The sequence below is a fragment of the Cervus canadensis genome, chromosome 10 (assembly GCF_019320065.1).
Source record: "Cervus canadensis isolate Bull #8, Minnesota chromosome 10, ASM1932006v1, whole genome shotgun sequence".
Taxonomy (NCBI): Eukaryota; Metazoa; Chordata; class Mammalia; order Artiodactyla; family Cervidae; genus Cervus; species Cervus canadensis.
In genome coordinates this window covers 72,200,779-72,269,243 of record NC_057395.1, presented here as the reverse complement: position 1 = coordinate 72,269,243, position 68,465 = coordinate 72,200,779, and the positions used below count along the sequence as shown (strand labels likewise).

Genomic DNA, 68,465 nt, shown 5'->3' with positions numbered 1-68,465 from the left:
TGGAGTGTTAATGTGGGTATTACCTACCTCTGGGGTCTAAGGCATATCTAACTGAGGTCAGCAGTGCAGAAAGTATATGCCCATGTGCCTGACCACAGTAAAAACCCAAGACTCCCAGACAGGAGTGAGCTTTTCTAGTTGGCAACACCTTGGACATGTTGGGTTGAAGGAACCAAGCAGAGGCTTGTGCCTGTGTTCCTCCAGCTTTCCCACATGCATTTTCTCCCTCTATTGATTCTACTCTGCATGCATTTGCTATAAACTTAAGTATAACTTTGTGTCCCGTAAGTCCTTTTATGAATTAAACCTGAGTGTTGAGTAATGGAATATTTTCTGCCATATCAGTTAAAAACAGATATGACAGTCACCTACAATTGCAGCCACCATGGAATGTAAGCTGGTGAGCCCTGAGGGAATTCAGATAGGAAAGAACACCTGCTATCTAGCAGCCATCAGACTGCAGCCACTCCCCATGGCAAGCCCCGAGGGAACTCAGATGTGAAAACACAGGATACTGGTCCCAGACAGCTGAGGTGCGTATCATAGGAATGATTTCAGCAAGCTGCTGACTTAAAAACAATCCACAATGTGAGCGTTGCCAGTTAAGTTTTACTGGGGGCAAAATGAGGATTGCAGCCCAGAAGACGGCATCTCAGATAACTCTGAGAAACTCCTCTAAAGACATTGGGCAGGACAGCATGTATGTGATTTTGGTAAAGGGAGAACACATGCAATCAAGCACATATTTTTTGTAGAAAGTTTCTGCTAGTTGCTAGTCATGAGAAACAGTTGTCACCATGAAGGTTTTAGTGCTTTTCTAGATATGAGGAGATACAGAATTGGGCTCATAAAATCAGCTCCTGAAATATCTAACCATCTGAATGCCTGTCCTGCCACCTTTTTCCTGAGCACAGAGTCCCTCATTTCTGCTCTCCATTCACTGACCATTCACTGAACTGCTTCAGGGAATGTTGAATGTCAGCAGCTACAACAGCACAGGATTTAATCCATACAAAGGTAGTTGGCAAGCACCATGGCAACTGCCAATTTGTAGCTGACCGTGCCCCCTCATGGTCATGTTGTTCAGTGGTTAAGTCACGTCTGACTCTTTGTGACCCTGTGGACTACAGCACACCAGGCTTCTCTGTCCTTCCCTGTCTCCTGGAGTTGGCTCAAACTCATGTCCATTGAGTCGGTGATGCCATCCAACCATCTCATCCTCTGTCGCCCCCTTCTCTTCCTGCCCTCAATCTTTCCCAGCATCAGGGTCTTTTCCAATGAGTCAGCTCTTCACATCAGGCAGCCAAAATGTTGGAGCTTCAGCTTCAGCATCAGTCCTTCCAATGAACATTCAGGATTGATTTCCTTTAGGGTGGACTGGTTTGATCTCCTTGCAGTCCAAGGGACCCTCAAGAGTCTTCTCAAGCACCACAATTCAAAATCATCAATTCTTCAGCGTTCAGCCTTCTTTATGGTCCAACTTTCACATCCATACCAGACTACTGGAAAAACCATAGCTTTGACTATATGGACCTTTGTTGGCAAAGTGATGTCTCTGCTTTTTAATATTCTGTTGGGGCTTCCCCTGTAGCTCAGTCTGTAAAGAATCTGCCTGCAGTGCAGGAGACCGGGCTTTGATACCTGAATCAGGAAAATCTGCTGGAGAAGGAAATGGCAACCCACTCCAGTATCCTTGCCTGGAAAATGTCATGGACAGAGGAGCCTGTGGGCTGCAGTCCATGGGGTTGCAAAGAGTTGGACACAACTGCATGACTGACACTTACACTAGATTTGTTGTAGCTTTTCTTCCAAGGAGCAAGCGTCTTTTAATTTCATCTCATGATGGTCATAAATTCAGCCATAATTTGGGAGGCATTTCATGACCGTTTTGTCCCACATTGCTAGAAATACTTGCAGATAATAACTATAATTACAATGTAACATTTGACCAGGACATGTCAGAATTTTAGAAACTCCATATAAATTTTAGAATGTCTATATTAGTAATATTTATCATATAATATAACCTGAAAAGATTAATTACTCATTTGACAATACTTCCCATGTAATTTAACATACCAAATGAACCTAATTAGTTTAATATCTCTCTTTGCGATGTTTCAGGGACCCTTTGAAGCATCCCAAATAGATTAAGGTCAAAAGGACTTCACTAGAATTTCATTAAGGAAGTTTTGTCAAAGAATATCAAAAGGGTTTAGAACACTCAGATAGGATCATAGATCACTGTGAAACTAGTTATTCACTTAACCAAAGTAACCACAGAAGAATTCAAAAGGGAAGGGATATATGCATACCTATGGCTGATTCATGTTGAGGTTTGACAGAAAACAACAAAAGTCTTTAAAGCAATTATCCTTCAATTAAAAAATAAATAATTTTGGGGAAAAAAAGATTTCAAAGGCAAATACAGAGCAGATCACTTAAAATAAAGAACTCAAAATCTGTTATCAAAGGCAGTTCAACATTTTAAAAAAACTTGTGTAATTAGCCTCCAACTAATATAAATAAATGAAAAACATTTTTTTTAAACCTGTACAATGCACAGAATTCTTTCCTCGAGGCCCGCTTTCCACAAAGCTTTCTGTAGCCATCATTTAATTTGCCCATCCAAAAAGAGTCACTTGTAAGTCAAGACCTACTTTCTTTTTCTTTTAATTTTTTTATTATTTATATTTGTTTATTTATTTTTTGCTCTGCTGGGTCTTCTCTAGCTGTGGCGAGCAGGGGCGGCTCTATGGTTGCGGTGCACAGGTTTCTCGTTGTGGTGGTTTCTCTTTTCGTGGAGCACAAGCCGTAGGGCACGCAGGCTTCAGTAGTTGCAGTTTCTGGGCTCTAGAGCACAGGTTGAGTAGTTGTGGCCCATGAGCTTAGCTGCTCCTTGGGAAGTCGGATCTTCCCAGATCAGGGATAGAACCCGTGTCTCCTGCATTGGAAGGTAGATTCTTTACCACTGAGCCACCAAGGAAGCCCCTCTTTTTGTTAATAAATGCAATTCCATTCCTCATGCCTTCTTTACTGAATACACACATCCTACTTTCCTTAAGCAACCATGAATTGACTTTTATATTAGCCATCTGTAGGTTGGTGAACATAAATACCAGTGATAATTTCTAAAAACATTTCCTTTCTCATAGAGAACATCTCAGGATGGCACCAAACATATTCATTAGTATCGTGAGTTTCTGTGTAAGAGGAAGCCAGTGTCCCATAATTAATGTTTCAGTGTTTGATTTTATTTGAGAGTGACCTAGACAACTGTTCAATAAACTTCCATCATTTAATTTAGCACAACCCTAGAAATTCAATTCACCAAAATCTAGAGAGACTAAAATAGACATTTCCAAAGCATAATTATTCTTAAGAGTTTATCTAAAGCTCTTATCTCACTTAGATTTTCTCTCCTTAAAACTTTCTTCACATTGAGTCACTTTCCTTGCTGAAAAATCTGCAATAGGTATAATAAGGTCTTATTTAGCTTATATTAAACCTAGGCACAAAGAAAGCATTATACTGATTGTTATATTGATGACTCTAAAACATGTCTATATTAATTAGATCAACAAATTTAAGCATTAATACCAGGTACTAATTTAATATTGAATATTTCCCAATTCATATGAACTTGACATTCATCTAACTAGCGTCTCGCATTTGGAATTATTTGATTTATAAGTGCTTGTTTTTCTTTAGGCCAATTAAATTAGAGCTCATTTACAAGTTAAGCTCAGCAATACTATTCAAAGACAGAGAAAGACACATACTGAGACGTACATATATTCATACAGACACGACAAGAGATCTAGCTTCATTTTCTAAACTTAGTCATGAATCAGATAAAAAACTCACTATTTGATAAGAAAGATATTAAAAGATTTCAGAACCCAAACTCTTGCATCTTCCCATACACAGAAAAGTACTCAACTCCTTAACTTGGAATATCTGGCTTTTTGTTTTTAATTCATAAAACTTTTATATTTTAAGAAATATCTTTTGTTTCTGTGTACTGCTTGAAACAATAACTGAATAACTCCTCACCATGGTCCTGAGATGCTCATAAAAATGAGGGGTGGTGTAATCATTTTACAATATATACCTATGTTAAATCATTATGTACACCTTAAACTAATACAGTGTTGTATGACTACCATATCTCAATAAAAGTGGGGAAAAATGAGGGTAGAGTGATTAGTTGACTGACCCTGTTTCTCTGTCAACTTCAGAGAATGACAGGACCCCCACTAATTCAGAATTTTTGAATATGCTCCTCTAAGGGCTCGTTGTCATGGGCCTCTCGAATGTTTCTCTTTTTTTTAAATTCTAATTGGAGGATGATTGCTTTACAATATTGTGTTGGTTTTTACCGTATACCAACATGAATCAGCCATATCTGACTTTCTTTAATTAACAATAATCTTCTGACATTCAGACTGCTTGCATGCATGCATGCGTGCACAATTGCTTTAGTCGTGTCCATCTCTTTGCGACCCTATGGACTATATAGCCCACCAGGCTCTTCTGCTCAAGGGATTCTCCAGGCAAAAATACTGGAGTGGGTTGCCATGCCCTCCTCCAGGGGATCTTCTCAACCCAAGGATCAAACCCAGGTCTCCCGCACTGCAGGCAGATTCTCTACCACTGAGCCACCGGGGAAGCCCAGCGTTCATACTACCTGCCCTTTGTTGCAGGAAAATTGTACTTCTATATAACCTGGCTGCACCCTCGCCTCCTGGGAGCAGTTATCTCGGGGTTACTTGAGAGGCTGCCTTGGGGATTAAGTCCTAAAAATTCCCACTGAGGAACATAACTCTCAACTCTTAGATTGAGGGTATTTTTTAAGCCTACAGTGTGGCCTTCAGGACTCCAAACACAAGTAGCTGTGCTGCAGCAGAAACTAGTCAAGGCCCCCGCATCGTGTTAGCCCTTATTCAGTCGTTACTCCTTCCGCTCATTCAACTGGGCTCTTACAGATGGCTTTTACCTCCCGCCCTCTCTTTCTTGCTTAATTGCATGCTGAAAATGATTGCCTTCCAGCTAAGGTTAAACTATGTACCTGATGTTTACTTCTCCAGGACAACACGCCCTAACACTCCTCCCCTTTGTGAGCATTCTCCATCCAGAAAGAAGGTCTCAGAGTGATAACCTTGAGAACAACCAGCACCTGTTTCAGAGCCACCTGACACCAGCCTTAACAATCTCCAGGTCTCCAGGAGGGAAGAAGAATGCAAGACTACCTCAGCTCCATCCTTATCTACAGCCCCGTTTTCTAACCTGAAACTGTAAGACCCCTTCCTAATTTCCAGAAGTGGGGCACAGTGTTGCAAGCGTTAACCTACTGAGGCACCCTTTGCCTGGTAAGGTGATAAAGCCACTTCTTTCTACTCCTGCAAAGCTCTGTCTCTGCGTTTTCTGTTTGGTACAGGTGAACATAAGCCGGGTTTTCAGCAACAGTTTCTTTTATTATCTGCAAATAGAAAGTACACCCACAGAAGGTAAATAACTTGTCTGAGGTCACACAGATAGGGAATAGCAAAGCTGGAATTTAAATTCCTCTAGCTCCACTGATGAGGCTTTCAACAACTACTGAAGCACAAGTGAAGATAATCTAACATCACTGATGTCTCATATAGAAAACTCAAGAAATGGAAAAGAAAATTTATTTTGTTATAATATTGGATTGGCCAGAAAATTCATTCAGGTTTTTCCACATTACGTTATGGAGAAAGCCGAACAAACTTTCAGGCCAACCCAATTCAAGAAAATTTCCCTTTAAAAATCTGTAGATTGAAAAAGCATTTCATGTTCCATCTAAAGGATAAACAAAGAGGTCTTTAGGCTTTCGAGTAGGAAGTAAAGTCATCTCTAAGGCAGAAAAACATTCAGGACACTTAATGGGGACACTCCATGGCAGAATTCAGTGGGGCCAGGGCCACAGTTGTTCTGGGGAAAGAAAGTCTGATCCAGAGGTTTTTATCCCATGATTGTCCTTGAAGTTACAGGTAATATGCAAAACTCCAGGGAAATAAAACGTGTAAACCCCTTGTTTTTTTAGAATTATCTATCCAACCAAATGTTTATGAGGATACCTTGTAAAGATATTTACTTCACGTGGTGGAATTTCAGTGTCCACGATGATAGCCATCAGCCACGTCTGACTACCAAGCACAGGAAATACGACTATGCCTTAAGTGAGATCCCCAAGACAGTACGAAGAAAAGTAAACTATCATATTACTCTTTACTACATGTTGCTTATATGTTGAAATTATACTATTTTGGATCTATTGAGTTAAACAAGCTATTAATAAAACTAGTTGTACTTCTTTCTTTTTCCTCTTTAAAAAAATACTGCTACTAAAAAAAAAAAAATCTGGGAATTTCCTGGCAGAACAATGGTTAAGACACTTGGTGCTTTCACTGCTAGCAGGAACCGTTTCCATCACTGGATGAGGAACTAAGATTTCATGTGCCCCACAGCTAAAAAAAAAAAAAAAAAAAATGCAGTTACTAGAAAACTGTAAAAATTTCTTTGTGGTTTGCATTATATTTCTACTTCATAACACTAGGGTAGAATTTGGGAGAAGTGATTTTGCCTTTTGTTTATGCTATTCACTATAGCTTGATCTTTAAAAAGAAATATGATGATTTATATGAAACAATAAACTCATTATCCCAAAATTCAATAAAAGAACCAATGAACAAAGAGCTGTGTTCTCTCTCCTGGAATGCTGAGACACTAGCTGGGAGGCTCTGGATGGGAACCAATAGTAACAGAATGGAGAAGAGCTGTGCTGGGCTTTCAGGGACCACATGGTCCAGCCCACCTGTTTTACAGATAGGGAAACGGAGGTCCCGAAAGGTTCCTTCTCAGTCCAAGGGACTCAAGTCTGCAGTAGTTGGGGCTGAGTCTACAATCCTGACGCTACAGAAGCACCATCTTAGGGGACTTGCCCAAAGGCCTTGAAGAACCCATCCAAAGCCAATTGGCATGGCCTCCAGTTCTTGCAGCCCACACCCCTGGCCCAAGGTGCTTCCTATTCCAAGTAACAAGAATCAAGATACTTCCCTCAGCCCTGGGGAATAGGACCCCTTCTCCTTCAGCTGCAACTATAAGTTCCAGTCTCCCGGCCTCAGCCCAGAACACGCAGCTACTCACACCATGAAGCTCAGCCACTTACTTGCCCTTTGCCTCACCCTCTGCCTGCTGGGCTTGGCGAACTCAGGAAAGACCTCAGGTGAGCTGAGGGGTCAGGAACAGGGGCCCTGAGATCATCGCCTATGGGGAGGGGGGATGATGGATCCAACACATCATCTGGTCACTTCCACCTCAGGAGGAAAGAGGGACCTAGATATGGGAAAAGGTTCCCCTGAGGTCAGCATCCAGTCTCAGGAAAATCTGGGGCCAGATCTCCCAGGTGTTTCTTTGACATCATCACCAAATTTTAATTTTTCTTAAAAAGCAATACATATATTTGTTTTAAAAAGACAAACTATATGTAAACGTGTGAAGTTTAAAAAACTGGTCCCCTATTTCACACAGCCCCAACAATTCTGCTCTCCAGATTCCTGCTCCCTAGAATTCTTAAGCAAGAAAAGAAACGTTGACAGTGCTTTGAACAGGAGGCCAGATTCTCAAACTTGGCTGTGCACAGAATTCCCCTGAGGTCTCTCTGGGTCTCACACTCAGAAATTCTGATTTAATGGATCTGGGACCTCTGGGTCTCACACTCAGAAATTCTGATTTAATGGATCTGGGACAAAGCCTGGGCATTGGGACTTTTTTTTTTCCAAGTTACCCAAGAGGTTCTAATATCCTAACCAAGATTGAGAATTTGCTGTCCAAATAGAAGGTCTCAAATTTCTTCCTATAATGGCCTCTTCCCTATTCTAGGTTAAGCTTCTTCCAATAAATCCAACATAGTCAAGGTCACAAACTTGAGGATTTACATAAGGGTTCCGTGGAGCTGAGTTGACTCATGTGCTTATTTGTTTGAGGGATGCTGTCCTTATTAGGGAAAGTGTCGTTCTCAAAGTGCTGTGTGCTACATCCATAAAAAGAGACACTGAGGTCCTGAATGTCCACGGCAGATGGTTGAGGGAGGGTGTGTGTGTGTGTGTGTGTGTGCATGTTTGATAAATCATTTTGTGTGATACCCAGAGCCAGATGTGAAAGGAGGTAAAATAACAAGCGATTCAGTAAAAGAGGCCAGTTTCTTTATTTGCTGATTGCCCATGGATATTAAAAATTATTCAATGTAAATATCTAAATATCTTTTCCCTAGATATAAAAAAAATGATACTTGTTCATTGGCACTCAAATGATACTAAAAAGGATTTTCAGGAAAAAAAATCACTTGAAATTCCACTACCCAGAGATAACTGCTCCAAATATATGGAAGAATAACCTTCATGTCATCATTCTCTGGGCTTATATGTATATATAATATCCACAGAATCACACCAGACCTCATATATTGTAAATTCATTTTACATTCAGCAAAAGTTATGAACCTCTCTTCATGTTGATATATATCATCCACACTATGCTTTAGTGTTGGCCCACTGATCCCCCATTGGTGAACGTTTACATTTTTTCCAAATTATAAATTTTTCCCTTTATAAAAAAAGCTCCAGCCAACATCTTGATGTCAAGTTATGAGAGGTTGTAAGATACAGCACTTGGGATTTGAAATTGGATCTGGGTTTAAATCCCAAGCCTCTCTCAACTTACAGGCTTTATGATTTTGAAAAAATTAGCAAACCTCTCCAAGCCTCAGTTTCTCCATTTGTGAAGTGGGAACAGTTACACTTCCCATTTGATTATTTGAGTAATAGCAAGAATAGTGAACACCTAGGAGGGCGCTTGGTGTAGAGTAGGTGCTGGGGAAAAAAATCAGTTCATTAAGAGGACACATCCATGACAATTCTGTTCTTTCTTACCTTTGCAGACAATCTCAAACAAGAGGCTTCCCAGGACTTGTTCCAAATGCCCCCTGACCTGTGCCAGCTCCCCCAAGCGAGGGGCCCCTGCAAAGCTGCTTTGCACCGGTACTTCTATAACTCTACATCCAATGCTTGTGAGCGCTTTACCTATGGAGGTTGTCAGGGCAACGACAACAATTTTGAGACCGCAGAGATGTGTTTGAGGATCTGCAAAGCCCCTGGTGAGTCCTCTGATAGACCCAGGAGGAGGAATGGAGGTGATAGGATGCTGGGTGTGATGCAGGTGACGATGTTAATATGGGAGTTAGTGATGATGAGAATAAGGGGAATGAGATACCTGTCACTGATGCCTGGGAGGAGCAGTAATGAGGGTGCTGGCAGTGTAGACAGCAAGGCAGTGGTGGATGGTGGCACTGATAATAAAGATGAAAGGTGGGCTGGTTATTGTAGCAAGCCCTTTTAAAATACATCATGCGAGGTGGGGGGGTCTTCCCTGGTGGTCCAGTGACTAAGATTCTACCCTCCCAGTGCAGGGGCTGGGGTTTGATCCCTGGTCAGGGAACTAGATCCCACATGCCACAAGTAAAAGATCTCCTGTGGCACACCTAAGACCCGGTGCAGCCATGAAGCACCTGGTGGGGCTGGCAGAGGTGAAGACAGCAGTGTAACCTTTATGGGGGATCCTGTTGGCAGAGGTGATGAATGTGGTTGTAGCCGTGGTCATGGTGGGAGACGGTAGAATGAGGAGGTCCCCAGGCTGGTGGATGTTGAAGGGTTGAAGGGGTTGGGTAAGGAGTCCAATTTGAGGGCTCTGGCTCTAGGATGTCAACGGGCCAGCCAAGAAGGGAGATGACTGTCATCTCCATCACAGAGACCAGGGACAAGAGCCGCTGACGGAGACACCTGCACGTTCCCAGGCTTTGACCAAAAGCTGCCTCGGCGGCCCTTCCTGATTGAAGGCCCTGTTCTGAGCCCATCCTGTATCCCTCTGGGACTGGGTCAATAAAGTGTTCAAAGTTGACGTGGCCTGAAGCCTTCCTACAAGGGCCCTGGGCTTGTCCTCAAAAATTGCTCACAGTCACAGGGGTGATCAAACCTGCATCACCCCACCCCCAGCCCTCCAGGCCCTCACTGTCCTGTGTTCCCAGAATGAAGACAGGACAAGGACAAAAGTTCCCCTTTCACCAGCGGGTCATCAATCATCAAGGAAGCCAGACTAAATGGAAATCTGGGGACCTTGGATGTCTGTCCCTGGATCCTGGCCTGCTGCTCTTTCTTACCCAGGGCTGCATGATGAGCCAGAATGTTCTTCCTGTCCAGCAGGAACCATGGCCTGATGTGGAGGGGGTAGAAATTCAGGCAATCTTGGCCAGCTAGGGTGACTGCCCTCTCTCTCCACCAAGAGGAATACTGGAAAAAGATTGTTACAAATTTTTTTAAATTGTGGTAAACTATATACAACACAAAATTGACCATTTTAACCATTTCTAAATGTACTATTTATTGGTATTACATATACATACACTGTTGTAGGTATATATACACCATGACCACCACCCACCTCCAGAACTTTTTCATCTTCTCAAACTGAAACTTTATATCCCTTAAAAATTAACTCCTTTTTCTCCCTACCCTGGACACTACCACTCTAATTTCTGTCTCTAAGAATTTAACTGCTTCAGGAACCTCATAGAGTGGAATCATACAGTATTTTTCCTCTCGTAACTGGTTTGTTTGACTTAGTACCATGTCCTCAAAGTTTATTCATGTTGTAGCCTGTATCAAAATTTCTGTCCATTTTTTTGTTTGTTTGTTTGTTTTGGCTGCTCTGGGATCTTAGTTCCCTGATCAGGGATCAAACCTGTGCCCCCTTGCAAAGGAAGCTCGGGGTCCTAGCCACTGGACCACCAGGGAAGTCCCAAAATCTCCTTCTGTTTAAAGACTAAATAATATACCACTGTTAGGTACATTTTGGATATCGGGCGGGGTCTGCCCTGACCACCCTGCCCACCACTCCCAATAACTCTCTCCTCGTGTCCTACATCTGATCTAACCACTTCCTCTTGCTGGAAGGGAAAATGCTGCCCACAGTCAAGCAGCAATACTAGAAGCCAGAACCTGGAGTTTGCAGACCAGGCAGGTCCCTGTCCTGGCGATGTCATGAGGACCTTGGTGTGCCCTTCCCACCCCACCCCCTTCACATGTCCTGCTGCCCAGGAGCCAATCTAGACCGCGTGATATCACATCAGCAAGAACATACTGAATAGCCAGCCTGGCCTGAAGCTGACCCAAAGGGGACCCAAAGCTGAATGGACCCTTGGGCTTTATCCAAGGGTGGAAATGCTTAATTATACATGAATAGGTATATATTTGAGAGAGCATTTTTTTTCTTTTTTATTTCTATTTTTTTGGCCCACTGCATGGCATATAGGAACTTAGTTTCCTGACCAGGAATGGAACCTGCGCCCCCTGCAGGGGAATCACAGTCTTAACCACAGAGCGGGGAAGTCTCTCTACTCCCTTTCATGTTCTGATCAGCTACTCAGAGACTGAGCTCTGGAAGACAGAGTGAGGGTCGCCTTAACCAGGCACTGGTCCAGACACTGTAGCTACAAAAGACAAAATTCTGGCCCATATGTATCCTAATTATTAATAAGCAGGATATGGAAGCTACACAGCACGTTAGATGGTGGTGAGGGCTACTGAGGAAAACAAGGCAGGCAAGCGGCGAGCTGGAAACTGGAGAAGCAATTTATGACCAGGGTAGCCAGGGAGACCTCTTGATAACTTGATGGTGGAGGTGGTGAAGAAGAGTTGGGATTCTTCAGTTAGGTTGAAGGTAGAGCAAACAGCTTTCTTGACAGGGCATACTGGAGAGTAAGGAGAAGGATAAAAAATGAGTCCAAGGTTTCTGGGGAGATGAGAGCCGTCATTTGCAGAGATGAGCTGACAAAGGGTGAGTATGTTTAGGGTCGGGGTGGAGATGATCAGAAGTTTGGGAGATAACTGAATTTGAGATGCCTTTAACATCCAAGCGGAGATGGCAAGTAGGCAGCTGGGTAAATGAGTGTGGAATTCAGGGAGGAGGGGACCTAAGCTATGAGGTGTCATCTGTCTATAAATTATACAAGACATAGTAGTCGACGGCATTTCTAGGTGCTGACTTGGCTGCAGGTATAAACTCTACTGTTCTGACTTAGCAAACACCCCACTACATGCAGGCTGCCAGGACCACTTAGCTTCAGATAATCTACCCACCTGCATTCCTTTTTTTTTTAAATTTTATTTATTTGACTGCACCAGGCCTTATTGCAATACGTGGGATCTTTGGTCTTCATTGCAGCCTGCGGGACCTTTGGCTCCAGCAGGGGAGTCAAAGAGTCTAGTTCCCTGCCCAGGGATCCTATCTGAGCCTTGAGATATCCTATCTGAGCCCATTGCATTGAGAGCCTGCAGTCTTAGCCACTGGACCACCAGGGAAGTCACCATGCTCACCTGCCTTCTTATGTCATAGCCGGTGTGTTTACTGCTTGAAGTAAACTTGAGTAAAAGCCTCTTGACCCAGTTGCTCTTGCCCATGGTCTGGACTAGCTCACTTATGCCACCCCTTGTCCTACACATGCACACACATCACTTGTACATTCTAGAAGCTCTGGGAAAACCTTCAGAGGTAACCTGAACAGCCCCATCTCTGTTAGCGGTACACTGGATGCATGCACTGTATTAAAGACCCTGCACGCATACTGGTGGGGTTTCTAGAGTGGGTCCCCCCTCACCTTACTCATCCCTACCTCTAGCCCCCAGGCCCCAAGTCACAGTAGCCCACACCCACTCACACAACCACGTTTGTTGACTGAGCACTGACTTGTCCTGAGTGCAGACGCATTCAGGTGGAGGACAGCCCCTGGGCCTCCAAGAAGCTCCTAGTCTAGTGGAAGTTAAAGGACAGTAACAGCCAGGGAGCTAAGGACTATGAAAGCTGTCCAGGGAGGGCACCCACAGCAGTTCAGTGTCAGGGAAGACTTCCTGGAGGAAGCAACATCTCACCCAGTTTCGTCAGTCAGAGTGAACCTGGCAGCTGAGGGGAACACAGTGGTTAGCAGAGTGGGGTATTCTGTTTGATGGGCAATCGATCATAAGACTAGGCTGGGAGAACTGGGAGAGGGAGGGGCGGCCCACGAGTAATGTACACACGTGACAAATGTCAGAGGAAGAGAATGAAGGTGGGGGCAGGGCAGACATTTGCCAGAGGACTTGTTTCTCAGGAATCTGGGGTTATACAGCCAGGACGTGGGCAGGGGCAGGCTTCAATCCAAGGGCTTCAAAGCCTGTGGGTGGTCTGAGGACCACCCAGAACACAGGCTCCTGAGGAGCCAGATAAAAACTGAAAGGCCTGGCTCCACCCAAACTGACTGAATTCACAGGGTCTGGATCCCAGGAACCTGCATCATTTCACAAGAGCCCCAAATGGCTGCAGTGCAGAATCTGGTTGGAAAATGCTCACCCAAAGCTCTTCTGTGTCCCCAGCGTCTCTCCAGCACGACCCCTGGTGATAGGGGACTGGCTCTCAGGGTTCCTAAAAGGCACAGGATGATTCACTTTCACGGTCGTGGAGATGTTGACATAAACACTCCCCGTCAAACCCAGGGAGTTCTGGGAACCAGTCAGAGGAGGATGCTGGGGGAGGAGGGAGGCAGGAGATGAGAAGGAATTTCTGGCAGGGGTGGGAGGAGGCAGGGGCCTTTGGTTGGTTGGTTGGTTGTTTTTTTGGCAGGGGAGGGGATTGGACAGGAGATCCAGTTCCGGTACCTGCCAAACACTCCCAAGGCCCCAACTCTCCCCAGGCCTCAAGGACAGGAGACAAACAACCATGGAATTAGATACTTTTTATTCCACAACCAGTAATCTCCACCTACCACACAGTGGTACGAATATTTGAGCACATCCTGTTACCCAGGCGGGCAGTGTCCAACAGAATTTTCTGCAGTGGTGAACATCCGTCCCCATGATGCCCAGTACCGCAGCCAATAACCACTTCTGGTTACTGAGCACTTGAAATGCACTCAGTATGGATAAGGAAATGCATTTTCAATTTAAATTAAATTCAAAAGCCACTTCTGACTCATGGCTACTGTCCTGAACATTGCAGCTCTAGGCCCTGGCCCAATTCACAACACAGCTTGGTTCAAAAGCCGCCGCAGGGGAGGGCAAATGGCAGGAAGAGCCTTGGGGGCGCGGCGGGGGCTGGGGGATTCAGCCACCACACCCCTCTCAAGAAAAACTGCAGCCCAACTGTGAGCAGGGCTCGCCTCAGAGCGGGGGGACGCCTCGGGCGCGCCGGATGAGGTTGGCCAGCCGCTTGACCAGGCCGCCCTTCCTGGGCTCCTCGATCTGGAAGGTGCGGGTGAGGAGGTTGTAGAAGGAGCCGTAGCACACGGCCACCACGGTGCAGGTGAGGCAGACGACGTTGTAGGGCATGCTGAAGTCCGGGGTGGGCAGGCTCACCAGCAATGGCTCCGTGTAGAGCCGCACAAAGTAGCTGGAGCTGTCAGAGGCTGGGAAGCTGGGGGTCGGGAGTGGGCGGTGAGGCGGGATGGCCGCTTCCCCACATCTCACCCCACCCATCCTCATCCTCTCTCTTTGGCCACGCAGGACAATGTCAGTGGGAAGCATTTTCAAAGCTTTCTTAGCCTCATAGCCTTTTAAAGCTCAATACAGACATCTGATCAAAGGAGAGCTACGTTGAGGGAGAGGAAAGGGACCCTGCCTTCACTGGGCTGCCTCTTCCTAAGCCGTCTGGTCTCGGCCTAAAGGTCATCTCCTCCACGCAGCCTTCCTGGATTACCCACCAGATTACTCCCCAGCAGTTCCTCTCTGGACTGTGCCCATGAGCAGGGAGGGGCAAGTCCATTTTGTCTAGTGCTGTCCACGTGGTGCTCTCTGAAGTACCCAGCATCTGATAAGTGCTCAGTTCCACATTTGTAAAAGAACCGATGAGTAAACGTCCTGCACTTCTCACCTTCTGATCTCCTAGCAGCTCTTTAGGATCATTTCATAAAGACTATACTAATAGTACAGACCACTGGGGTTTGAATTAGGATAGGGCCAATCTACTCATTACTTTGCAAGCACAACCTCTAACCCCAGGCCAGCCCACAGGAGCCTGATCCTCTGTGCAGGTGCCACCCGGACACCAGCAGCCAGGCTCACACTTACAGGCTGTTGAAGAGGGGGCTCTCTTCCCAGTCCCCAGGTTTGGCTGCCACCACACTGGGCACGAGCGCGCTGAGCACAGATGGGCTGCAGAGAAGCAGACAGACACTGTGAGCCGTGCTCCCCACACTCCTCCCCCAGGGAGCATGGTGAAGCAAACAGACACTCCATGAGCTGTGCTCCCCACACTCCTCCCCCAGGGAGCGAGGTGAAGCAGACAGACACTCCGTGAGCTGTGCTCCCCACACTCCTCCCCCAGGGAGCGAGGTGAAGCAGACAGACACTCCGTGAGCTGTGCTCCCCACACTCCTCCCCCAGGGAGCGTGGTGAAGCAGACAGACACTCCGTGAGCTCTGCTCCCCACACTCCTCCCCCAAGAGGGCGGGGGCGGCAGGTGACGGGCCCCCACCTGACATAGAAGCCGTGGTTGGGGTCCGGGGTGTACTCAGTCCACTTAAGCAGCGCCCGCTCAAACTGGATGGAGACCTTGGTGATGGAGTTGGCCGGCAGCTGAATCAGCATCTCCAGGAGGTGGGGCTGCATCCGGTCCTGGGCAGGCTGATAGTGGATGTAACCTGGGGACCGACAGGGCACCCAGAGCTCTTTCCAGGGTTCAGCCCACCTGCACCGCTTGTCCCTACCTGTCCAGCCTTGGGGCTGGGACTGGGGAGCCAAGGAGGAGGAATCGGGATCACGGAAGGCAGGGAGGCCCCTGGGGGGGAGGAGGAGGGCAGGGAAGGGAAAAGGTGTTTCCAGGGCAGCTGCTCCAGGACATGCTCAACCTAATCCATCTTCACATCACGAAAACTGGGCCACCAGACGTCCAGTGCCTCCCGTGATGCAACAGGGAGTCCAGAGAACCACCTGGGAAGGTTTCTTGCCAAAAATATGAGACCTGAATCTAATTAAGTTTCTAAAACTAAGCACTGATACTCAGGAATACACAGAGGATCGAGGAACATGTTAAACATGGGCCAACCACAATGTAGAACATCCTATACAACAAATGACCCAGTTTTGCCAACAAATCAATTTTTAAAAAACCACTGGAACTGTTTTACAGATTAAAGGAGATGTAAGAGGACCACACCAATCAAGGCGGGAATAGCAGGGGAGATGGGGGAGAAGGGAAGTGTATATGGGAACCCCATACTTTCTGCTCAACTTTTCTGTAAACTTAAAACTACTCTTAGAAAAGTAAGTCTATTAATCTAAAAAGACAGAAAGAGAAACTTAAGAGTATATCAAGCAAATATACTGTGAGCACCTGATTTTTACCCAGTTTAAATCAATTATAAAGTTATTTTCAAGACCACTGGGGGAAACAGGAGTGATAACAATAGGTTATACATATTTTTAAGCCCCTTACCTGTTAGAGATGTTTAAAGGTGAACTGACATGATATCTAGGATTTCTTTTAAGATACTCCAGCAAAAAAGTAACCAAACCAAATAAATAAATAAAGGGAAAGATGAAACAAAAATGATGGGAAGCTGTGGAACAGAACAGAGAGCCTAGAAATGAACCCACATTTATATCAGCAATTAATCTATGTCAAAGGAGACAAAAAAACACAATGAGGAAAAGACAGCCCTTTCAATAAATGGTGTTGGGAAAACAAGACAGCTATATGCAAAAGAATCAACTTGGATTACTTTCTTATACCAAATACAAAAATAAACTCAAAATGGCTTAAAGACTTAAATGTAAAACCTGAAACAATGAAACTTCCAGAAAAAAATATAGGCAGTGTGCCTTTTGACCTAGCAATGTTTTTTTGGATATATCTCCTCAGGCAAGAAAAACAAAAGTAAAAATAAACAAATGTGGTTACATCAAACTAAAAAGCTTTTGCACAGTGAAAGAAACTACCAGAAAAATGAAAAGACAGACTATTGAAAGGGAGAAGGTATTTGCAAATGATATCATAAGGGGTTAATACACAAAATATACAAAGTACTTACACAACTCAATGTCAAAAAAGAAAAAATTGTTTTAAAAAATGGGCAGAGGACCTGAATAGACATTTTTCTAGAGAAGACATACAGATTGGCCAACAGGCAGATGAAAAAATAGTTCAACATCACTAATCGTCACGGAAAGGCAAATCAAAACCACAATAAGATATCACCTCACACCTCTCGGGATCATCAAAAAGACAGCAAATAACAAGTGTTGGTGAGTATACAGAGAAAAGGGAGCCCTTGTGCACTGTGTTGGGAATGTAAATTGGTGCAGCCACTATCAAAACCTGTAGGGAGATTCCTCAAAATTTAAAAGCAGAACTACCATACAATCCAGCAATTCCACTCCTGGGTATTTATTCAAAGAAAACAAAAACATTAATTTGAAAAGATACAGGCACCCCAATGTTCACCAAAGCATTATTTACAATAGCTAAGAAAACAGTATAAGTGCCCATCAATGGATGAACGGATAAAGAAGATGAAGAATATTACTCAGCTATAAAAAAGAAGGAAATTTTGACATTTGCAACAACATGGATGAGCTAGAAAACTTTAGGCTAAGTGAGATAAGTCAAAGACAAATACTGTAAGATATCACTTAGGCTAGGAATCAAAAAAAAAAAGAAAAAAGAACAAATATAACCAAACAGAAGTAGTCATAGACACAGAGGATAAACAGGTGACTGCCTGAGGAGAGAGGGGTGGGAGGAGGAAAGGAATAGATGAGGGAGGGTAAGAGGAACAAACTTTCAGTTGCAAAATAAATGAGTCACAGGTACGAAATGTACAGTGTGGGGAATATAGTCAGTAAGTATGTCTTATATTTTATGGTGACAGATGGTAACTAGACTTATCATGATGATCATTTTGAAAAGTACAGAAACACTGAATCACTTTGCTATTACCAGGAACTAGCATAGTGTTACAGATCAATTATACTTCCAAAATAAACAAAGTCATAGAAAAGAGATCACATTTGTTGCTACTAGAGGTAAGCTGTAGGGAGAAGGGGAACTGGATGAAGGCAGTCAAAAGGTACAATCTTCCAGTTCTAAGACAAGAATTGGAAATGTAATGTAGAACATAATAAATATGTTAATGTTGTACATTACACATGAAAGCTGTTGGGAGAGTAAACCCTTAGAGTTCTCATCACAAGGGAAAAATTTTTTTCTATTTAATTTTGTATCTGTATGAGATGATGGATGTTCATTAAACTTACTTTTATCTATCATGATAGATATAAGTCAAATGAGCATGCTGAACACCTTGAACTTATCTTGTGCTATATGTCAATTTTATCTCAATGAAATTAGAAAAAAAATCAACAACAAACAAAAAATGGGATATGAAGCTGGAGACTGCCGAAGCTGGGTAATGCATACATGGGAGTTCATTACTCTGTTCCATTTGGGTATGTATTTCAAATTTGCCAGAGCAAAGATAAAACAAAACAGGAACTTCCCTGGTGGTTCAGTGGTTAAGATCCGCCTGGAAATATAGGGGACACAGGTTCAATCTCTGACCTGGGAAGACTCCACATGCCACAGAACAACTAAGCCGGTGCGCCAGAACTACTGAGCCTGAGCGCTGGAGAGCCCACGACCCACACCTACTGAAGGCCACATGCCGCAACCACCGAGCCCTCGCGCCGAGAGCTTGCGCTCTGCACCAGGGAAGCCACCACACCACGAAGCCCGAGCACCTCAAGATGAGCCCCCGTTCGCCACAACTAAAGAAAGCCTGTGCTCAGCAATGATGACTCAGTGCATCATTGAAAATAAGTAAAACTATTAACCATGGGTTTGAAAATATGGGAAACCACAAAGAGGTTTAGAAAAGATTATAAGTCTAACTGTCGGGGTTGTACTGTAACGTCTTCCTAAGAAGTGTTCCTTAGTCTCCCTCCACTCCAAAGGAAAACAAGTGCTTTTGTGCTATGCCTGGCATCTCACAGCACTCAGTAAATATTAACTCCTCCTCAGAAAAATAATAGAAAAAACAAATTTTTAAAGCTGCACCTCTTTACCCCACCCAAGGAAGCAAAAACCACCTACTCCAGCTCTGTCACCTTCTTTGTATCCAATACTCTGTTTTTCTGGCTAGCCCCTTCTCCACCTCAAAGAGTCTAGGAATCATCTGAAACAAAATAGAGCTCCAGGAAAGAGGAGGAAGCAAGTGAGAAAGATAAGGAAACACCTGCCCTTATCACATCCTACGAAGATCACCAGGACTATGTGGTTTACCTACTTTGACTTTACAAACCCTTGCAGATCAGGCATTGGTGAGGTCATCAATGTCTCAAACGACTCCTGATGCCTGTGCAGACGGCGAGGTACTTGTGGAATTCCCTGAGAACTGAGGTGTTGGGGGACGTGGAGGGCGAGGGGTGGGGTGGGGGTGCGGGGCTGGCTGGGGCCTCGGCGCTCACTTGGTTTGTTCTCCTTGCCCTTGGAGGTGATGGAGAGCGTGTGCACGTACAGCCGCAGATACCAGGGCACGGCGTCCAGCAGCAGCACGGGGAAGGCCCGGTACGGGTGGGTGTTGTAGAGCAGTGTGCTCAGCTCCCCGCCCTGCAGCCCGTAGCCGCTCACATACCGCTGCGCATACAGGAAGGGCGCCGGGGGGGCCTCTGCTCAGAGAAAAGCCCACAGTTAACCACTCCTTTAAAGAAAAGAAGAAGGGGGGTCACTCCCCAAATCCACTCCCTGGGCCAGGTTCAGAGTCCCAAAGCCAGGAAGGGGAATGGGAGAGGCTTTGCCAGAACTGGGAAACCTGCATTCTGGAATAATCCCTGTCTTCCCTAACTCACAGCAATGACAACAGAATTACTGTTCTTTACTGAATACTAACAAGGCCTGAGCTTTCTGCCGGTTCCAACCCAAACCAAGTGTTCTCACAATATTTCACGCTTTTCCTTGGTAACACTGAACATGATTGCAACTAATTGTTTGAGGCCTGCTTCAACTATTATATGTTAATGTTTCTCAAAATCAGGGTATTTGTGTCAAAAAAATTTTTTGTTAATTAAATGAACAAATGCATGAATGACTTCCATGTTTTCCATTAATTATCTCATCTAACCTATTAGGTATTACTGTCCCCATTTTCAGCATGAGACAGTGAAGTTAGGAACCCTCAAGGTCATAGAGCTTAGAAAAGGTGGTGTTAGAACCAGGACGTCTGACTCCAGATATCTGGATCTAAACATAAGCCTGTTGTCTCCTGGTGAAGAGATGGGACTGTGAGTGGTCCCCCACAAGATGAAATCGCGGTAGCCCATGGTGGCCGTGGCGGCCCACCCTCCACCCACCATTCTCCAGGGGCCTCTTCCACTTCAGCTGGATATTGAGGCTGCGCGAGTTGCTGACCACAGCTGCATCCAGCAGGTCGTAGACGGCGTAGGTCTTGCGGGTGCCCAGGATGACGTCTTGGTATGTGGTGAGGGGGGGTGGGTACACCTCCAACGTCTCGTTGTCCTGGGGACACAAGGACAGGGCTGAGAAGTGAGCAGAGGGGCAGGCTGGCCTTGGAGGGAAGGGGCTGGCGTGTGTGGCTGGAAACCTCAGTACCTGGCCGGAGCTGGTGATATCCACATAGACTCGGCTCTCCGAAGCCAAGGGGCAGGGCTCGGTGAGAGTTCGGGAGAACATCCGGAAGAGGGACCAGTCTGGGGAGCAGAGGGCGGGGATGAGCTGAGGCAGGACTAGGCCTGCTCCGCACAGATGGGGCGGGGCTGGCGATGGGTGGGTAGAGATGCCAGAGCAAGGGAGCTTACCCTTCTTCCCCTGTCCCGTGATGAAGGCATCAAATACAACAGAAAGGGTCTGCCTCAGCTCCCAGGAGACGCTGGTACAGCGTGCATTCTACGAGGGCCAGACGGCAGCAGTGAGGACCTACCTCTCCCCCAACCTCACAGCCCCAGGGACTGCAACCTGGACGCAACCCCTCCTCTATTCCGTATCTCCCCGCCCATCAGTTTGCTACCACTCCCTACTGAGCACGTGACCCTGTGCCAGCAGCACCCTGCGCATCAGTGGGATGAACCGTTGCCAACAACTGCATGAACTGATACTATTATTCTCACTTGACGGATGAGAAAACCAGGGAAATAAAGTGACCCACTCAAGGTCAAGTCAGCTGGAAAGTGGCTGAGCTAGCAGGTGTACCCACGCGGCTACGGCTCATGACTGCCAGGCCCCACGACGGAGGTTAAGTGGCGGCTTGCCAGGCAACCAGTCGGCTTCCTTGGTGCGTGACCAAACCCCTGAATCGCCATCATCACGTCTCCCACCGGCCACTGGCTCAGCCCTCGACAGACACTGGGCCATGTGCTTTACCTGCACCTTCTCTCACAGCCCCAGGATGGCCCCTGTCTCCCGTTCCCCAAGACTTACTCTGCAAATAGGGCGGATATGCACTGCCTGGGAGTGGTAGCTCGTGTGGAACAGGCGATCAGCCTTCAGCAGCACCGAGAGGCCTGCCTGGAGGAGGCGGCGTGAGAGGAAAGGTCAGTGCCCTGCATGGTGATGCGCCGGGGCGTGGGGCCGAGGTAATCTGTCGGGCAGGGAGGGGGCATCAGCCCACGCCATCCACTCTCTGGGACTCCCACCCGCATTCAGGCCCCTCGGGCCTCACCTTGGAGCTGCAGGGCAAGAGCTTCTTCCACGGGGTGAGGTTCTCGGTGCAGACGACCTCCCGCGGCAGTACCGCGTAGCGCAGGAAGGAGTGGTCCGTGCCTGGGGGAGACAGGAGCCTGGCTGGGGAGGGCCCTAGGGCCCCGCTCCTCAGGACCCGCACACACTCTCCAGCACCACCGCCCCCACAGTCTCGGCCAGGGGAGGAGTGCGGAACAGCCTCGTCCCTTCAGGAGAAAGCAATGCAGAGACAGTCTTCCTGGGGAGGGTGTCCACCCTGGGGATTTATGACCTGGTCCCGCAGACGGAGAAGGAAGCAGAGGGGAAAGGAGGCAAAGGCCAGGATGAGAGGTCTCAGGAAGAAGGACAGGATGCGGCGGTCTCACCGTTGGCCAGCCCCAAGGGTTTGAAGGAGGCGGTGGGCGTGACTGTGTTGGTGGAGTCGATGAAGTTGAGAGAGGCGCAGAAGATGCCCGAGAGGACGTTACTGAGCTCCTTCCACGACTCATCCACGCTGGATGGAGACACAAAGCCGCTCACTGTCCCGGGGCTGCGTCTGCCCCCTCGCTCAGAGCCCGCAGCTGGCTGCCAAGCCATGAGGCCGGCCAGCTGCTGGAGCCGCAACTGCCCCAGCTGGGCCTGCGGCCCGGGTCTCCCCCATCAGCCCCTTCGTCCTCGCTCTCCTCTGAACACCCCTGCATCCCCGCCGGCCTCTGCTTAGGTGGCTCGTCGTCGCACCTCGTGGTGCCGCCTGACTCCTTACGCTCCCCTTCCGGTGCTCCCTCCTCCAGGCAGCGTTCCGGCCCTCCTCAACCACAGTTTCCTCCCGCACTATTGCCATTCTGACCGTCCATGCCTCTCACCAGGGCCCTCCTGGGAAATGGCTGGGTGGCAACAGTACCTTGCTGTAAGCATCTTTTCTCCTCGACTAGGCTGAGAGCAACCTGAGGACAGGGAGCAAGGCTGGGTCACCCACTCACAGTCCACAACGCGATACAAAGTGCCCCAGGCCCCAGGGGCCGAGATCGGCTCCCTGATCCACCCTGAGGTGTGCTCAGCAGGGCAAGACCACCTACTTCCCTGTGAACACTCTGGTGAGTCCTGGTTCTACCCTCAGGATGGCAAGTCTTACATCGACAAAGGTTCATGGAACAAGGGAAAATAAGCATCCTAGGACCCCAGAGAAACATCGAATTAAATTAGGTGTTTTTTTTCTTTACAGAAACAGCAAAATAGATTTGCTCTTTATAGAACTAATAGAATAAAAGTAGATTTCTGAACATCACCTCCACACTACAGGCAATGATGAGGGGAGTCAGTGACAGCAGAGTGGTTGGGATAAAAGGCAAAGAAGCCAGAGTTCAGGCAAGAGCAGAAGCCCTGGCCAGTGTAGGGGCTTGCTCTTCATTTGATACCACCATAGAGCTAGCCTGGGGTTTTTCAACAGCCCTGTGTTCAGAGCTTTCCAACTGCTCCAATCTTTATGCCTCAAATAAAGACTGCAAACTGGAAGCCTGAAAACGCTACCCAAACCATAGCCATGTTCCATTTGCTGTGCACAACATTAACCCATAGGTATTTCTTAAATTTTTAAGTTACTTGCTGATATTTAAGCTTGCCAATTTTCACATTAAAATCCAGATTTCTGGGAAAAATGAGAGTATTTGACCACAGTAGGTCTCTGTTCCCACATGACAACAATCCATTGGGGCTGAGAGGTGGCTGTCCTCCCAAGCTCTCCAGCCCGCCACAGGTAAGGCCCTAAATTTTTTTTTAAGGCTTTTTGGTTTTTTTTTTTTTTTTTAATATGGACCACTTTTAAAGTCTTTATTGAATTTGTTATAGTATTGTTTCTGTTTTACGTTTTGGTTTTTTTGGCCATGAGGCATGTGGGTTCTTAGCTCCCCAACTAGGGATGGAACCCATACCCCTTGCATTGGAAGGTAAAGTCTTAACCACTGGACCACCATGGAAGTCCCCCTAAATTTTTTTTAATTATACATATGCGCTGATTTCCCATAGTGAGATTAAGAGAATTTGGGCTTCCCAGGTGGGGCAATGGTAAAGAATCCACCTGCCAATGCAGGAGATGCAAGAGATGCAAGTTCCATCCCTGGGTCATGAAGATCTCCTGGAGTAGGAAACGACAACCCATTCCAGTATTCTTGCCTGGAAAATTCCATGGGCAGAGGAGCCTGGCAGGCTACAGCCCATGGGGTTGCAAAGAGTCTGATACAACTGAGTGAGTGAGCACACACGCACCTGGTCCAATCATAGTACCTAACCCATCCCTCCCCTAAAAAACAGTCATTTCTCGAATACAGAGATATGATGTCTTGCAGGCCAGTTTTAGCCCACATATATTTTATTTGGCCCTTGTGGCATTTTATTATTATGTGAATGAATGTCTTTAAAAGGTTGTCCAGCTTGCCACAGCTTTCTAGTGCCTTACATCCAAGTAGGCTTCAGATAACTGCTATCTATCTCCGTAGATACATGCGACCACAGGTCTGGATATATCAGGGGAAGGAAACATAAGCAAAGTCAAGAATGCCACCAGGCCATAATACTTCTTACTGCCAGTGCAGCTTTACCCCCATGGAAATGCTTCCCCCAAAGGGCAGTGGTAGGATGACACCACTTGCCATGCCACATTCCCGCCATGGCCTGCCACAGGCCTCAAGGTGGGCACTCACTCGGTGACGGTGTCTTGGAACCAAGCCCACAGCTCTGCCCCCGATGGGGCCTGCAAGAAGGGTGTCCCCCAGTAGCGAGTCCTCCAGAAGCCTTGGGTTAAGGATAGGTGCAGTTCCCGGAGAGAATACTTGGAGATCAACTGCCCCAAGGCTTTGGGGAAGAGCCTATAGTGAGACACTGGAGAAGAGACAGCAGGGGAGTGATGATCTTGGAGGGAGGGCTGTCAGCCACCCCAAAGAAACAATAAATACATCCCAGCTCTGGGGTCAGAGGAATCTAAATTCCTGACCAGTCAGTCACTGACTAAGCAATGTGATCTTGGACCGGTGCCTTTATCTCTCTATACCTCCAATTTCTTCCCTGTAACTATTCACTCAACTCAGCACCGTGCCCAGCACCCAAGATAAACGGTAATCGTCAACAGCATCCTTATCAGTGCTGTCCACGGAAGGTGCTAACTAAAGGTTTAGGATGGTAGCGTGAAGCTGCGGAGAGACCACCGCACTAGAAGTCAGCCCTCCCCGGGCCCCAGTTTCCTCACTGGTACAATGTGATTCCTCAAAAACTGCCCCACCCTTCCGCCAAGGACCCACGCCCCGGGACCAGAACCTCACCGTGGGGTCAGTCCCTGCCCCCAAGGCTGGCCTCCACCCAACTCCCAGCAGGTGCCACAGGGTTCTCCCATCAGTCTCCCCTCCTCACCTCCTTCCCGCTGCAGCTCCGAATCCCAGCGCGTGCGGAACTGGAAGGTGGCGGCTACGTCCCCTGAAGGCAGCGGGGTGATGACTAGCTCCTCCCGCAGGCTGTCGCGTGGGGGCTCCGCCTGACCCCAGACGCCCGGTCCCAGAAGCAGCAGCACCAGCAAAACTATCCGCACGGCCGCCGCCATGCCTGCGGCTGCTTCCAGTTCCCAGTGGCCCCACCCCTGCGAAAGGCCGGCCTCCAATAGGAAGAGCGGAAGAGGAGTGACTTCCGGTTCTGTCCCGGAAGTCGGGGTGCGGATATCAGAACGATAGCCTGGATAGGCCCTTCAGGATGGTGTGTGTGTAAAGGGGCGCTGACAGGGCACGACCGACTGGGGTCTGGATGGTGGACCCCTTTCCCTACGATAAAGTGCTTAGCCACCACTGCCATTGTGCCTCCGTGATAGCTGAAGAGGCAGACTGAAAAAGGTTATTTCTTCTGCGAGGTCCCACAGCCGGGCCCCTGCCTCCAGGAGCCTCTTGACTCTCTTTGCTCGGTCCTAAGCCTAGCCAGCTCTTACGGTGCAAAACTTCCCCACAAAACCCTCAAATAACCCGCCCGTTCATTATGAAAAATTTCAAACATACAACAAAGGTGAAAGGATGAATACCTGTTACAATGAACACCTGTTTCCCCATCACCTAGATTCCACCGTTATCATTTTACTATACTTGTCTTATCGCATTATTAGTCTACCTCCCACAATAAAAGAGATTTCAAACATAAAGACACTTCTCTTTAAATAGTTTAGCATGCACATCATTATCTAGAGTTCAATACCTGTTAACATTTTTCTTTTGGTGTAAAATTTACAAACACGACTGTTCAACTCCGAAGTGCACATCCATTGAATCCAACAAATGGATACACTGGTGTAACTCCTATCAAGATATGTTCGTAAAACCCCTGAAAGTTGGCTAATGCCCCTTGCCAGTCGACCCCTGTGCCCCCTGCCTTCCAGATGCAACCACTGTTGTGATTTTTCTCCACAAAATGGATTAATCTGTTCTAGAGCTCCGTATAAATGAAATCATCATATACCATGTACACTTTTTTGTAAAAGACTTCTTTCATGGGAATAATGTTTTGTTGAATCATTCACATTCTTGCATGCATCAGCAGTTTGTTTCATTGCTATATAGCATTCATACATTGTCTGAATATGCCATAGTTTATCTCTTCTGTCCACGTACACCTGAGCTCTTTCAAGTTTTTAGTTCTTATGAGCTAGGCTGCTATACAAGTTACTTTGTAGGAATAAGCGTAACATTTCTTTTGGATAAATATTTACAAATGATGAAAGAGAACATATGTTTAATTTTATAAGAAACTGCTAGATCTTTCTCCAGAAGGTATCATTTCATACTTGTATCAACAATGTATGAGAATTCCTATTGCTCCACATCCCAGTGAACATTTAACTTGGGGGTCTTTTTAGTTTTTACCACGTAGGTGTGTATGTAGTGGTATCTCACTGTGGTTTTAATTTGCATTTCCTTAGTACCTAGTGATGTTGAACATCTTTTCATGTATTTGTTGGTCATTCGTATATTTTCTTTTGCAAAGGGTCTGTTTAAAATCTTTTTCTACCTCTCCCCTTCTGTGCTGGCTTGAGTTGGAGGGGCTCCAAACAATTCTTGCTTTGGTTTTTCCACCTGCCTAATCAGGTGCACATTCATGATGGGCTTTGTAGTCTCTTGGTAAAACTCACAACCATTTTGGCTCTGAAGAGCCAAATTTGGTGTCCGCCAGGTCTAGATATACCCTTAGGCAACCAGACAGGAAGAGTCAAAAAGATGTCTTTATCTCAGTATACCCTCATTCTACCTACATCCAGTGTTCCTGCCCCACTAGACACAGAACAGAAGGAAGGCTTTGAGTTCAGATGTGAGACAGATGTGGGTTCAAATCCCCACCCCAGCCTTTAGTCCATGAGCATTAGCAATCTGAGTGCCACTCTTCCTGCTCTGTATATGGATGAACATACTTTCAGGGTTATTGTAAGGATCAGAAATTAGGTGCATGTAGAATCTGGAATGGAGTAAGTCCTTAGTAACTTCTGCAAGCCATTACTCAAAAAAAAAAAAAAAAAACCTCTATGAGGTGCATACCTGTGTGTGCATGCTAAGTCGCTTCAGCTGTGTCTGACTCTTTGCAACCCTATGGGCTGTAACCTGCCATGCTCCTCTGTCCATGGGATTCTCCAGGCAAAAACACTGGAGTGGGTTGCCATGCCCTCCTTCAGAGGATCTTCCTGACCCAGGGACTGAACCTGCATCTCTTGCAGTTTCTACATTGTAGGCAGATTCTCTACTGCTGAGCCACCAGGGAAGCCCACTCTATGAAGAAGGTACTATTATATCCATTTTACAGATGAGTAAACTGAGGTACATAAACCGAGATAACTGCCTAAGATCACAATGAGTCAGAACTCGAGTCCACACTACCAACTTCAAAAAAAATGTTAAGGTAGTTGCAATTACGATAATGGTTACTTTGTACTTCTATGCTTTGTTTTCTTTTGAAATTGCCTGTCCCCATCACTCAAGATCCAGCCACCCCCAGAGAAGACTTACCTTCTCCCTCTCTGGTGCTACAGCCCACTTTATATTTCCATTATCTGTGACCATGTCCCTTCCTGGAAGAACTCTTGGCCACATTAGTATTTCTGTTGCCTAAGCAAGGAAGCTAGCACAGAGTGGGGGCTCAGTAATGTCCGAATGAACAAACAAACTTGACAACCATTCCACGTTGTCCCCACATCGTTGTGCTGTTCACAGTATCAAGTCTTGTGCACTTCTGGGGACGGCTGCAGTGTGAGTCGTCCAGGGAATCTTCCACTGAGATGTGGCCCCTCCACAGCACAGGATTCTATAGGAGGAGGCTGTCTTCTTCCCTCTGCTTCAGGGTCTATGACAAGCCTGTGCCACAGACAGAAGATGCCACACTGTGGTTTAGAGGCTGAAAGCTGGGCTGCTTGCCTCGGAGTTGGCACCAAGTCATCACCCCCATCTCCAAGGGCCCTCTGTGGCCTCAAAAAAACAGTCGGCCGGAGATGCTGGCTCTGAGGGCCAGCCAAGGCCCTGTGGTTTGGCAGAAGAAGAGATCATTGTCCAAACAGGAAGTGGTCCTGGGGTCTCAGCTGACCCTAGATTTTCCCAGGCAGGGCTGGGGCTCATAGCAGCTGAACTGAAGGCTCCCCATAGACTCACAAACAATTCCACCCCTCCGGAGTGCTGTAGATCTCTCTCCCCAGCCAGGCTCCCTACCCCCATTAGCACTGTATGCCCAGGGTTGTTGACATGTTGATAGCAAACCGGTCAGGCTAGCTTCCCACCATTCACCCTGGATGGGGAGTGGGGGGATACCAGGAACTGAGAAACCCTGAGCTGAGCTGCAGATATCATGGGGTACAGCCCAGGAGAAGGCTCAGCCGCTGAAGTCAGGAGGTTGAGAAGACCATGTCTTCTGTGTGCAGTGAAGTCACTGGCAACCCAGAAAAGCCACAAAATTTAACATGAGGCTGGGCCCTGGCCCAGCTTAGTGGATGATCTCAACTTGGACACAGACTTTTAGACAAAAGACGCACAGAACTCCCACCAGTTTTTCAGTAGTACTAGGAAAAGCACTTAAGAACTGTCACTTACAGCGGCCCCCTGCAGGGATGGAAGCAAAATGGGGCTATTTGGAAGCCTGCAGCCCTGTCACTCAGCCTGAACTGCACAGAGAGGTTTGAGATTTAGGCTAAAGGTCACTGATCCCATGGATGGTTTGATGTATGAAGGGAGGTGGGATGATTTATTTTTCCTAAGATGAAAAATGACTTGATGTTCCTTAGGGTTAGGTCCTATAACCCTCCCTTCATTCCATCTTTCCCTGGGTAAGCTCACTGACACCCATGGCACGCTCATCACCTATACACTGATAACTCATGTATTGATCTTCCAACCCAATCGTTTCTTCTAAATCCCACACTCACAGGTCCAAACGCTTACTCAAAATGTCCTCTTGGTCTCCAAAGCACCTCAAACTCAACATGTCCAAAACCCAATTCATGACCCACTTCTCAAATCTGGCCCTCTCCTAAATTCTCCATATGGATGAAGAAAAACTCCGAACCATTCCGCCGCACAAGGCAGAGGCAATGGTGACGCCCTTCAACCAGTCCTCGCTCACACCCACCTATCTATAAATATTTCGAAATTTGCCTCCCCAACATCTCTTCATTCCTTCCACTTTTCTACATCCCCCACCTCCACCCTGTCCCATTTTTATCTGGATGGTTGCAACCATCTCCTGGTTTCCAGACATCCACTCTGGTCCCCTCCAATCAGTACATCTCTACAAGGAGTCCTTCCAGCCATTCTTCCCCTCAACTACTCCTACCCCGCCTTCAGATTTCAGCTCAGAACCACTTCCTCCAGGCAAATACCTCGTGACCTTTCTTAATAGGATATTAACTCCTTCCTCAAACGAGTCCTAGTTGCAGTTTTACATTTGGGCCCCAGTACACCCTGAACTCCCTAAGCATAAGACTGGGTCTTTTGTGTGTGTGTGTCTGTGGGTGTGCTACTACCACACCCCCAAGACCAAACTCAGTGTCTTACACATGTTAAACGCAGACATTTAATACTTATTGAGTGAATGTCATTTGTTTATACTCACCCTCAACCCAGTTAAACTAATCATCACCACTGTCTTTTGATCCACTGTTATCTCTGGGGCTTCCCTGGTGGCTCAGAGGGTAAAGCATCTGCCTGCAGTGCAGGAGACCTGGGTTTGACCCCTGGGTCAGGAAGATCCCCTGGAGAAGGAAATGGCAACCCACTCCAGTACTCTTGCCTGGAAAATCCCATGGACAGAGGAGCCTGGTAGGCTACAGTCCACGGGGTCGCAAGAGTCGGACACGACTGAGCAACTTCACTTTACTTTACTTTATCTCTTGCATGGATTATTGTGTTATGTCTGTCTGTCCAGAGCACGCCCTCTTCCAGTATGTTTTCTACACTTCAGCCAGAATTATCTTTTTAACAAGACGTGTCAATCACTTGTAATTCTTCATTACTCCCAGTAAAGTTCAAATTTGTAATGTGTAAACTGCTAGTTATCTACCCAATGATGACTGTCCTCTTGTTTCTTAGTAACATAACCCTGATTTTAACAAGACAGCAGGGGGCCCTGCTAAAAGGGGGCTTCTGAGAGGTTTGACAGGAAGTATAGAAATCAGACACATTGGTAATTAAAACTTGAAGGGTTATTATCTTTCCAAAGGCCAGGATTTCCTTTCTTCTAGATAATGCTGTGTCCCTATAAAATACCTGTAAATGAAATATTACTCATGTTACCAAGTTCTGCCAATGAGATGAAAATGGATGCTACTGGTTCGAACTTCCAAATAAGGTTCTCAAAGTGGGAACAGACAGCGACCCGTGCCTCTTTTGCCCCTCCTTAATTTCTTCGCCTGCTTTCCACCAGTTTCAAGGACTGGGGACTCAACAGCCATTCTAAAGACATGAGGTATCAATGAGAATTCCAGCCATGTGCCTTAGATGGCTGAGTAAAAACAGCCAAAAAGGACCTTGGTGTCCAATAACTGTAGAACTTTGGACTTCTTTTATGTGAGGAAACAAAATTTATATCTTAAGTCACTGATATTTTCCTAGCAGTTAAACTGAAACTTGATACTGGCTTTAAAGTATTTCCTCATCTGACCTTTGTCAGATCTTAATCCTCCCTAATCTCCTACTCAAATTTAACAATTCAGCTATGCTGAATGTTTTTCAGTTCCTCAAGAATATTTCTCTCCATTTAAAGTTATTCCAAGCTGCTCTTTCTGCCTGGATTACAGCGCCCCCCCACACCACACACACCCCCTCCAGCTAACTCCTTCTTATCCTTTGGATCCCAGCCTGAAAACCAGCTCTCCAGTGACCACGTGAGCTAGATTAAGATGCTCCTCTTTTCTGGTAACAGAAGAGTTCCTCATCATGCTACTCATTATGCTCAGAACTGTGGTATTTTCTTGATTTTCTCCTCCCTGAAAGCAGGAAGCCTATCGTGTTCGAAACTGTATTCCAAATGTCCAGCTAATTCCAAATAACTCCTTCTGGAATAAACAGAGCAAGTGAATGATGGGAATATGGGCTTTCCTGGTGGCTCAGTCGGTAAAGAATCAGCCCGCCAATGCAGGGGACCCGGTTCAATCCCTGGGTGGGGAAGATCTGCTGGAGAAGGGAATGGCACCCACTCCTGTATTCTTGCCTGGAAAGTCCCATGGACAGGGGAGCCTGGTGGGCTATAGTCCATGAGGTCACAAAGAGTCAGACAAGACTTAGAGACTAAACCACCACCAGAGAGCTAAAGAAATATATTGGGTTTGATATCTGTCCAATGTGAAAGATGAATGGGAATGGTTGGTATATTGTTATCTGTTTATTATTCACACCGTGCCCTGTTCCAAAAAGGATGGAAGGAAGCAGGATGGCTGCAGGACCATCTCCCTGGGAGTGTTAAGGAGTTCACGTCCTCTTAGAGACACTGGTTTAGGAGACTCAGGACAGTCTGGAGGAGGGAAGAGTGCTAAGAAAAGCAGTGGCATCTCACCCTATCTCATCTTCCATCTCCTCACTCGTGGGCCCTACTTCAGGAGTAAGCCAAAACCATCGTATTTTCTTGATTTTTTTTCTCCTCCATGAAGGCAGGGCGCCTGTCTTGTTCAAAACTATATTCCATATGCCCAGCTAATTCCAAATATTCTAACGAATAGCGGAAGGATGCAGCAGGGGAAGGTTAGCAGTAAAGCAGGAGCGGGTTAATTCCCAGGAAGGCACACCATCCCACCCTCCTTTCCTCCCCCTGGTGCCTACTGCCGTAAAGAGTCTGGTCTTCTCCGAAGGGCTCTGGCCGGGCCTGGGGTCTCCAGTGGAGACGAGGCAGCTCACACAGTCTGTAGGTGGGGGCCCACTGCTAGCTGCAGGCTCCGGGCTCTGCCCCGCCGTCATGGCCTCCATCCTCCTCCTCGTCAGACTGTGCCAGGGGCGTGTCTGCTCCGCCGTCACTGGCATCGGGGCTGTGCGGGTTGGTGGAGGAGTCGGAGGACGAGGAGGAAGTACGAGATGTCGTCCGGTCTGGCGTGGGCACTGGCAGGCTCGGCTCCTCAGGACAGTCGTCCGCCCCTGCCCAGAGAGAAGAGCCGGTCATGGCCATGAACAGGGGTTCAGAGGACTCTCGGAGAGGATGTGGCCAGGAGACACTGAGGCCCAGGGAGTTGACCAGTCACCCCGCCAGTCTCCTGGCTCCCAGTTCCCCTCACTTCACTAAGCTCTAGAGTGGAATCAATCAAGTTGCAAGTTCAAGTTCTAGCTACGTCACTTCACTTCCATGCTACTGAGAAGCTTTGGGCAAGTCACTTCCCCTCTCAAGGACTCTGCTCCTCCTCTGTAAAATAGGGGCGCCAACATTCCAGAGGGGTTCTCAGGACAAAATGTGAGAATGCTTATAAAATGTCTGGCACGCACACAAAAAAAAATGTCTGGCACATAATATGCCATCAATAATAGCAGCACTTTTAAGTAAGACAGTATCCACTAATATCTTACACGTTAAGCATGTGGGCTTTGGAATCAAGACAGCCACGGTTCGAATCCAGCTTTTCCACTTTCTGGCTCTGTGACAATTTCTCTGAGTCTAAAATCCTTCTTTCATGTATATATAAATATACATATATATATATATAGTATGACATGTGAGATCTTAGTTCCCCAACCAGGGTTCAAATCCATGCCCCCTGTGGTGGAACGCACAGAGTCTTAACCACTGGATCACCGGGGAAGTCCCTCTAATGTCTTTCTTTATAACATGGGAATAATCCCACCAGCCCTAATAGGACATAGTAAGGATTGAGATAATACATGTAAAATTCTTTAGCATGGTATTAGAAACCTAATAAGGTGCTAAATAAATATGAAGATGACTAAAACTGCTTCAGGTGTCTAAAGATCATATTTTTACATTATTTATTAATTATGTTAACTAATTACATTGATTTCACAAATTAAAAAATTGACAAAGACTAAGGCAGTTAGTTGGGCCTGCTGAGAGGTTTGGATTAGGAATCTGTAACCCAGCTTCCCCCAAGGTCAGCTTCCCTAAAATCAGGACAAGCAGCTGCTTCGTGGGTGGAAGAGCCCACGCCAGCCCCTCCGTGCAGACTCCCCCACCCAGCTTTGACATCCAGCTCTGACCAACCAGTGCCCACGGGCCCAAAGCAGAGGGGCATACCAGATGTCTGGGGGGTTGGTGGAGGGTCTTCACATGGCAAGAACACGTCTGCTCCATCTTGATCCCCCAGGTCGATAAGCTCCACTTGCTCAAGTGTGTCCACATTCACCTCCATGGATGAGATACTACCTATGGGGGCTGCAGATCAAGAAGGGGGCAAGTTGGGAGGAGCCAGGCCAACACTGATCAGATGGTCAGAGACATCTGTCAGGTCTGGAGATACATGTTTAAATGGCCCAGAAAACCATTGGGGAGGGACCAAGGTCCAGGACTATAGGACTTCCTCCCTGCCCCGTCCCAGTCCCTTTTCCCAGGACTCAGAACTCACGTCTGTGTGACTCAAGATGCAGGTGGGACAGGGGGAAGACAAACTCCGTCTCAGGCTGTAAAATGTCCTCAAAGAATTTCTGCCGCTCCCGAAGCCGGAGCTGCTGGCGCTCCAAGGCTGCCCGCGGATTTGGGTCCATGTCAGCTCCTGGAATAGCAAGGAGAGCTGTGAATCGGAGAGGGGACTCCGTTGGGGGCCTGGGCTTGGGGAGCCCCCCTGCAGCCAGGATCCCAGCAGTGGGGCCTCTGGCTGCAGCCTGGACACTCCTGGACTCGACTCCCTCTTTCCCTTCCCTGAAACAAAATCCACTACCACAAAGTTCAAGTCTCACGCAGAGGCAGGGCTGACCCTAGCTCCACAAAGGGGATGTTAGTTCCAGGCACAGCAAGAGAGGCTCCTCTGTATTCAGGGAACACAGCCAATGGCCACGTCTCAGGATCATGCCCTTCGGAAAGGGGCTGGAGGGGCTGGCTCAGCTCAAATGGGGGAGGCATTTTTTCCACTTAATGGACCCAGCCTCTCCTCGGAAGGCGGGGAGAGAGGACAGAATAGAGATCTCAGAGAGGAAGGTCCCTTCCTCCAGTGCTGCGACTCCGGTTCCCCCCCTCCCCCGCCATCCTTTAAAACCCAGACAAAAGCTAAAGCATCCCCCTCCTCTCTCTCTCTCTACACATACACACACTATCACCTGCATCCCCTCCAAACCCTGCTCTTAAGTCACAGACTTGACTTCTAGACTTGGCTCTGTTCTTAAGGAAGACATCTTTCTAGCCTCAGTCTCCGCATCGGAAAATGGCATCGTCCTCCTACCTGCCTCTAAACACAAGGCACAGCTCCTGAGGGTGTTCTGTAAAAACCTTCTGCGGTCCCCAGCTATTTAGAGGACATCATCCTTCTCTGCCTCCCACAGCTCTTTATTTGCGCTCCTCTCCTCTGACACATCTCACTGGCCGATCTCCCCACTAGTCAGCGAGCAGCAACTGGAAGGGTGCGATTCAGCCCAGGCCCTCTAGCCCCCCGTGCTGAGAGCTTTCCAGAACCCCCTTCACTCCGATTCGCTCCGCATCACTTCCTGAGCCCATCACCGGAGGCAAGGCAGTAGCTAGCTGGAGGACCAGATCGTCATCCTCCGCAGATTGCCTTCCCCGCCTCATCTGGACTCGGCATGTCCGAGATCCTGGCCAGTCCACTGGGCGCTAAGGGTGGGCCACGAGCGATCCAAACCCCCAGAGGGGCCAGGCAGGGCCAAGGAAGTGGAGGGAGACCATGCGGCCAGAGCTGGCAGCGGAGGAGGGAGACGCTGACGCTGATTCCTGGGAAAGGCTCTTAGTGCTGCCGCCCAGGTCACAACGCTAAAAATACCCAGGGCCCCTGGGGCTGTCTGCTCCGGCGGGGGTGCGGGGGCGGGGAAGGGCGAGCCAGAGGGTTGGGGAACCGGAGGGGACCACGGGCTCCGGGACGCCCCCCTCTCTTTCCCTCTCGCCCCCTCAATCCCCGGAGACTGGAGGGGGCTGCCCGCCTGGGGCGCCGCGGAGCTAAGCGCCGGGGAAGGGAAGGGGGTTGTTTACGTAACTGAAGGTGCAGGAGAGAGGGGTGGAGGGAGCTGAAAAGATTTGGGGGGTCGAAGGCGGCCAGAGGCCCGGCCCGTGGTGCAGAGAGCTCCCTCTCGGTCCTGCCCCACCCAAAGTGGAGTCAGAGCGAGCGAAAGAATTCCCCAAAAGGGGACACGCCGCGACCCTGGGGGAAGCGGGGAAGAGGGAGGGGGGCCTCCGGGGGCTGCACTCGCGCTCGCCTCCCCCCCGCGACCCCCGGCCTCTCGCGGCACCTGCGCCCGCCCCGCGGAGCCCCTACCTGCCGCGCCCGGCGCCCCCGCTGACTCAGGCTGTCCGCTCCGGCGCGGCGGCGGCGGCGGGGGCGTGGGAGCGGGCCGTGCCGACCGGGGTGGGGCTGCGCCGCCGGGTCTCCCCGGGGACGGACGGGCCCCGGGAGCCGGGAACGAGGAAGCGGTGGCGGGCGGAAGTGGGGGAGGGGCGGCGGCGGGCACACGCGCTCCTCGCCGGGTGCCGGGCGGCCGCCGGGAGCCCCCACGGGCGCGGGCGCTCGCAGTTCCAGGGCGGGCAAAAAGTTCCAGGCACGCGTTCCGCCCCGCCACTCGCCGGGCCCCCTGGATGCTCCGCCCGGCTCCGCGCGCTCCCGGACACTTGCTGCGCCCCGCCGGCCCGCGGGGACACGGCCCCCCGCACCCCGCCGCTCCCCGACCCCCCCGGGGGGCCCCGACGCAACCTCCGCGCGCCGCCACCCGGACTCCCCGGCACCCTCGGCCACGCTCCGCACTTTGAGGCGCGCACCCTTCGAGAAGGCGCTCGCGCGGGAAGAGGGTCTGGGGACCCGCGGCCGCCCATCAAGGCAGGTGCACAGCGGCAGGGGCCCCCTGCCCCTGGGACTCACCCCCACAGCCCACGGTTCCTGGCTCCGGGACGATCAGAGCCGCCGCCCAGGTTTCCAGAGCACTGGGCGGGGTGGGCGCCGGGACAGGGCGGGTCGGGGGTGGAGGGGTGGGCCGCTGCGCCGCGCCCCCAGACGCCGGCGGGGAGCCAACTCCTCCAGAGTGCCGAGAGGGGCGCTGCACGTCCCGGCCGGCGCGGGTGGAGGAGTGAGACGGAAACCGTGGGCCCAGAGGGGAAAGGCTTGCCCCTCTCGCGGTGCCTCCCGGCTCAGACTAGGGCCAGACACTCCTCCTGGACCGAGGCTCTCTGTTCATTCTCGTTCTCTTCCTCCCTTCCACCCGGCGCCCGCATGTAGATCCAGAAACCTCCCGATTCGGGGTGCGGGGCCGTCGGTCAGAGACGCTTCTGCCGTGGGGTTACTCGATCCTTCATTCAGCAAACATCCACGAGCAAGCCAGAAACTAGGAGTCATCCCTGCCTTCTCCCTGTCCTCCGCTGCCTACATTAAAATACATCTCCATTAACTGTCGATTCTCTTTCCCAAATAATCTTCGCAATACACCGTTCGTCTCCGTTTCCACCACCAACCCTCGCGCGGCTCCATTCTCTCTGGTTTTCTCTCTGGTCCGCTACGCTCCGTCCCCCGCAGCAGTGAGTCATCACTATAGAGTCCAGAGCACTAACCAATGACCCACATGGTCATTTCAACACGCAGGTCTGAGAGGGGTGAAGTGGGGAGGGAGGGGGGAGTCAAGAGGGAGGGGACATATGTATACCTATGGCTGGTTCATGTTGATGTTTGGCGGAAACCAACACAATATCGTAAAGCAATTATCCTTCAATTTAAAATAAATAAATGTTTAAGAAACACACAGGTCTGCTGCGCCACCCTTTGTGAGAATGAAATCCGGGTGCTGATATCTAAGCTTAAATCCCTCCTTTGTCAGAACGAAATGCAGGTGCTGGTGTCTGAGCTGAGTCTTAAATGAGTTCAACTGGCGGAGAAGAGGGGGAAGGGCATACAGTAGGCTGGAGCGGAACGGTGGGGGTGGTGGCGGGTGTGAAGAGTTGTGACCCATTCAGGCTTCTCTGTCAGGGGGCCAGCACTCTGTACAAATACCTAAAGTTCTGCCTCTCCTATTGTACTGAGATCTCCAAACCATCCTGGGAAATAAATACAGCAGGCAACTTTCCCATTATTTTACAAGCAAGGAAACTAGTTTGTGGCCAGCAACAAGTGCAGTAGTCAGGAGCACAGGCCTGGGAACCAGGCCCTCTTGAGTTGTAAACCTAGCTCTGGTGTCTAGCCAGCTGTGTAAACAATTTCTCTGATCCTTGCTTTCTTTGCCTATTAGGTAGGAATAATTAATCCCTACCTCCTGTGAGATAATTCATAAAAAATGCTAAGTGCAGGGCTCGGCACTCTGGAGATGCTCAGTAAACATTAGCTGTTTTGATTGTAATCGCTCCTGAGAAACGGAGGCAACTGCTTTCTTCCACGAATTTCTGAAATTATAGGAAGTATGCTCAATCTTCTACAGAGCTTATTATGTGCCTGTCACTGTTCTAAGTGCTTTGCATGTATTAACTCTTTTAAACCTCTTAATAATAAGAGGTAAATGCTGTTTTTCACTTCCATTTTACAGGTACAGAAACTGAGACATAGAAAGGTGAAGGGACTTGTCCAACTGAGTGATGGAGCAGGAATTCAAAGCCAGGGTGGCTCAGCAGCAAAGAATTCGTCTGCAGTGAAGGAGACCCAAGAGACATGAGTTCTAAATCCCTGGGGGAGGATCCCATGGAGAAGGAGATGGTCACCTGCTCCAGTATCCTTGCCTGGGAAATCCCATGGACAGAGGAGCCTGGGGGGCTACAGTACAAGGGGTCGCAAAGGGTCGAACACGACTCAGCACAGCACAGCACAGGGCTCCACAGCCTGTGCTTAAAACCCCGACTCGCAGTCTGTCCCCCTTTGATCCTGTCGCAGTTTTCATCTTCCAAGAAATATTTTGGTCAGTTTCACTCATTAATGGATGGAGTAGATACTTGGTCCCAGTTTCGAGCACAGAGGAATGAGGCCAAGTCAAAAGTACAGTGGCTAAGAGCTCAGTTCCCCCTTTTCAGGCCTATCCTTGAGAACAGGAATGCATGGATTATTCTGAGCTACCCCCAGCATGGTAACAGATCAGGAACCTCTCTGTCCCTTCTGTTTGCCAGGTATTTGCCACATAAAAGGGTGGAGGCGGGGGAAACATCCAGGTTAGAAATAATTTAGGGGCTAAGCTGGAAGGGCCTTTGCCAACAAAGGTCCAATCAGGTCCGACTAGTCAAAGCTATGGTTTTTCCAGCAATCATGTCTGGATGTGAGAGTTGGACTATAAAGAAAGCTAAGCGCTGAAGAATTGATGCTTTTGAACTGTGGTGTTGGAGAAGACTCTTAAGAGTCCCTTGGACTGCAAGGAGATCAAACCAATCCATCCTAAAGGAAATCAGTCCTGAATATTCATTGGAAGGACTGAAGCTGAAGCTGAAACTCCAATACTTTGGCCACCTGATTCGAAGAACTGACTCATTTGAAAAGACCCTGATGCTGGGAAAGACTGAAGGCAGGAGGAGAAGGGGACGACAGATGAGTTGGTTGGATGGCATCACTGACTCAATGGACATGAGTTTGAGTAAACTCTGGGAGTTAGTGATGGACAGGGAGGCCTAGCGTGCTGCGGTTCATGGGGTCACAAAGAGTCGGACATGACTGAGCAACTGAACTGAAGCTGAAAGGGAGTAAGTCGCAAGGAAGGCCCAGGCAGCAGACCTAAGGGTGGACGGCAGGAGTTGAAAGGAGCAGTGAGAGAGTAGATGGCTTATACTTCTGGCTTCCATCTAGGATGCTGAAAGCTGGGAAGAGCATCCTACCACACTAAAAACAATTTTTTTAATTGTTAGGTAATTGTAAAATTATTAGTTTTGTTGACCCCATCAGTGAGCTGAGATTGCCAAGCAACTGATTAACCTGAATTATTCCAAAGAAGGGCAGTCACCTCCAAGAAGTAGGATACAGGCACTGGCACACCTATGAAGTTGGAGAAAAGCAATGTCTCCATGCAAACAGGTAAGAAGAGTTCAACTACAAGTTTTATTGCTAAAGGCCCGGTGCAGCTATGAGAGGATAGAATCTATGGGAGTCACAGACACTAAAAGTAATCATAGAAACAAATAAAACAAACCAAAACCAAATTTTGTTCAACTCCTGACAAGATTGACTCAATTCTCTACACTAACAGCCTAAGAAGAAGAGATATAAAGATTTCCAAGCAATCTTAATACTGAGCTCAGTCTCTGCTGTTCTACACATTATGTTCAGAAATAAAAAAGTTATAACACACACATGAAAAGGAACATAACAAAAACAAAACAAAACAAAACCCTGTTTGTCAAGAGACAAAGCAATCAACAGAACCAGACTCCAGACTTAGATAACTCTCTGGAGTTATCTGCCAGAACATTTAAACAACTAAAACAGGATGTGAAAGACTGTGTTGGAAAATATGGACAACCTACAAAAACAGAAGGGGATTGTTAGCAGAGAGGAGTATAAAAAGGAGTCATATGGAAAATTCTAGAAATTTTTAAAACATGTAACAGATTCAAAGAATGCCCTTGTAGGCCTTATCAGTAAACTCAACACAGCTGAGGAAAGAATCAGTAAACTTTAAGATAGGTCAAGAGAGACTACCCAAATGGAAACAGGAAAGAGTGGAACAAAACAAACCCAAAAGAGGGATTTCCCAGGTGGTCCAGTGGCTAAGACTCTGCACTCCCAATGTAGGGGGCCTGGATTCAGTCCCTGGTCTGGGAACTAGATCCCACTTGTTGCAACTAAGAGTTTGAATGCTGCAACTAAAGATCTCGAATGCCACAATAAAGATCAAAGATCCTGAGTGCCACAAGTAAGACCTGGTGCAGGCAAATAAGTATTTTGAAAAGCCTGGAAGATCCAAAGCTAACACCAGCATAATTTGAATCCCACCCACCCACCCACCCACACACACACACACACACACACACACTATTAATAGAAATAATGGTCAATAATTTTCCAAAAATAATGAAAGGACCACAGAGCCAAGAAATGCACAGAATCCAAAAAAATATTAAATACCAGTAGAGAGGACTTCCCTGGTGGTGCAGTGGATAGGAACCCACCTGCTAATGCAGGGCACACTAAAGTTCCGATCCCTGGTGTGGGAAGAGTCCACATGCTACCGAGCACCTAAGTCCATGGGCCAGAACTACTGAGCCGCGTGTTGCAACTCCTGAAGCCCACGCACCTGGAGCCTGTGCTCCGAAGCAAGAGACACCACTGCAATGAAAAGCCTGCACACCGCAACAAGAGAAAGCCCGCTTACAGCAACTAAAACCCAGCACAGCCAAAAATAATAAATAAATAAATAACAATTTTAAAAAGCAGACTTCAAAAGAAGGATTGTTACCAAGGATGAAGAGGAACATTACCTAATGATAAAAGGTTGTTCATTTCAGCAAGAAGACTTAGCAATCATAAATGTGTATGTGTACATCTAGTAACAGAGCTTCAAAAGCGTGAGCTAAAAATAGACCTAAAATAAGAAAGAAAAATCCATAATACAGTTAGAGGATTCAAAGCTTCTCTCTCAGTAATCAGTGAAACAAGTAGACAGAAAGAAAAAGTAAGAATACAGAAATCCGGAACACTATTAACTAGCTGTTCTGATTGACATTTTTATAGCACTTTACCAGCAGAGTAAACATTCTTTTCAACTGCACAAAAACATTCACCAAGATACATCATCTTCTGGGCCATAAAACAAACCTCAACAAATTAAAAAATTTAAATCATAAAAAACATATCTCGTGACTATAAAAGAATGAAAATATAAATAACAACAGAAAGAGATCTGGGAAACACCCCAATACTTGAAATAAAACACAAGACTTCCAAATAACCTTTAACGAGTCAAAGATAAAGTCCAAAAGGAAATTAGAAAAATATCTTGATTGAATAAAATTGAGATGTTGCAACCAGCCACCAAAAAAGCTCCCAATGTTCCTTGCCTTCTGTTTATTCATACTTTTGTATAGCTTCCTTCTGCACGCTATCAAAGTTATTCTATGTGACCAATAAAACACGGCAGATGGTACATCATGTCCATAAAAAAATTTTTAAAGACCACAACTTCCATCATGGGTGTGTATTCTCTCTGTTGTTTGGATCACTCACTCTGGGGGAAGCCAACTATTATATTTTCAACAGCCCTATGGAGAGGCCCACAAGGCAAGAAACTGAAGCTCCAGCCAACAGCCAGTGAAGGACAGAGGCCAGCCAGCAATCCATGAGTGATCATGGAAACTGACTCACTGGCCCCAGCGGAGCCTTAAGATGACTGGAGCCTTGGCCAGTAGCTTGGCGGCAACTTCAGCAGTGACTGAGGCAGAACCACCCAGCTGGAGCCGTCCTGGATTCCTGATGCCAGAACCTTTGGGATGATAAGTGCTTCTTGTTTTGAACTGCTAAATTCACACGTGTGGGGATTTGGGTATTGGGGATTTGGGTATTTGGGTATTGTAACAGCACTCTGAAGTGTGGGAGTAGCAGTGGACCGACCTAGACTCAGGAAGAGTGTGCCGAAAGCTCAACATGCTTTGAAAAGGCTGCGAATAGAAGCCTCGAACCCGGGCCTCCTGCACTGGGAGGGCGAAGTCTTACCCACTGGACCATCAGGGAAGTCCCCGCCCAGCATTTTTTTTAATTAACTTATTTATTTTAATTGGAGGCTAATTACTTTACAATATTGTAGTGGTTTTTGCCATACACTGACATGAGTCACCCATGAGTGTACATGTGTCCCCCATCCTGAGTCCCCCTCCCACCTCCCTCCCCATCCCATCCTCAGGGTTATTCCAGTGCACCAGCCCTGAGCACCTGTCTCATGCATCGAACCTGGACTGGTGATCTATTTCACATATGGTAACATACATGTTTCAGTGCTATTCTCTCAAATCATCCCACCCTCGCCTTCTCCCACAGAGTACAAAAGACTGTTCTTTACATCTGTGTCTCTTTTGCTGTCTCACATATAGCCTGCCCAGCATTTTAAACTGCATTTAGTGAGAGAGGTGGGGCTTCCCTGGTGGCTCAGTGGTAAAGTATCCACCTGCCAATGCAGGAGACCTGGGTTCCATCCCTGGGTCAGGAAGATCCCCTGGAGTTGGAAATGGCAACCCACTCCAGGATGCTTGCCTGGAGAATCCAAGGACACCGGTGCCTGGCAGGCTACAGTCCATGGGGTCGCAAAGAGTCGGACATGACAGCATGTGCACACTCAATGGGGGGCGGGGGGCGGTGGGTGGAGAGGAATACATCTACTTCATCTTGTTCAGAACCAGAAATCCTTATTTTATGTTCTCTTTAACCCTGTAAGTCCGAGTGAGAATACCTCTGGATATAGAATCCTTTTAAGATCTTGTGGGTCACTGTGAGTCTTATTCAGGTCCACGCCATTAGACAAAAGCTATGCCTGTGATTCCTCTGAGATAAGCCTTTCTCTCTTAGGCTTCTGCTGAATTGGCTGACAGTCAACACCCTTGAGCTTTCTAGGATTCCTCTTGCTTGATTCAGAGCATCTGTGAGGCACACCCATCATTTCTTTTGAGGTCTTTTATCTGACTGAAGACTACTCTGCTGCATTGCCTGAAATCTTCCCGAGATGCACACAAAAGATTTGATAGTTACATTCTCACTTTCCTTTGACTGTGTTTTTCTGGTGCTGCTGTGGATTTGAGCTTTGCTGGGAAACCATTCTTTAGCTTTACTATCATTTGCCAGGTAGAGGGGCTGAGAATTTTCGACCACAAAGTCCTGGCTCCTTCATGTTTAACAGTTCTTCCTTTTAGCTCAGGATTTCTCAACCTCAGCACTATTGACATCTCAGGCAGGATAATTCTTTTTATTTATTTGTTGGTTGTGCAGGGTCTTCATTGCTTCCTGCAGGCTTTCTCTAATTGCAGTGAGTAGGGGATACTCTCCAGTTCAGTGCACAAGCTTCTCCTTGCCGTGGCTCCTCTTGTTTTGGAGTATGGGCTCTAGATGTGTGGGCTCCAGTAGCTGCAGCACTCTGGCTCAGTAGCTGCGGCCCCCTGACTCTAGAGCTCGGGCTCAGAAGTTGTGGTCCATGGGCTTAGTTGCTTCATGACATGCGGAATCTTCCCAGACCAGGGATGGAACTCATGTCCCCTGCATTGGTGGCGCATTCTTGTCCACTGTACCACCAGGGAAGTCCCAGGAGGGAGGAGGTGGTGTTGAGAGGGGTTTGCCCATTATAGAACATTCAACAGCATCCCCAGCCTCTACTAACTAGATGCCAGTGGCAACCTCTCCAGGTCTGACAACCAGAAATGTCTCCAGACATTGACAAAGGTCTCCCCGGGAGGCTCCATCATGCTCACTTGAGAACTGCTGCCATTTCCCTACCACCTCTTGTGTTTTACTATAAGCAGCAAGAAGACAGCAAGTTGCACCTTTAACACATGATTTGGGAATATCTTTAGCTAGATCCCAGGCATGTTTTCTGCCTTCCACTTTACCCCACGTGCCGCCAATAAAAGATCCCATGTACCACAATGGAGAGCCGGCACACTCAAATAAATACAAGAGAGGAGGTCAATCCTAAGAGTTCTCATCACAAGGGGAAAACAGGTTTGTTTGTTTGTTTGAAGTAAACCGATGTGGGAAGAAAATATCTGCAAATCACACATCTTACAAAGGGACTCATCTAGTCTGTATAAAGAACACTCAAAACTCAACAGTGAAAAAACAAACAGTCCAGTTGAAAATGAGCAAAAGATTTGAACAGACATTTCACCACAGAGCATACAGAGATGGCAACAATTAAAATATGCTCCACATCAATAGCCAGTAGGGAAATGCAAATTAAAAGCACTGTGCATCCATTTTATACCAGTTAATTAAAAGTTAGTGACCATACTAAAAGCAGGTCAGGATGCAGAGAAGCTAGACCGTTCAAACCTTGCTGATGGGAATGTAAAACGATATAGTCCCTCTGGAAAATAGATCAGCGGTTCCTTAGAAAAACTAAACACATACTTACCATATGATCTAGCAATCATCCTCCTTGACATTTATTACAGAGAAATTAAACTATGTCCCTGTAAAACCTGTACATGAGTGCTCCTGCCAGCTTTATTTGTAACAGCCCTAAAAGAGAAACAACCCAAATGTTCTTCAGTGGGTGAATGGTTAAACAAATCACGGCACATTCATACTGTGGAATACTACTCAGCCAAAAAGGAACAAATTATTGATACACACAACTGGATGGATATCAAGAGCATTCTTTTGAGTCGGGGGGGGGGGGGGGAAGCACCAGGCTTGAAATGTTACATACTGTATGATTCCATTTATATAGTATAATGCTGTTGAAATAACAAAAATATAGAAATGGAGATGGGTTGCCAGGGGTTAGGGGTCAGAGGAAAGAGGGTGTGGGCGTGGCTATAAACAGCATTTGTGAGCCTGGGATGATGGAACACTTCTGTATCTTGATTGTGGTGGGGGTTACATGGATCTACAAGTGGTTCTGACATTGGAATACAGTTATTCGAGATGTTACCCTTCATGGGTGGGGAATGAGAGAACGAGATACAGGACCTCTATTATATTTTTGGGGAATTTTCTGTGAATCTGTAACTTTTTTTTTCTTTTTATAAAAGGAACTGTTACACCTGCAACAACTTGGATGAGTCTCCACAGCATTATCCTGAACGAAAAAAGTCCATCTCAAAAGGTTACATACTGTGAGATCCTACTCACATAACATTCTTGAAACAACAAAATTGCAGAAATGGAGAATGATCAGTGATTTCTAGGGATGAGGCATGAGATTGTGGGGAGAGGGGCAGATTAACACAAGAGAGATGTTCACGGTGATGGAACACACACACACAAATGAACGCGTGTAAAACTGACAAAATCTGAGTTAGGTCTGTCTATTGTATTTACATCAATTTCCTGGCTGAGATATTGCGCTGATATACCCAACATGTGTAAATCTTAAATGCATTGTGTTAAGTGAATGAATTCTATTCAAAAGTCTACAAGCTATAGGATTCCATTTATATAATGTTCTGGAAAAGGTAAAGCTACAGGGACTGAAAATACATCCGTTGCTGCCAGGGTTGTGGGTGGGACAAGGAGTTAACTACAAATAAATTATACAAGAGAATTTAGGGAGGTTATGAAACCGTTCTACACATTGACTGTGGTGTTTGTACAATAACATGCACTTACCATAGAACTGTACACTAAAAAGGGTGAATTTTACCATATATAGGTGCTTCCCTGGTGTCTCAGACAGTAAAGAATCTGCCTGCAATGCAGGAAATCTGGGTTTGATCCCTGGGTGGGGAAGATTCCCTTGAGAAGGGAATGGCTACCCACTCCAGTATTCTTGCCTGGAGAATTCCATGGACAGAGGAGCCTGGCAGGTTACAGTCCACGGGGTCGCAAAGAGTCGGATACAACTGAACAACTAACACACTCTGTGAAACAAAACCACCACAAAAAAGACTAGATCCACAGCCACTAGTAGAGCTGTTGTAGAAAGAAAGAAGGAGAGAAGGAAAGAGAGGGAGGGAGGGAGGAAGGAAGAAAAGAGGAAAAGGAGGAGGGAAGGAAGAATGAAAAATAACAACTCTTGGTGAGGATGTGGTGAAATTGAAATGTTGGTGGGAATGTAAAATAGTGCAGCCACTATAGAAAAAGTTATGGTGGGTCCTCAAGAAATTAAAATTAGAATTACCATATGGTCCAGCAATTCTATTTGTGAGTTTATACTCAAAAGAATTTAAAGCAGGGTCTAGAAGGGAGATATTTGGACACCCACGTTCACAGCAGCATTATTCACGGAAGCCAAAAAGGTGGATGCAACCCAAGTGCCCACCAATGGGTGAGCAGATAAAATATGGTCTATACTTGCAAGAGGATAGTATCCAGCCCTAAAGGAAGGGAATTCTGGCACAAGCTGTAACATGATGAACCTTGAGGACATTATGCTGAATGAAATAGGCCATCACAGCAAGACACATGGTGTGTGATTCCATTCACATGAGGTACCTGGAGCAAATTCATAGAGACAGAAAGTAGAATGCTGCTTGCCGGGGCTGAGGGGGCTGGGGAATGGAGAGCTGTTGTTTAACGGGTGTTGAATTTCCATTTTGTGGGATGAAAAGAGTCTGGGAGCCGGATGGTGGTGATAGTTGCATAATAATGTGAAAGTACTGGACACTACTGAACTGCCCACTTAAAATGATTAATGGTCAATGTTATATGTATTTTACCACAACTAAGAGAAAAAAGAGAGTGGTGGTTTCTCACTGAAGTGCCTTGGATGTGATCCAGAAGGCTGACCAGCTGCGTGTCCTTGGGTATCGCTCTGCCCATAAATGGTTTTTACCAAGCAAATAGAAGAGATGAACAAGACTGAATATGGGGTGCTGCTTTAGGAGACGTTGTTTGGGTACGACATCTGGTCACGGAGAAAAACTCCTGCCCCCCTGGGGATGCACCCCCAAGCTTCCAAAGGGAGGAAAGGGAGTGACGGTGAAAAGAACCGGCTGGAACAGAATGCAGAGGCAGCCGGGCCAGCCGCCAGGGCCCACTCGAGCCCCGTCGCCTGGGAACACTCCCAAGGCCCTGACCCTCAGGACCAGCTCCAAGCCTCTCAGCCTGTAATGGAGCCAGCCTAGGGGAGCTGGCTCACTCCCCTAGGTTTGGCCACCGCCCCTCTTGGCTCCTACCTTCTATTCCAGCACATGCCCTGCTTCCGAGTTCCCTCCCACACCTGTAATTTGCAAATCCACGAGCCCCACGGCCTTTTGCCTGGCGACCCTATTCTGCCTTTGTTATCTGTCACCATCTCTATGAAGACTTCCCTGGCCTCCCCACGCTGCTCCTTAGTGTTCCAGCAGTCCGCTCACCACTACCCTTATCATAAAGAATGCCATTTATTTTCACTTTTTCACAAAATACTTAGTGGGTACCTCTTGTCAGCCAGGCACTCTTCTAAGGCTCTGGGGGGTTAGCAATAAAGAGAAGAGCCCCAAATCCCTGCCCTTGAGGAGCCCATGTTCTGGAGGGACCGTTCCCCCAGCTCAGTGGACAGCAGGGCCCCAGCTGTTGGTGCCCAGGTGGCAGATGCAGAGGATCCTGATGCAGCCCACCAGAGCCCACCAGAGTCCACCAGAGCCCACCAGAGCCCACCAGAGTCCAGGAAGAGCTGAGACTGTGCTGACAGGGAGAAGGAAGCCCGAGCAGGCAGAGGAGCCGGGAGAGGGCTGAGGCAGACAGAGGTGGGGTGGGGTGTTCGCCTTGCCTTCCCTCCAAAGTCGCCTCCTCGTGTCTTCTCTGGTCCACAGCATCTTTTTTTTGTTTTTACCACCCACTCATCTCCACCCTAATAAGAAAGGGCATGGCCATATAAGAAGTTGTGCAGCTTTCCGCTTTCGGCTCAGAGGAGGCAAAGGTGCAACTTTCTTCAATTGTCCCGAATCCGGGTTCAGCAGCCTTCACCATGCTGCCAAAGTGTGACCCCAACGAGATCAAAGTCGTGTACCTGAGGTGCACTGGTGGGGAAGTCAGCGCCACATCTGCCCTGGCCCCCAAGATTGGCCCCCTGGGTCTGTCTCCAAAAACGGTTGGTGATGACATTACCAAGGCAACTGGTGATTGGAAGGGTCTGAGTATTACAGTGAAACTGATTCAGAACAGACAGGCCCAGATTGAGGTGGTACCTTCTGCTTCTGCCCTGATCATCAAAGCCCTCAAGGAACCACCAAGAGACAGAAAGAAGCAGAAAAACATTAAGCACAGTAGAACCATCACTTTTGATGAGATCGTCAACATTGCCCAGCAGATGTGGCATCAGTCTCTACCTAGAGAACTCTCTGGAACCATTAAAGAGATCACCCAGTCTGTGGGCTGCAATGTTGATGGCCGCCACCCTCATGACATCATAGATGACATCAACAGTGATGCTGTGGAGTGCCCAGCTAGTTAAGAACTGCAAAGGAAAAAGAAAAATAAAGGATTATTTGACAACCGAAAAAAAAAAGAAGCTATGCAGTAGTCCGGTCTTGGTCCACCTCCCCTAAAAGGCAGAGGTGAGCACCCCACGTGCATATACACCCCTCCATCTGGGTATGCTGTGGATTTGGTTCCCACACTTGCTGGGTTTCAAACTGGCCGACTGAGTGGGTGGTGAGGGAGAAGCTGTACGTCACAAGCTCTTCCGATTATTCAGATGCAGCCAGGTGGGCAGATTACTCAGAGCAGCCTGAGTTGTTCAAATCTCCCACAATCTGTCCCAGCCCCTCCACCAGGACTTTCTCTGCCCTCACCTTCTGCCACTACCTCTCCCCACTTCCCTCACCTCCTTCGGGTCTCTCCTCACATCTCACCTTGTCAGTGAAAGGGTCCTATTCCATTCTTTAAAAAGCTTTTTATTTTGTATTGCAGTATAGATGATTAGCAATGTTGTGACAGTTTCAGGTGAGCAGCGAAGGGACTCAGCCATACATACACATGTATCCATTCTCCGAACTCCCTCCCATCCAGGCTGCCACGTAACATTGAGCAGAGTTCCCTGGGCTGTACAGTAGGACCTTGTTGGTTACCCATTTCAAATATAGCAGTGTTCATCCTTTTTTCTTTTTCCTTCTTCCTTTCGGTTGTGTTGGGTCCTCGTTGCTGCACCGGCATTTCTCTAGTTGTGGCGAGTTTTCTACTTGCGGTGCACAAGCTTCTCACTGCAGTGGCTTCTCTTGTGGTGAAGCGTGGGCTCTAGGGCGTGCCGGCTTCAGTAGTTGTGGCTCACAGGCTCCAGAGCACAGGTAAAGGAGTTGTGCTGCACGGGATCTGAGGCGCGTGGGATCTTCCCAGATCAGGGATCGAACCCGTGCCCCAGCGTTGGCTGGCAGATTCTTCACCACCGAGCCACCAGGGAAGCCCCATCCCTTTCAATACAGCAAACTTTCCACCTTTGTTCTCCATTTCCCGTCCACCTGTTTACTCCTCCCCACGCACTTCTTCCCATCTAACGCTCACAGGAGCATGCTGGAGCTGACTCGTGAGGGCTCACAGAGGCATATGACGTTTTTAGGAACTCAACTGGCTGGTTGTTATGCAACATGATCATTAAAACTTAAATCATACTAACTTCATTGAGTTAATGATATTAAAAACAAAGATGGAAAGTGCTCAAACTCAACACTTCCTAATTTCTTACTACCTTTTGCTACTATCTATGATCCTGGGAATCTTAAAACTGTAGAAATATGGTAGAAATATGTAATATATAACAGAGGTGACTGCCTTTCTGTTCAAATCTGCATTCAGTGACATCACGCTGGTAGGCTGAAGTATTCACACCACAGAAATAAGTAAATGTAACAAATCAGGTTTTGGTTTATTATCTTACTGATTGTCTAGGCCAGGAGTTGGTCCTGGACCAAATCCGGCCCACTATTTTTGTAAATAAATTTTATTGCAACACAGTCAGGCCCACTCATTTCCTTATCTGTGGTTGCTTTCACATTCCAAGAGCAGTTGAGCAGTTGCAACTACATGGCCTGCAAAATTTAACATATTCACTATCTTGCTTCTTAAAGAAGAAATTGCCAACCTCTGGTCTAGAACACCATGGAGGAAATGTTCATTGGTGGTGTTCAGTCACTTAGTCATGTCCGATTCTTTGCAACCCCATGGGCTGCAGCACGCCAGGCTTCCCTGTCCTTCACTATCTCCCTGAGTTTGCTCAAACTCATGTCCGCTGAGTTGGTGATGCCATCCAACCATCTATTCCTCTGTCACCTCCTTCTCCTCCTGCCTTCAATCTTTTCCCAGCATCAGGGTCATTTCCAGTGAGTCGACTTTGCACATCAGGTGGCCAAAGCACATGGAGGAAATGTTAACAATGTGGATTAAAGGTAAATGTGTCCTGTCTGTAGCTGTTACAGGCAGATCTCAAGTTATTTCACTCTACTGCACTTCACAGAGAGTGAGGTTGCTACAAACTGAAGGGATGTGGAAACCCTGTGGTCAGCAAGCCTGTCGGTGCCATTTTCCCACCAGCATTTGCTCATTTCATGTCTCTGTGCCTCAGTTTGGTAATTTTCGCAATGTTCCAAACCTTTTCACTATTCTACTTGTTATGGTGACTTGCGATCTTTGATGTTACTCCTACATCTCACTGAAGGCTCAGATGATGATAAGGGTTTTTTTAATCAATTAAGTATTTTTAAATTAAGGTATGCACATTTTTTAGACATAGTGCTATTATTGCGCATTTAATAGCCTATAGTATAGTATAACTTTTATATACACTGGGAAACCAAAAGACTCTGGTAATTCACTTTATTGCAGTGGTCTGAAATTGAACTCGCCATCTCTCTGAGGTATGCCTGTACACTGTAAATAGCCAGACACAACCAAAAGATGCTGAGCAAATATACTCCCAGTATTTGAAAACAGTGACAGTAAGCAAGTCGATCAGATCATTGAGAAATGGATTCCAACATCTTCGTTCTTCCACTTTTTCACTTTCTTCTTACTCTTTAGTATGAACGAAAACGTCAACATTCATATTGGAATGACATCTGTCCATCAATTACAACCATAGGTTGGCTGTGGATGAAAGAGTTAGGCAAAATTTGAGAAAAGTTTACTCTAAGAGTAAACTGGCCCTACGGGATTCACAATAGAGTATTTGTAGAATTTTATTATTTTATATTTCTTTTGGTAAAATTTATGATAAACACACATTCACACACACATATACATTGTTTCAGACAGCCCATTATTGAATCTTTACAAGAACACATACTGTCTCTTTTCCACTAGAATGTAAGTTCCTTGATGGCAGAATTTTTTTTATTCCAGCACTTAGAACACACCGGACACACAGCAGATACACATGAACGAGCATGTATGACATGAATGAACAGATGAGCACAGTTGACAACCAGGTTTCATGGGCTGATTGTCAGACCTTATGTTCCCAGCTCCACCATTCTCCAGCTGTGTTGGCCTTGAGTAAATTATTTAATTTCTTTGAACCCTGATTTCTTCATTTAAAAAAGGTGGTGGGGGAATCTTCCTACGTTGCAGGGAGAGGGTAACAGCATATGCCTCTGCCTGGCACCTACCAGGTATCTGGACAGACAGGAGTCACCCTCTCACCCTCCGCCCCTGCCACACACACACTCCTTGGAGACCCAGCCCCGCCACTGTCACACATTTCAGTGATGTCACAGCCCCCCGCCCTGGGAGCACCAGCACAAGCATCCTGACGCCCCGCCTGAGTGTGGGCTGAGCGGGGGGCAGACAGGGCGCAGGCAGGGCCGGGATGTGCCACAGCTCCAGCATGCGTCCATCGACAAAGAAGAGGCCCAAGAATAAGGTTTCCAAGGTTGGACTTGGGACTGGATCTAGTGGAGGTCTCAACAAAGTGTCCAACCATGCCCAGGGTGGGGGCCTTTCCATCTAGGGGGAGGGGGAAAGGTGAAGGGGGGTCAGGAGAGTCAGAATGGGCTCCCCATTTCCACCCCAAACCAAGGTGACAAAAATCGCAGTCTACCCAAGCCCAGTGGAGAGGCATTACTGGGCGTTCAGGGGCTCATCCTGTGTTAGCACTTCCCCCCACCCGGCTCCTTCCCTCTCTCTGTCAGATGCAAGCTAAGGAACCACAGGACAAGATACATCAGCCTGTCAGCAAAGTAATCGAGCGGAACCGACTTAAAATGGTGAGACGCCTCGTTTGGGTGCCCATAAAGAGAGCCTGAGCCCCCACACTCTGCTGCTCGGGGCTGCCACAAGGGAGCCGGAAGGACTCAACCGGCCTCGCCCTGAGCTGAGCTGAGCCAAGCTCCAGGTGGGGGTTGGGAGGCTATCCCAAGAAAGCTGAAGCTTCCATGTTTGTTTGGTTTGTTTTTTTTTTCTGGTTCTTCATCCTGGCAGGTATTAAAACACTTGTCGCTCTTGAAGCTGCTCAAAAGCTCGAACCCTCGGATCCAAGAACTGTATAACCTGGCCAGAAGGTGTTGGAATTCACTGCTCAGGGTTCCAAAGATCCTGGGGATCTCCTCTGGGTGAGCTTGGCCTGCCCATGGCCCCCATCATGGGCCCAATAGCCGTCTTTACTAGGAACAGGCACTGAGCTAAGGAGTTTAGAAACCCTCATTTTGACAAGGCTCTGGGAGAAAGGGAGTCGTTTAGTAGCCCTGTTTTAATGATGGGTAGTTGGGGCTCAAGAGATGCTGTAACTTGTTCCATTAACTGAACTGCTAAGTGGCAGAGCTAGGATTTGAAACTGTTCCCAGCTGAAATCAGAGCTGTTGTCATAAGCATGGTCATAATCATCCAGTCATGGTACTACCACCTGGGGCTCTGAGCAAGCGGGCCCTCCTCCTGCCCCTCCCAAGTCATCACCACCCACAGACTAGTCATCCTGCTGAGGCCAAGCTCCCTCCCACTTCACATGGATGCTAAGAAAGCTGACGTTTATAAGGCACCTGCTAAGGGCTTCCCTGATAGCTCAGTTGATAAAGAATCTGCCTGCAAGGCAAGAGACCTGGATTCTATTCCTGGGTTGGGAAGATCCCCTGGAGAAGGGAAAGGCTACTCACTCCAGTATTCTGGCCTGGAGAATTCCATGGACTGTATAGACCATGGGGTCACAAAGAGTCGGACACGACGGAGCGACTTTCACTTTCACTCCTCAAGGGCCAGGTACCCTGCAGAGCATTTTCCCACCTAATCTACTCTCCATAAAAACCCTACTAGGTAGACAGAAATATCTCAGTTTTCAGATGAGGGAACTAAGGCTCTGACAGGACACCTTTCTTACCCCAAATGACACAGACGGTAAGAGGCAGAAGCAAGTCTGAACCGCAGTGTGTCTCCAAAGCCTGTGTCTTCCAAGCCGCCTTCTGCCTTGCAGGACTGTGGTGAGGGTCCTGGGCCTGACACCAGGTGGGCCCCCGAACAGTGGTGGCCGTGACTATCCTCAGTATTGTCTAACCTTGAGCGTGAGGCCTCTCCCTCCCCACACCGTGCTCAGCTAGGACGGGGCGGCCACGGTTGCAGAGGACTTCAGTCTGTGACAGATACCCTTTTGGAAAGTCTAACACCTCTGGTGAACTCCCCACTCTGGTTTCCTCCAAGTTCCTCCCTCGATACAGGAGATCAGGAAACACCGAGTCCAAAGGGTCAGGATCATCAGGCCCAGAGTTTTTCAACCCTTTTTCCAGAGCCAGCCCTAACTGGCCCCAAGCCCCAACTGTGTTGTTGAGAGGAAGCTATCCTTCCCCTCCAGAAGTGAGGTGGGATGGGGGGCGGGGGGGGTCACTGGAGCTACTTTCTAAGATGTCTTGGAACAAGAAAACAATTAAAAAGAAGAAAAAAAAAAAACTGGACCAGTCCACTCTGTCAACTGAAATCCAGACAGGCAGAGCCCTAATCTAGGGGCCGATGCAGGTAAGACGCGTTTCTAGTGTCCTAACTACTAGCCGTCGCCAAAGGCTTTTCTAGCCTTTCACGTCCCTTCTGCCAGCGTTTGTCACCGCGTCCCCTGCCCCCAGGCAAAGGCCTCTGAGTGCTGGAGAAGCTTCTTTCCGGGTTCTCCGTGGCTTTCCTGACCGGCCCCCTGAGGCGGCGGCAGCGCAGGTGTCTCGGGGCTAGTGGAGGACCAGAGCCTTGGTCCTATGCTGCTGACCACTGTTCCTCTCCCGGCCAGGTACGACAATGTCTGTGATGAAGTGGAACAAAATAACAAAGCGCTCCAGGAGGAGGCTGGGTGTTCCTACCAGAAACTGGACTCCAAGAACTTAAAGCCCACAGGAGAGCCTGAGGAGCCTGAGGAGCCTGAGGAACCTGAGGGGCCGAGGCCCAGGGCACAGGAAGCTATGCCACAGAAAGAGGAGCAGATGGAGCCTGAGGCCCCGATGGCATCGCAGGGTCACAGCCTGACCACCGGTCCCGGAGCCCAGACAGGGCAGCCACCCACTGGGGACCCCCGAGTCATCTTCCTGAAGACCCCCCAGGGCAGAACTCCCACAGAGGGTGCCAAACAGCCGGAAAGAGAGAACCAGCGGGTCTGGTTTGAGGGGCTGCCCACACGAGTCCACCTCCCGGGGCCCCGGGTGATGTGCAGATCCTCCGCCTTGCGCTGGGTCAAGCGCTGCTGCACCCGCTTCTGCTCGGCATCATTGGAGCTGCCGATGGTCCATCTGTACAAGGTGTGACACCACCACCGCCAGGCCAGGGTGGAACGCTGGCCCCGAGCTGGGCCCAGAGCCAGGACGTAGGGTCCAGAGTCTTGGGGGCTGTGGCTGGCGGTGCTGGGAGGCCCGATCTTCCGCCCAGAGAGGGAAGCCCAGAGAGGCGGAAGCCGTTGACCAAAGCCATGCAGCAGGGCAGTGGGCCTCTCAGGACCCAAGCAGGGACTCTGGAGGAGGACGACACTGGGAACGTGGTCCTGAGGCGGGGTATCCGTTGCCTAGAGGCCTGGGAGGGACCAAATTGCTGTGGTTCAGAATCTCATTGAGAAATGAGTCCAAGGATTTCCAAATGTGGGGGGAAGAGGGGAGAGGGAGAGGTCAAGTAGGGCTCTGCTGCATCCCATCCCCTCTTTGATCTACACTCTATTGTATTTATTCATGCCTCAAATAAGACTTGGACTTCCCTGGTAGCTTGACGGTAAAGAGTCCCCTGCCAATGCAGGAGGCCTGGGTTCAATCCCCGGGTCGGGAGGATCCCCTGGAGGAGGAAATGGCAACCCACTCCAGTATTCTTGCCTGGGAAAGACCATGGACAGAGGAGCATGGTGGGCTATGAGGTCCTAAAGAGTCAGACACCACTTAGGGACTAAAGCACCACCAGCACCACCACCAACCACAAATAGGATTTACTCTGAACAAAAAGTTCCTTAACAAAAGAAATACTTCAGCCCCTTCGCTGAGTTTCCAAGAAAGGAAGAGGGTGAGGGGCCTGGGAGTCCAGCTGAAAGGAGGCTGCCCCATCAGCAAAGCTGGCATCTCCTATGGGCCCGACGCCGCAGCGCCCCGGTCCCCGAGCCCTCTCCCTGGCCCGCAGCGCCCCCTGGGGGCGGTCTTAACTCCCGACTGACGCTGAGGTCTCTGCTCGCAGGTGTGACCTTGGACGGGAGCCCGGGAGCCCGAGGTGTGCGGGAGATGGCACAATCATGGACCGGGAGGGAAGGGCGGGAGAATTCGTGAGTCTACAAATAAAATCTCCTATATGCCACTGGTTCTGCCTGTTTTTCTGGGGCTGGACAGGATGGAGGAAAGTCTCTCCAACAAGGTAAGGGCTGGGGGTGGGGGTGTGAACCACTACTTCAGGGTAATCTCAGTCTATCCCCAGGTCCCTGACGTCAGTGTAGAACCCGGAACAAAGAAGCCAGTGGGCTGTTCCCCTCCCCCACTCCGCAAGCCGGCCTCCTGAGCTGGCACTCCATGAAGTCATAGAAGGGGAACGTTTGTGTGCTTCCTGGCTGGCGGGTGCCTCACAATGACCCTGTGAGGCTAGGAGAGGAGGAAACCACTGCGGCTCCAAGACGGTCCTGGGAAGTGGCACAGTAAGACCTCTAAACCAGATCTCCTGGCTGCTCCCCATTCCACCTCCCGAAGGGGAAAAGGGACAACACAGCATCCAGCCCGTCAAACACGTGCGTTATGCCCTGAATATCACAGAGCCGGATGTCAGTAGATGTCAGCTGGAAATGCCAACTGTGCCCCTCCTGGGTCACGGGAAGCACCAGTCAGGCTGGGAATTGGTTTTTTGTCTCACTGCTCCCATGTAACAGACACAGCACATCCATCCTCCAACCCCACATCTGGTCGGAGTCACCCCCGCTGTCTGTAGGAGCCACAGGGCCCTGAATGTGCCATTAGGGAGAGGAAAACCGAGGGGGCCAGGCTTTCTCTGGATGAAGACCGTCATCCCCTATCTGCCCCTGGAGGCAGGCAGGCGCCCTCGGGAAAGCAGCAGGGCCACCGAGGGGCGCAGAGCCTCCAACCCCACCCCCAGGGAGTCAGGGCAGTGATGGAGACCCTCAGATTGGGAGGGAGGGGGAAGGACAGGAGAGGCTCCCACTGAATCCACAGGTTCACACCCCTCCTCCCCACTGGGGCCCAGCACCATGACTGAGTATCCCTGGGGTGGGCATCAGCAGAAACCAAGCCACCGCAGACAGCCTGGCATGGGACCACTCTGTACCTCACTGCCCTCCACCTGTGGTCACCAGGTGCAGAGTTCCCGTCCCGGGCATCCCGCCCCTCTCCCTCCATGCACCTTCCATTCCTGCAACCCCCACCTCAAGCTATACACCCACTCAGCCCACAATCCAGCCTGACTCCTGGGTACTCCCCATTTCGACTCCCTTGCCCAGCATCATCAATCCCATCAACCTTCTACTCAACCTTTCCTCCCAAGTGCCTTCCATTCTGTCAAACTTCAAGTAACCTTCTGTCCAGTGGGCTATCAGCAAGCAATCAGAGCAACGAGCTCCCAAATCAACCAACCAACCCTGGGGGCAAGGGGGGCTATGCTAATCTTCATTCCAATCTTCCCCCAGGGAGCCCCACGTAGGGGATGAAAAGCCCTGAGCCTAAGGAAGATTGGCAACTCCTGCTTTGCCCAACTGGGAGCTAGAGCTGGGCCTGACTGGCCCATGGAGAGGCCATCGAGTGAGCAGACAGGAGCCTGTGTGCCTAGGCTGGCTGGGACCCAGTGTGGCCAGTGTGCTGCAGGGGGAGGCAGGATGCAGGCCTCGTGCATGTGAATAACTCCCAGCAGTTCGCTCCTTGGAGCCTTATCCCTTCTACCTGCTGGCATTTAGGCTCAGGCAACCCGCCTCCCATGATCCCAGAACCAGGGTCTCCCCACTACCATTCTCCTTTTCTTTAACGACCTCAACCTGAGGCTCCTCTTCAGGGATCAGTTAGATCCTGATTTGGGCAGGATGCTGCAAATGATCTCGGAGATAAACTGACTATAGGAGAAACGGCTACCCAACAGTTAACTAGGGGAAAATGTTAAGTGTCTGAATTTGTAACAAGTCACATGATCTCTCAGAGCCTATTTCATCTGTTTATAAAAAGAGGGATACTAAGAGCCATTCCAGAGGGCTCTGAGCAAATCAGGCTTGATGTAGCTGAAATTAGCTTGCGGGATGTTGAACGTTTGGCCTTTTTTCCATGCCTCCGTGCCATAATAAAGCCCCAAGGCCAGTACTGGCCCTGTTTCTCACTTATGGGCAGTTGGCTAACTGCCCACCTTTAGGGAACCAGCTGCTTGTTTAAAAAGCCAACCTTATGTTCAAGTTCACAACCTTTTGCTAAAATAGCATCTGGATCCTGGAGGCTGCCCTTCTCCCAATGTGGGCCATGAACTATTTAAACATGATTGGAATATGAAATGGGGACGAGGTTGCTGAGGCAGACAGGCCTGGCTTCTCATCAGCTGTTTGATGCTGAGGAAAGCTATTTATTCCTAAGCCTCAGTTTCATTGTCTGCAAAATGGGGAAAACAATGGTGCCAACGTCACTGGATTAAGTTAGAAATGTGTCACTTTACAGCCCACGGCACATAGCAGCTCAGTGCTTTGTTGCTGTACTTATGGGCACAGGCCTGTCCCCCATCTAACAGCCAAGGCTCCGAAGAAAGGGGTCTCCTCTGTAAAATGGGAAGGGGTCGTGGTGCCTTAATCCTAACTGTTCAGATTCATGAATCACTTCTTACACAGGCACAGTGCTTTACATATGACATCTCGCTGAACCCTCACAAAAACCCACGAAGTTCAACCCAGGGAAGGTTAAGTAGCTTGTCCAAGGTCTCACAGGTAGCAATGGGACTCCAGGACTTAACCGGGCACTCCACAGCCGCTCTCTAAAGTCTTCTAACATCAGGCCCCTAGAATTCTCCCTGGCTTGGCCAGGTAGGCAGGACAAGGATTAAAGCTCTCAGCTCGCTCTCTCTACCCCCTTGTCTCAGGGCTGTTTCATCACCCTTTGCTACTTTCCTACAGAAAACCTCAAGCAAGACAGTAGCTTTTAAAAAATACATATGCACTTTTAATTTGGCCGAGCCAGGTCTTTAGCAGCATGTGGGATCTAGCTCCTCCACCAGGGACCAAACCTGAGCCCCCTGCCTTGGGAGCATGGAGTCTCAGTCACGAACCACCAGGGAAGCCCCCCAAGGCAGCAGCTTTGAATTCCCCCTCCACAAGGCCCCTCTCTTTTGGGCCCAGAATTGGCCCCTACTCCCCTGGCCCCTAAGGCTCTCTGGTCCCTGGGCTACATGCCAACTGCCCTCTGGGGATGCCAGGAGGAAGCTACCCTGATCCGGGGAGTCACTGAAGACAGTGTCAGACTCACCTTCCAGGGGAAGCTAACCTGTCTAAATTGTCCCTCCCATAAGACTCAAGGGGACCTGGAGCTTCCCTGCCCCCTCTCCCCCCCATGCCATTCTGGCCCCCGTTTGGCTCTGATCTGGACAGGCCTACCCAGAACGAGGGGTTGGCGGCAGCCTCGGAGTCAGACACCCCTGTCTCCCCTACCACCCTTCTTTCGGGTCATAAACCAGTCTGTGAGCGCCACTATGTCCTACCTTCCACTTCTCTCTCCAAACAGCTGGAGTTGAGTAGTGAACGGGGAGAAGAACGGGGTGTCTAGCCATCACACCCCTACAAAGTCAAGAGCTACACCGACTCAGTGGGGGGTGGAGGTAACTTTCTGATCTAGGTATTCTTCTTTATCCTTTGGAAATAAAAACATTTCCGACATCCTCATGTTCACTTGAAAATCTGTGGCCGTGTTTAATGTACTGCCTATTAGTTTTTCTTGGAAAACAAGTAATATTTACAATGCATTTTACATCCTTAGTATTTACAACAATACAGTAGGATGAGAAAGTACAAAGTACAGATTGTTTAACCAATAAGAATGTAAACATTCTTGACTATTAATGTCTTCAGAATGAGTTTATTAATTAATACCGAAACCCAAATCCTGGTCGGCCAGCCCCTAACATAACCTTGGGCAAGTTCCTTAGTTTCCTCATCTGTAAGACACAGATGGTTTTTCCTACTTCTTCTTTTTTTGTCGGTCACACCAAGCAGCATATGGGACCCTAGTTCCCCAACCAGGGATCAAACCCGTGCCCTCTGCACTGAGAGTGCAGAGTCTTAACCACAGGACCGTCAGGGAAAGTCAGAATACTTCCTACTTCTGAGGGTTGCTGGGGAGATTAAGTGAGCAAGGAGACGTACAGACTTAGTCTACTGTTGGACATCTCCTGTACTCAGGGGATGCTATTACTTCCTCTCTGGAACTTGCCTCTAGACACTGCTTTGTCACTTTAGAATTCATCAACATCTTAGTCAAGTTGCAGCTTATTCATATATTATTTAAAAAAAAAAAAAAACACATTGGCTCCCCTGACTTCGGGCAGTTTCCAAAAAAGATCCAACTGACACTCTGGGGGCAGAGACCCGTCATCAGAGAAGACGTGCGGCATCACAAGCCCTGTGGGAAAGTCCCAAAGACGGGTGCCACCACAGCCGGCCACGTGATGTGAGGGCTCTGAGGCTTTCCGCTGAAGGGAGTCACCTGCCTGTAGTCTCTGGTGTCTGGGGGAAACCTACCGACGCAGGGGAAGCCATCTCAGCCCGGTCTCACCTCGTGGACTCTGCAGCCAGGATTAGAGGCCCATTAACAACCCATTCCCTCCCCAGGGCCAGGGCGCCCTGTGCCTGAGGCGCTTCACCCAAGCCTTTGCCCAGCTTCTGCCTGGGCATGTTCACGCTTCAGCTTTCATCCTGTCAGCCTCCAGCCTATCCTGCAGGACTGGCAGCCAGGAGGCTGGAAAGGCTTCTGGGGCAGACAGCACAAGTTTCCATCTGTAGCCCTAAATCTGAAAGAGGAACTTCGTCAGCTCGCTCAGGGAGGCTGCGGAGGGCCCGCGGGGAGCAGCAGTGAGGTTTCCGTGAGGAAGTTTCACTGGGCACAGTCAGAAATCACTGGCAAGTGGGAAAGGCATCCCGAGTCATGGTGGTTCACCAAGGTGAAGCGGAGAAGGCTACAGGTGGGGCTGGGACACAGGAGTTCCCCGCACTCCATGTTTTAACCAACTGGAGGAACACTTGGGCTCAAGAAGGAAAAAAAAAAAAAGGTGGCCTAATAATTCTTTCTAGCTCCTGGCTCTCATGAATGTCTGACTGTGCTGACCCCTCCCAGTCCCAAGCATGGCATTATAAAATAAAGCACAGGCAGAACCGTGGAAAATACTGTATTTATGTATACAGGAAGGGCAGCTGCAAGCCCCCTCACAGAGGACACTCCACCTCTAAGAAACAGCTTGGTAGCAAATTCCTATCTCCTATGGTACAATCAAGTACACCTCAAGCTGCAAGGCTGGGCTCCCTGGGTCTGGGCGCTCACGGTTCCCTCCCACTGTGGGATTCCAAATAAGGCGGGAAGACGGAAGTACCGCCAGAACGGAGGTCTGTGGGAGCCGGAGAGCCCGGTCATTCCTAGAGAACAGGCTGTGACGCCAGGTCAAACACGAGACAGACAGCGATGCTGGGATTCTTCTCTGGGTCCTCCGCCCGCTATGTGGAAAGCCGGCAGCAGCGTGGGGACCCAGCAGAGAGAACCGGAAGACAGTCACGGGTTCAGGGGTGTGTGCGCGTGTGTGTGCAGCAGGACACCGGCTGTGCGTTTTGGGGGTTTTTTTTTTTTCCTGCTTGATGCCTCCACCTGCCATTCTCTGCCTGACAGCAGCCTGCTACTTACTGGGCACCTACATCTCTTTCTGTGGCTCTGGATCCAGAAACCAAGGGTTGTTCCAACTGAACAGCTGCAGTCAGGGCAACGTGGCAAAGGTATGTAATGGCTGTCCCAGGAGGTAAGACAGATGGCTAGAAGAGTGGTTTGCTCCGATCAGATATCTTTGATTTTTTTTTTTCCTTTTTAAAATAACAGGCTGGTGACAGGTATGGTGGCTCAAGAATGACATGGTTCCAATTCTGCTATGACCCTGAAAGAGGTGCCCACGCTGACCTCCCAGACACCAAGGCTTCTGTGGACAGAAGTGGTTCTTGCAGCTCTCATCCTGCCCGCTACCCACCTTCTTGACGGGGGCCTCACTCTCTCCCCAACACCAACCAAGACTTCACATTTCCCGGGTTCCTCTCAGGCCTGGGCTGGACCTCATCTGGTGGTCCGAGCAGCCCAAGGGGTTGGAAGGGTGGTCAAGTGCCCAGCAGGGTGTCCAAAGGACCCGACACTACACACTGGACTTCGGGGCTGAGTTGAGGGGGATCTCCTTGAGCTCCGACCGCATGCATAGGTACTCCCCGATGACAGCCATGAGCGCAATGCACACAGCCTGGACCAGCCACCAGGTCAGCGCCGAGGGGAAACGGGAGCTGTAGAGCCAGCAGCCCAGGAGGTGAAAGAAATGGACAGTGACCGTGAAATCCAGACACTGCTTCCCTCGCCGGATGAAGTACAGCAAGCCCAGGGCACTGTGGGGAGAGGACGGCAGTGAGCTGTCACTGGGTTGTCCTGGCCTTCGATCAGCTTATCTGGGGGAGTGTGGGGACACAGGATGTCAGCACAGGGGTCAGGAGCAAGCGAGAGAAGTGCGAGGCAGGGGTTACATTGTCAGATGCCCAGAGGAACCCGGCGGGGAGTGCTGAGAGTGAGTCAGGCGGGGGAGGAGGAGGAAGAATGAGCGTGATGATCAGGGCAGCTGCCGCTCAAGGGGCTCCGAGAGACCAGGGAGGGCTGTGGCACCACGAAGCAGACATGTTCCATCTAAAGTGGGGCCAGCAGCAAGACAAACCCCAGGCTAGAAGGCTGGCCTGGAATCAACTGATCATCCCATTTTCTTAAGAGACACCAGAAATCTAGGTTTTTAATATAAAATATCCTGATTTTCAATTAAGTGGAAAAAAAAATCTTAAACACCCTGCATGGGTTGACAATTGGGTAAGTCAAACAGAACATATCTGGGAGCCAAATCCAGGTCACAGTCACCCCACCAGTTTTCAACCTCCAGCGAAAGGTCAAGAACAGCAACATGCAAGGCATTGTTTTAAGTACCTCCTGTGAATGAACTCGTGAAACCCTTACCATTATGAGGTGGGTAATATTATTAGCCTCATTTTACTGGCAAAGAAACTGGGGCTTAGACAGATTAACTTGTCCACAGTCACTAGACTAATGGTAGAGCTGAGAGTCAAAGCCAAGTGAGTCAGCCTCTAGAGCCTAAGCTCTTAATCACTTCGCTTAAACTGCCTCTCAGTCCAAGTCCTCAGCGTACAAGTGAGGACCGGATGCCCAGAGAGAAGGGAAGGAACCTGGCTAATGGCACATGGGCCAAGAATAGAATCCATTGCTCCTGACTCCCAGTCCAATCCTCCCCTCATTCCACATCAGGGAAGTGATCTGAGAGGGAAGCTGTCCCGGGGCAGCATGCACAGAGTGACATAAGAACTTTCCAGCTAAGTCAGAACAGTGGTGGAAGAAATCCTATGATGGAGCCAGTCCCAGAACTGGTCTCTGCCACCCACATTAGTCCACCTCTACCCAGGAGCAAGTGCCAGCCTGTGTCAGGTCCGAATTTAGAAAGTTAGTTCCAGCGCTAAGACCCCAAAAGCTGGATAGGAAAAGTGATACTCACCAGGTGAGGGCGTTGAGGACGAAGGACATCGTGGAGAGCCGGCCTGGAGGGGTGGAAAAGCCCAGGATCTAAGGGGGAAATCACAAAGGGAAATATGCTGGAGGAGAAAACTGACAGAGCCCCAGGCTCCAGGACCCCCCTCCAAGGAAAAAACATCATGCCGGGACCACAGAAGCTAACACGCCCCTTCGTCTGTATGGTGGCCTATTTCTAACAAGCTGCTTTTACAGACATCCATCACTGTATCTCACCCGACCCCTCACAGTAGCCAGGAAAGGATCACCATCCTCATTTTACAAAGAAGGAATAAAAATCCAAAGAAGTTAAGTAACTTGTCCAAAGTGACACAGTAAGTAAACAGCATAAAAGTTGGAACAGTGCTCAGCAAACTATGGCCCCAGGGGCCAGGCACTTATTTTGTAAATAAAGTTTTATTGAAACACAGTCACACCTATTCACTTTAGTATTGTCCAGAGCTGCTTTTGTGCTATGATGGCAGAACTGAGTAGCTGTGACCTAAAATCTTTATCATCTTGCCCTTTACAAAAAGGTCTGTCAACTACCGGTCTAGAATTCAGGTAGTGTGTTGAGACAGCTCCTCAACAAAGCCTCAGATTTCCACATCTCCTTCTCAGGAGGACAGAGGCTCCTAAGAGGATACAACTAGGCAACTGGTGGGTGTGCAGCTTCCACCACTACAGTACTATCAAATACCGAACATCTACACTCTTTCAGCATGCAAGAGTGACGTTCATTATCTCATAGTATCCTCACAATAACCTCATAAAATTATTATTATTGTTGTCATTACCTTTTTTGGATAATAACTCGCTTACTATTACCTCTTTTTGGATAATAAGTTGCCCAACGGCTACACAGAGGATAAGCAGGAGGAAAGATTCCATCCCAAATCTCCTGGTTCCAAGAACTGGGCTTAATACTACATACCACATCTGCCTCTGTGAAGCTTACACTTCTCTGCCCTCCGTTACACTGTTGCAAAGCATTTTCTTATTCCCAGGCCCCTCTGGGTCTCATAACATTTTGCTGAGGATTATTTTATTCCGAAAGAGGAAACAGGCTCAGAAAGATGAAGCAACTTGCCCAAAGTCCCACAGCTGAAAGGCTGGACACTAAGCATTTCTGAATCCAAAGCCAGGCTCTGTGTACTGCAATCCACGGCCTCCCTGCTAGCGGTCTCATGATTTTGCAGACAGGAAAAGTGATGTTCAGAGAGAGAACAATACTTGCCCCAGGTCACACAGCTAGTACGTGTAACTTAAACAGAGGCCTGACTCCAAAGTCCAGGCAGTTCCCACCATACCTCCACGAATGTTCTTTTACCCATTCCCCTCGCCGCAATTTGGCACCCGAGATCCTGGGGCTTAGAGAAGTGAAGTCACTTCCTCAGTGTCAGGTGGTCCAGCCAGGTGTAGAGCCTGGTAGTGTCAGACCACCAGGTGAGGCCGAAACGCCGCCCACGCCAGCCCGGGGATCCTACCTCGGCGTCGAACACCTGGTCCAGCGAGGGGCTGCTGTGCACCAGCCCGTCCACCAGCGCCAGCCACAGGCCCAGCGAGCCGTAATAGACGGTCTGCATGAGGACGATCTGCGACAGGATCAGCAACGGGTCCCACACGTAGCTGCGGAACTGGCCCGCCATGCCGGTCCCCGGGGCCCGGCTGCTGCCCGGGCCCGGGTCAGCGCCGCCGCCTCGCCATGGGCCCCGGGCCGCCCCTGCACCTGCGAGGACACACGCCTGGCCTCAGCCAGCCCGCCGTCACCATGACAACGTCGCCCCGCCCGGGAGGAGGGACTGGGATGGAGGCGGCGAGCCCATTCCGGGAGCGGGAGGGAGGACGGGGCGGACAGACCCATTTCCAGCGTGAGGGGAAACCCTGCCCGTTCCAGCTTGCTCGGGCCCCGCTCGTCCTCGAGCTCCTGTGGGGTTCACTCACCGGTTACGGTCTCGAGGATCCGAGGCGTCCGAGCGCGGCCCAGCCGCACCGACTGGCTACCGAAACGGTGCTGACAGTCAGGACCATGGAGGAGAGGCCCTACCGGCCTAGAGAGGCAAAGGTCCACCGGCTGCAGAGGCTGTAGCGGAAGCGTTTCCGGGGTGGAGGCGGGCGGGGCTGAGATTGCGCAGGCGTGGTACCAAACGAACGTAGGTCAGCCCGGAAATAAAGTGCGCACATGCGCGCAAGAAAACAATGAAGGCGAACGGAAGTATGGCAACAGAATGTAGAGCTTGCTTGCCCTCTAGAGGAGAATGTTGAGAAATAAAAGTGAAAAAAAGAGGGCGACGAAAGCAGACGGTTGACGAGTGGCCGAGGGAGAGGTAAAGATGTTTGGGAGTTAACGAAATGATAACGTCCATTCCGTTTTCAGCCTAAACTCCCAATATCATCTTTCTCGCTTGAAATGAACGAGCCAGCAAGTCCACACATGATTTTGCCACTGTTTCTGGTTTATAGATAATTAAAACTAAGGGCCAGAGAAGGAAAGCAACATCACTGTCTCAAAGATATAGAGTTAGTGGCAGTTAGAATTCAGGTGGGGATTTCCCTGGTCATCCAGTGGTTAAAACTCCCGGCCTCCAATGCAAGGGGCAGGAGTTCACTGGCCCGGAAACTAAGATCCCATATGAAACATGAAATGGCCAAAATAAAACAAACAAAAAACCTGTTTTAAAATTCAGGAGCAAAAAAAATAAAATAAAATTCAGGTGCTTCCAATACCACAGCACCGATTTCATGCCCTACTGAGTGTCAGGAAGATTTGTACATGTTAAAATGAGACCGTCCTTGTCCTCAGACCCAACTTAGCTATATTAGAAGACACAGTAGTGGGGGTTTTATAAGGCAGATATTCAGTTATAGCTGTTTATCCATTTATATTTATAATGGGGGGGGGGGGGGGGGCCCAGGTTCTGAAGTCATACCTGGAAGCAGATCCTGACACTGTCTGCAGCCATAACTGTTTCCTCTATAACCTCTTCTGAGTCCAAACAGTGTGGACATTCAGTAAATATTTGCTGAATAAGTCAAGAATAGAGAAAGGGCAACAGCAAGGTGATGAGTCATCTCACTCCTGCCTCAGCCAACCAATCCCCCTTGATTTTCTTGATCGTAGGTTCTCCTCTGGAATGGAAAGAAGGGAAGTAACTGGTTCCAGGAAAAGAATTCAGGTTTTCTAGAGCTTGCCATACTAGCTGGGTGACTAGCAAGTCACGTCCTTCTTTAAACCTCAGCTTCCCTGTTTATGAAATGAGGAGTTAGACAAGATTAATGTTTTCCATCATTTAATCTACCCTCTGCTAATTATTTTCACATTAAAAAAAAACTTTTCAAAGACCCATGTAACTTGCCAATCAGAATTTCTGAACAGCATGTGATAACCATGTTATCACCTTGACTTGATCCAATTCCAGACAGAGGTAAAGAAACTTGAGACTCTGTCAAAAGTAGACGTGTGACTTCCCTTATCATTTGGAAATATTGTAAACAGTTCCCTTGGACTCCGGTTTGGAAGTCATTAAGGCTCAAAGATTTCTGAGGTGCTTTCCAGCTCAGCTGTTCTTTTAAGCACCTTTTTCAGCTCAACAAATCTCTCTGGTCTATTAATGACTCACATGATCTAGTGCTTCTGAGAAAACACCTTCTATTTATTAAGAATCCATATGATCTTGTGTTATCCTCATAATTAGAGAAGATATGGGAATTCCCTGGCAGTCCAATGGTTAGGACTCTGCACTTTGACTGCCAAGGGCCTGAGTTCAATCCCAGTTAGGGAACTCAGATCCCACAATGGTCAGAATAATAATAACAACAATAATATAATCAGAGAAGGTAGATATTATCCCCCACTTTAAAGGTGAGGAAATTGAGGTTCCAAGATGGGACGTGACTCTACCCAGGTCAGAGCTCATAAGAGGTCAAGCTGGGATTCAAATCCAGGACATCTGACTCCAAATACCAAGATACCATTCCAGACTTTTAAAAAAGAAAAAGAGAAAGAAAGGGGACTTCCTTTTTATTGGCACAGTGGATAAGAATCTTCCTGCCAACACAGGGGACCCGGGTTTGATCCCTGGTCAGGGAAGATTCCACGTGTCTCAGAGCAACTAAGCCTGTGAACCACAACTACTGGCCACAACTGGTGAGCCTGTGTGCCGCAAGACTGAAGCCGGCTAGCCCTAGAGCCTGTGCTTCACAAGAGAAGCCACCATAAAAAGAAGTTTGCACACCTCAACAAAGAGTAACCCACACTCACAGCAAGTAGAGGAAGCCCATGCACAGCTCCAAAGACCCAGTGCAACCAAAAATAAAGTGAAACGAATAAATCGATAAAAAGGGAGGAAGGAAGGAGACCGTGAAATATGTGATGGGATGGTAGGAAGGGGGAAAAGAAGCAGTGAATCCCTAGGCTTAAGTGGTTCTGGGGTGTGGGGTTAAAAAGAGATTGAAGCAGAGGTACCAGAAAAATGCCTGAGAGATTCAACTTGGTTTTGGTAGGCAGCTTCCTCTTTCTTCTGAGTGCTGGGTGGTGTGGCTCTTCCTGAGTCGGGCCCCCTCAAGTGACAACTGGGCCTTCTCCACTCTGTCTCCTCCCATGGAGGGAAGGCGTTCCCTCCCCTTTCTCCTGAAATGGAAAATGAAGCTGGTGTCTGAGTCATCCTTGGGTCCTGGAGCTCGCCATTGGGAAACCCCCGTGGACCTGCTGAACAGCCTCTTGCAGTTTTCTTTTCCCTGTAGAATCTCAGCTCTTGAATCCCTCCCTCTCCAAGCCCCGGAAACGGGCACCTTCCCAAGTCGTAATTTGGGTATGAGAAGGAAACCAAGAGCTGGGGAAAACCACAGTCATACTATTGGCCAGGCTTCCTGGCTCATTTTGAGAATTTGACTATAGGTGGCTTGGAAAAGGAGAATGAGCTTTGGGTTCAGACCGCATAGCCTGTGCAAAGGCCCGGCTCACTTGCCACGTGACATTGGGCAAGTCCCATGCTGAGTCTTAGTATCCCAAACTGTCAAATCAAAGGAGGATGTTGGACTCCCAACTTCCAAACACAGTCCATGGCCCTGTGCCATCTGAGTCACCTGAGGGACACATACAGTCAGATCCCCAAGCCTTGCTGCCAACGGAAGTCTGAATCTCCAGAACCTCTAAGAGCTCCCCAGGTGATTCAGAGGTACACTCACATTTGATCATTACACAACGAGATGATCTGTCATTGACCTCAAACTAATTCTCCTGCTAACAGAAAATTATGCTGTGACCTTGCCTTATCCATGGCTCCCTTTGGGCCTCAGGGGTTCCCCCCCCCCCCCCGTTAAGTCTGTAATACGGACTAAAATAGCTGATCTCCAAGGACCTT

The 68,465-nt window shown here is 48.6% G+C and overlaps 6 protein-coding genes and 2 long non-coding RNA genes across 13 annotated transcripts; 4 read left to right on the top strand and 4 right to left on the bottom strand.

The window, feature by feature from the left end:
* Positions 1–6,922: 6,922 nt before the first annotated feature.
* On the top strand, positions 6,923–9,975 carry LOC122447828 (colostrum trypsin inhibitor-like). The gene is made up of 3 exons (XM_043478463.1): positions 6,923–7,252; positions 8,966–9,181; positions 9,832–9,975. The coding sequence occupies exons 1-3, from the start codon at positions 7,177–7,179 to the stop codon at positions 9,852–9,854; spliced, it is 315 nt and encodes a 104-aa protein (XP_043334398.1). The 5' UTR covers positions 6,923–7,176; the 3' UTR covers positions 9,855–9,975.
* On the bottom strand, positions 8,695–13,677 carry LOC122447829. Its single transcript, XR_006271392.1, has 4 exons — positions 13,465–13,677; positions 10,241–10,370; positions 9,298–9,373; positions 8,695–9,107 (listed from the first exon to the last, which is right to left on the bottom strand). It is a non-coding gene; the product is annotated as an uncharacterized LOC122447829 (long non-coding RNA).
* Positions 13,678–13,833: 156 nt separating this feature from the next.
* On the bottom strand, positions 13,834–25,409 carry PIGT (phosphatidylinositol glycan anchor biosynthesis class T). The gene is made up of 12 exons (XM_043478462.1): positions 25,177–25,409; positions 24,474–24,651; positions 22,164–22,291; positions 21,779–21,879; positions 21,538–21,624; positions 20,919–21,006; positions 20,713–20,810; positions 20,454–20,619; positions 19,572–19,772; positions 15,583–15,748; positions 15,177–15,260; positions 13,834–14,523 (listed from the first exon to the last, which is right to left on the bottom strand). The coding sequence occupies exons 1-12, from the start codon at positions 25,361–25,363 to the stop codon at positions 14,271–14,273; spliced, it is 1,737 nt and encodes a 578-aa protein (XP_043334397.1). The 5' UTR covers positions 25,364–25,409; the 3' UTR covers positions 13,834–14,270.
* A 6,226-nt stretch (positions 25,410–31,635) lies between these two features.
* On the bottom strand, positions 31,636–33,965 carry DBNDD2 (dysbindin domain containing 2). Its single transcript, XM_043478453.1, has 3 exons — positions 33,827–33,965; positions 33,499–33,636; positions 31,636–32,393 (listed from the first exon to the last, which is right to left on the bottom strand). The coding sequence occupies exons 1-3, from the start codon at positions 33,963–33,965 to the stop codon at positions 32,185–32,187; spliced, it is 486 nt and encodes a 161-aa protein (XP_043334388.1). The 3' UTR covers positions 31,636–32,184.
* On the bottom strand, positions 33,842–65,208 carry SYS1 (SYS1 golgi trafficking protein). 6 transcript variants are annotated; one of them, XM_043478459.1, is made up of 4 exons: positions 65,047–65,206; positions 64,590–64,831; positions 63,089–63,156; positions 33,842–33,973 (listed from the first exon to the last, which is right to left on the bottom strand). In XM_043478459.1, the coding sequence occupies exons 2-4, from the start codon at positions 64,749–64,751 to the stop codon at positions 33,967–33,969; spliced, it is 237 nt and encodes a 78-aa protein (XP_043334394.1). In that variant the 5' UTR covers positions 64,752–64,831; positions 65,047–65,206; the 3' UTR covers positions 33,842–33,966. The 6 variants fall into 6 exon arrangements, with proteins under 6 accessions (XP_043334394.1, XP_043334392.1, XP_043334391.1 ...); XM_043478457.1 differs by lacking the exon at positions 33,842–33,973 and adding an exon at positions 48,197–48,386; XM_043478456.1 differs by lacking the exon at positions 33,842–33,973 and adding an exon at positions 50,723–51,007 and having other exon boundaries at positions 65,047–65,208.
* On the top strand, positions 36,041–36,797 carry LOC122447826. Its single transcript, XR_006271391.1, has 2 exons — positions 36,041–36,236; positions 36,629–36,797. It is a non-coding gene; the product is annotated as an uncharacterized LOC122447826 (long non-coding RNA).
* On the top strand, positions 47,883–48,383 carry LOC122447825 (60S ribosomal protein L12-like). Its single transcript, XM_043478461.1, has one exon. It carries the CDS (start codon positions 47,898–47,900, stop codon positions 48,381–48,383), a length of 486 nt encoding a protein of 161 aa, XP_043334396.1. The 5' UTR covers positions 47,883–47,897.
* TP53TG5 (TP53 target 5) lies at positions 51,729–55,618 on the top strand. The gene is made up of 5 exons (XM_043479592.1): positions 51,729–51,791; positions 52,051–52,125; positions 52,340–52,470; positions 54,117–54,618; positions 55,529–55,618. The coding sequence occupies exons 1-5, from the start codon at positions 51,729–51,731 to the stop codon at positions 55,532–55,534; spliced, it is 777 nt and encodes a 258-aa protein (XP_043335527.1). The 3' UTR covers positions 55,535–55,618.
* Positions 65,209–68,465: the final 3,257 nt, after the last annotated feature.

Coding starts and splice junctions, on each gene's coding strand:
- LOC122447828 (XM_043478463.1), top strand. CDS start 7,177: ATGAAGCTCAGCCACTTACTTGCCCTTTGCCTCACCCTCTGCCTGCTG. Junction 7,253..8,965: donor GAACTCAGGAAAGACCTCAG/GTGAGCTGAGGG, acceptor TTACCTTTGCAG/ACAATCTCAAACAAGAGGCT. Junction 9,182..9,831: donor GAGGATCTGCAAAGCCCCTG/GTGAGTCCTCTG, acceptor TCTCCATCACAG/AGACCAGGGACAAGAGCCGC.
- PIGT (XM_043478462.1), bottom strand. CDS start 25,363: ATGGCGGCGGCCGTGCGGATAGTTTTGCTGGTGCTGCTGCTTCTGGGA. Junction 24,652..25,176: donor GGAGCTGCAGCGGGAAGGAG/GTGAGGAGGGGA, acceptor TCTCTTCTCCAG/TGTCTCACTATAGGCTCTTC. Junction 20,620..20,712: donor ATATCACCAGCTCCGGCCAG/GTACTGAGGTTT, acceptor TTGTGTCCCCAG/GACAACGAGACGTTGGAGGT.
- DBNDD2 (XM_043478453.1), bottom strand. CDS start 33,965: ATGGACCCAAATCCGCGGGCAGCCTTGGAGCGCCAGCAGCTCCGGCTT. Junction 33,637..33,826: donor GCATCTTGAGTCACACAGAC/GTGAGTTCTGAG, acceptor CTTGATCTGCAG/CCCCCATAGGTAGTATCTCA. Junction 32,394..33,498: donor ACCAACCCCCCAGACATCTG/GTATGCCCCTCT, acceptor CTCTCTGGGCAG/GGGCGGACGACTGTCCTGAG.
- LOC122447825 (XM_043478461.1), top strand. CDS start 47,898: ATGCTGCCAAAGTGTGACCCCAACGAGATCAAAGTCGTGTACCTGAGG.
- TP53TG5 (XM_043479592.1), top strand. CDS start 51,729: ATGTGCCACAGCTCCAGCATGCGTCCATCGACAAAGAAGAGGCCCAAG. Junction 52,126..52,339: donor AGCGGAACCGACTTAAAATG/GTGAGACGCCTC, acceptor TCATCCTGGCAG/GTATTAAAACACTTGTCGCT. Junction 52,471..54,116: donor ATCCTGGGGATCTCCTCTGG/GTGAGCTTGGCC, acceptor TCTCCCGGCCAG/GTACGACAATGTCTGTGATG.
- SYS1 (XM_043478454.1), bottom strand. CDS start 64,751: ATGGCGGGCCAGTTCCGCAGCTACGTGTGGGACCCGTTGCTGATCCTG. Junction 63,157..64,589: donor ACCAGGTGTTCGACGCCGAG/GTAGGATCCCCG, acceptor TTTCCCCCTTAG/ATCCTGGGCTTTTCCACCCC. Junction 61,929..63,088: donor GTCCTCAACGCCCTCACCTG/GTGAGTATCACT, acceptor CTCTCCCCACAG/TGCCCTGGGCTTGCTGTACT.